Source organism: Natator depressus, chromosome 5 (assembly GCF_965152275.1).
Source record: "Natator depressus isolate rNatDep1 chromosome 5, rNatDep2.hap1, whole genome shotgun sequence".
NCBI lineage: Eukaryota > Metazoa > Chordata > Testudines > Cheloniidae > Natator > Natator depressus.
This window is the reverse complement of record NC_134238.1, coordinates 37,927,307-37,999,395: the sequence shown is the minus strand read 5'-3', so window position 1 is coordinate 37,999,395 and position 72,089 is coordinate 37,927,307. Positions and strand designations below refer to the sequence as shown.

Sequence of the window (72,089 nt, the reverse complement as noted above, 5' to 3'; positions counted from 1 at the left end):
GCTACAGCTCACTTCATCGGATCTGATGAAGGAGCTGTAGCTCACGAAAGCTTATGCTCAAATACATTTGTTAGTCTCTAAGGTGCCACAAGTACTCCTCTTCTTTTTTTGGAGTCCTTAAGGAAGTAGTCCTGTTTATATACATCAAAAAAAAAAAAGGGGGGAGGACTGGACTTTAGGAGAAGACCTTTCTTGGAAGGAATATGCTCTGCCTCAACCTCAGCCCATGATAACTTCTCCCCACCGTGCTTGGTACAATTAAAGTGGGGATAGTGAAAGACTGAATTTATTCTGCTTTGGACTGCTTTTTGATCTACAGAACCAGGGTCACCAGCTGTGAGTTATTCCAGACAAGTTGGAGGCGTTTAAACATCATTTAATGACCAACTGTGTTTGAGCCTAACTTTGTAAATCCCACAACCACCAGAATTCTAGCAACCCCGTGCATGCTATTCATCATGTAGTCCCATATTAGAACATTTAAAGAACTTTTTTTTAAAATGGCTTCTTAGGAAATTTAATTTCTTAACAACATTAAGATTACAAACTTAAGTACTCAAGTAAGGAAATGCCAAAGCTAATCAGTCAACTTTTACAATACACAAGCACAAGAGAGTATTATAAGAGCCTTTAATTACATGATTATGCACTTCTATTTCCATATCAGCCATCAGTCAGTGCCCAGTTGGAGGATACACAAGGATTGAGACATTCTATGCACCTATGTCTCATTCTTGGCCAAACTCTGTTTGAATTACCTCTCTGGTCTTTTCAAAGTAAATCCACTGAACTAATGAATTTACTGCAAATGAACATGTAAGTAACTGAGCAGAGGTGAATTTATATGCACAGAGTGCTGTAAATAAACATCACCATCAGGGCAAATCACAAACCCTTGCAGTTGTGATAGAGTGCTACCTGGATTGATCTCTAGCAAGGCCCTTATGGTAATCTGACTGGATATTCATTTTGTCCATCACTGGTAATCTTATTGAACCACCAGGGCTTTTGGGGACCATGTGATCACCGGCTGTGAAGTGGCATTCCTTGGTAAATGTGCTTTGTAATTCATTGGCCTTCAATTGTAGTATAATTGTAATATATCCATACCAAGAAAGCTGCAAAAACTGTACCAGTGCTGATGGATGCTGTTGCTGGGTTCAACTACAACTCTCCTCATTGTTGATCTTGTTTGCCACTTAATATGGAACAGCTGATGAAAATGATGAGAATCAAAAACGTCAGTCTGCTACTCTTCAACCTTCATCTGTGCCCACGGTTTCACTGTTGTACAATGGAGTTGATAGAGATGTAGTTCTATAGATCCACACCTTTGTAGCATGACATCCTCACAGAGGCTGTTGAAGGGCCCAAAATATGGTGGCTGGTGCTGCTATATGAATGTCCTCATCTTTTGAGCATCCTCTAGTACTGTCTGTGACATTGTCCAAGTATCTGACAGTTGCCAGCTGCTTGATGTCCCATTCCAGAAGGGCCAATCTAAGATCCTGCATGCTGGCAACAAATGTACAATTGGTGCCTAGAATGTTAGAGCATTGTCTGAAACAGCTAAAGCTGGCCAGGAAGTGGTGAAAAGAAAATTGAGGACTATACGTTTTTGTTCTTAAGCTCCCCGGACGGGTTGCTCCAGCCAGGGGTGGCCCTTGTACTTTCACCCTATACCCAACAGGCCTTGCAGAATTGGTCGGTGATTAATGAGCAATTTATCAAGGTTGGATTCTCTGCCACCTGTGTGCATCTTATCATCATTGGCAGTGTGTAGTCCCACTAATGTCAAGGCGAATGAGGCAGTGGCACATACATTTTACCAGCAACTGCAGTCAGTCCCTAATGAAACTTCAAGAAGAGATGTTGTCATAGTCCTGAGTGACTTTAATGATCATGCAGGAAAGGATAACACCTGGTGAAGTACCCTCAGGAACTCTGGTATCCAGCAGAAGAACAAACGTGCTGTGACTGTGGAATTTGTGGCTGCCAATTACATGGTCACTGACTCACTGTTCTGTCACCTGAAGATTCACAGAATAGTAAGCATTGCTCAGCTGCCTCATTCTTATGTACTGTTGACCCTTTTTGGTCTGGGTGGTTAGCTAACATTCAGGGCCTTGCTGGATTGTTTCCTTTAGGAGGAGAAATTGATGATACAAGTCAGGTATTTCTCAGTCAATAGACAGGATTACATCAAAGAATGTACACAGAGTCCTGTTTCCCTGAACACAATAGGAACAAGGCAGGCAGTTTCCTTACTCAGAAATCCAAGTCTGACGTTCCAGCATATCCTATCCCCGAGAGAAGGTCTCTCTCTTGTCTTCCTCCCCGGGGCCATGCTCACCACTGCTTCTCACTTTTTTCTGGTTTTCTGTCCCTCATCCCCTTGTGCAACCAATTACTTAGCCCCTATGTTTGCAATCAGTCCCAAGAAAACCCCTCAGGCTACACAGCTTAGCCCTGCTCAGGCTTTGCTATATGGCTGATTGCTGTGAGTGGTAGCTAGAGACAATCTCACTTCATAAAAGGGCTTAATTGCTCCTTCTATTCTGTCTGGAAGAAGGGCGCTTAATACACCTGTCAGGGTTCCCTCCCCGCTCTGAACTCTAGGATACAGATGTGGGGACCCGCATGAAAGCCCCCTAAGCTTATTTCTACCAGCTTAGGTTAAAAACTTCCCCAGGCACAAATCCTTTGTCCTTGGACGGTACGCTGCCACCACCAAGTGATTTAGAAAAAGAATCAGAGAACGGACCACCTGGAATTCCTATTCCCCCAAAATATCCCCCCAAACCCTACACCCCCTTCCTGGGCAGCCTTGAGAATAATATACCAACCAAATAGGTATACCAGGTTCTTAAAAACCAGAACTTTATTGTAAAGAAAAAAAAAAAAGTAAAAGCACCACCTCTGTAAAATCAGGATGGAAGGTAACTTTACAGGGCAATCGGATTCAAAACACAGAGGATTCCCCTCTAGGCAAAACTTTAAAATTACAAAAAACAGGGATAAACCTCCCTCTTAGCACAGGGAAAATTCACAAGCTGAAAACAAAAGGTAATCTAACGTGCCCTGCCTTATTTACTTACTCTTTTTGCAATATTGAGACTCATTTTAGGATGGTTTATAGAAGGAGTTTTCTGACCTGGTGCTTCTCTGCTTCCTAAGAAAACACAAAAACAAAGCCTTCCCCTCAGATTTGAAAGTATCTTCTTTCCCCATTGGCCCTTTTAGTCAGGTGCCAGCCAGGTTATTTGAGTTTCTTAACCCCTTAGAGGTAAGGAGGAATTCTAGTCTACCCTTATCTGTTTGGTTATGACAACACCCGTCAGCTTGGACCAAGCCTGTAACTATATAGATTAGACTGCCTCATGTCAGCCATTCCAGTATCCCAGTACAATCTAATGTGCACGCTGAATGAGCTGGGTTTCTGTGGAAACAATGTCATAATTTAATCAAAGACTATCTGTGACATTACCCAGGGTACAATCTGGGCTAATGGACAGCTATGTCCCCTTAATTCCCCAGCCTGGGGTGCCTTTTACACTGCTTCATTGTGAGAGCAACCACTCCCGGTCTGCTCACATATAGCCCCCACCATGTAAATCACTCCCAGCTATTCTGTATGAGTGCTATAGCCAGTCACTTATGAATTATACTGCTGAGCTACACCAGCAAACTCCCAGTCCCAGACTTCCCCCAGAAATATGTGTCTTGTACTGCCCAGCAACCCCATGCACTATAAAGTCTGTCATTTATTAATAGAAAATGATATACACAAATCTTGTTATCCCAAATGGAGTTTCCCAAACACACTGATTTAGATAAAACAATTAAACACAGGGCTGTCCCTACCCATACGCAAAGTACGCAGCTGTGTAGAGCACCAGGAAATTTGGTGCCCCAAATTTCCTGGTGCCCTGCGCAGCTGCGTGCTGCTCCACCCCAGCCCTGTCTCTTTCCACCCCAGCCCTGCCCCCACTCCACCCCTTCCCCAAAGCCCCCACCCTGCCTCTTCCTGCTCCTGCTCCAGCCAGCCCTTCCCCTGAGGACTGCAGCAGGGGTGGAGCTCCCTGAATTCACTGGCGGCAGTAAGTAGAGTGACCCAGCCCCAGCCTGCTCTACTCCCTTGGCTCCCAGCTGTGCTGGCAAGTGCTGGGGGGCGGTCCCCCTGTGCCACCCAAGCCTGGGAGCTAGGGGAGCAGAACAGGCTGGGGCCAGGTCACTCAACTTCCTGCAGGAAGTGGCCAGCCCCCCCCACCTCCACCCTGCAGAGGCCTGGGGCCAGCCCCGCACAGCCCCCCTGCGGAGGCCTGGGGCCCCACACCCTTCCCTATGGGGGCGCTGTGTAGGGCACCAAAATGGCTAGGGATGGCCCTAACTAAACGAATTTATTAACTACAAAAAGATAGATTTTTAAGGTGCATAAATTGGAATTGGTTACAAAGAAATAAAAGGTAAAATGCAACTAACACCTAACTTAACAAGCTAAGTGAATACAAAGCAAAGATCTCTCACCGCATGTTCCAGCAGTGTTACTGACTGATCCACTTGGAGTCAGGATCTCACCCCCACCCCAGTCCAGTGCTGCTTCCTTTGGTCTTCATTGGTTGATGGTGCCATGGGTAGAGAGCAAGGGAGAGATGATTTGGGGAATCTGCCCTCTCCTCTTATAGCTGTTTCTCTTATGCAAGAATCATCTCCAGCTGATGTTCAGGAGACAGAAAATCGGTGTGACCAGGAACCTTTAGCTGCTTCTTTCTGTGGCCCAGTCAGCTACATTGTATTAAGTGAATGTATCACTATGGGCAAGAGGTTGTCTGACACTCCAGGAGGGTGGGTTACTGCAGCTCCTCGAGGAAGCAATAACAGTGGCCATCAGGCCTATCTGAATGACATTCACTTAGCACAGGTCTGCAAGTGGGAATCACAACAAATGCAGGACAGGGGGCTCCACTGGACCCATGCCAGTGCTGTAATAAGGCAGCGGAGCTGTGACCGGGCTATAAGAACTAAGGACAACAATACAATTGCTAGGAGAGCTTTTAGGGTAGCTGCATTCCATGAGGAGCTGGACTGCATGTTTGTGGGAGAACCCAGTACTCATTTTCAGCATTTTGTGGACCCCTTGATTGATCCTCAAATACAGGATTTCATCAGCCTGATGAACCCTGAAACAGATGCAGTCGTGGACGCCAGGACTCACCCACCCCCTCCTCAGTCACAGCTTGTGGCTCAATCTGAAGCACAGGTGAGGATCCAAACTGGAGAGGGGACCACTTCCAGTAATTATTGTATTGTATATCTTGGTACAACTGAACAGGGGCATCTTAAACAGCTTTGTTCAGAGTATCAGCAGGAGATCACTGTGTTGCTTTACCCTCTCTTCTCTTTCTATGTTTTTAAACCGCCGCCCGACCCAGTCCTCCCAACCCCTGTTGCTCATAATGGCAGCTGTCCTGGAGAATGTAAACATTCTCTATTCCCTTTCTTCTGTAAATACTTAAAGACAACCACTGCTTCAGCTTTAGGTCCTCTCCCACATCCCCCTACTGGCGTGGCTTCTTGCTCTCCTACTTGCTTGGTCCATCCTCACCCCCAAACTCATCCCAGCCAAGTTGAATGCATTGTGTGGGTTAAGGAGCAGATGGTTGGAAGGAAAGGCACTTTTATTGTAACAGCAGATATGGAAAAGAAAAAACATTGGAATCATGTATGTGACTCATGGTTTCATTAATTCCTATCAGCAGTGAGCAAATGTGAAGTATTACGACGTAATTCATCTAACTCATGCTACACAGGCACTTCAAAAAAATGAGATTTGTAAGGGACTGCGGAAGACTTTGTTTACGGCCTAGCTAGGGAACTTCTGCTTTCTTGAGGCTGCCCGGTCACTGTAGAACATGGAGAACCAACTTTAACTGGTTTTAGGCCAGTTTTGTCTGCCTTGCATGGCCCGTTGCCAGGTAGCAGAAAGCCCCTTTAGGGAAGTACCTAATTATATATTCATGAGCTGTTTCTGTGTACCGCTTATTATGGCTCGCTGGTTGCCCCTTCGTCGGACTCCATCCCAGGCAAAGCTCCAGTGTGCTGGGTTCTCCGCCTCCGTGACAGCAACGCTTGGAGTCCCCATTGCGGGTGTGTCGCTAACCTTCAATAAAGCCAGTAACTTGCTGCTTAGCTGTGTGGGGTCTCGTTTTCTCAGAGTACCTCTGCCGGCCTGCAATGCTTCGAACACCTTGGCCCAGAACAAGATTCTTAAGGCACTCATCCCCCTTTGGGTTACTGCAGAATTCTATTTCCTTTGCAGTGCATTTATGTTGAGTCATAGGTGTTTGGCTTAAGTTTTTACTGTTATGGCAGTGCACTAATTTGGCCTGAAGACTGCACAGCAATGCCCATATAGATTATTTCAGAGTGCCCCTATAGATGGTGTTTACCTTCCACTCCTACAGCAGCTCTGGAGACACCATTAAAGAACTACATGGTTCAAAAAAGAACTAGATAAATTCATGGAGGGATAGGTCCATCAATGGCTATTAGCCAGGATGGGCAGTGATGGTGTTCCTAGTCTGTTTGCCAGAGGCTGGGAATGGGTGACGGGATGGATCACAGGATGATTACTTGTTCTGATCATTCCCTCTGGGGCACCTGACATTTTGGCCACTGTTGGATGACTGGATACTGGGCTAGATGGACCTTTGGTCTGACCCAGTACGGCCACTCTTATGTTCAAACAACAGCATAGGATATCATCCCAGCTTGCCTATTTGAACAGAATCCTTCTCTGCGTTTTGGGGACCCACCTCAGGGTAACCTCCTCCAAAGTAAGAACAGTCTGAAGAAATATATGTACAAATTTGGATCACTTAGTAAACTGGCCACAAGCAAACAATATGCATTTTAATATGGCTAAATGTGTATGCCTAGGAACAAAGAACATAGGCCATACTTACAGGATGGGGGACTCTTTCCTGGGAAGGAGTGACTGAAAGATTTTTGGGTTGTGGTGGATAATCAGTTGAACATAAGCTCGCAGTATGACCTTGTGGTCAAAAGTGCTTATGCAATCCTGAGATGCATAAACAAGAATCTTGAGTAGGAGCAGAGAGGTTATCTTACCTCTGTATTTGGCACTGGTGTGACTGCTGCTGTAATACTGGGAACACTTGTGGTGCCCACAATTCAAGGAGGATGTTGATATGCTAGAGTGGGCTCAGAGAAGAGCCACAAGAATTATTAAAGGATTAGAAAACATGCCTTATAGTGAGAGACTCAAGGAGCTCAATCTTTTTAGCTTAACAAAGAGAAGGTTAAGGGGTGACTTGATTAGAGTCTGTAAGTATCTACCTGGGCAATAAATATTTAATAATGGACTCTTCAATCTCGCGAGAAAGGCATAGCACAATCCCATGGGTGGAAGTTGAAGCTAGACAATTTCAGACTGGAAATAAGGTGTCAATTTTTAATGATGAGAGTAATTAACCATTGGAACAATTTAGCAAGGGTAATGGTGGATTCTCCATCACTGACCATTTTAAAAGCAAGATTGGATATTCTTTCTAAAAGATCTGCTCTAGGAATTATTTTGGGGAAGTTCTATGGCCAGTGTTACACAGGAGATCAGACTAGATCAGTGGTTCCCAAACTTTAACAACCTGTGAATCCCTTTCATTAAAATGTCAAGTCTTGTGAACCCCCTTCTAAAAATGGATATTTCCAGGGATTTTCTCCTTTACCTGAGTATAAATTATAAAAGCAGTGATCTTGGAAATATAAAATTTGTTTTTATGACATGCTTATTTCACACTATATTATTATTATTATTTATCATTACAGTATTTTATTACATTATGAAAATAGCAACACTCTTCCAAGATCTCACTTTCATAGCTTGTATCACTTTGAATAAGCCTGTTATAAAACAAGGCTCTTATGTTTCATCAAGGAGTATCAGATGTGAAACAGCATGAAGGTATTTAAGAAGTCAACTCAAAGAGTTCCTCCTACACAAGCATTCAGGTCTTGAGCAGTCCAGACAAACAAAGCATGTTACAACAAAGCTTAAACTTGTTCTTCATAATAATTTTAAAAACAATACTTGCTGCCTATTTAATTTTAAAAACAGCAAAAAATATCCACCTTTCTTTCCATTTCTTCTAAGGAGTCTTGAAGTTTAAATCTCCTCAATGTGATAGATATGTTTGCTTTGATCTGCTTAGCTCTTGGAGTCCAGGTGCTCAAGACTGCTGGCCCCGTGCTACCTGGGGTCCCGAGGGACAGCTCTGTCCGCCATTAGGGAATTTTTTCCCAAGAACCCCCTGTAACATTTCACGAACCCCAGTTGGGGAACCACTGGACTAGATGATCAGTTATCCCTTCTGACTTCGGAATCTATGAATAAGATTCTTTCAGTCAGCAGCAAGTTCCAGTCCCTGAATAATAATTTATTCTTTCCTTGATTTCTTGCAAGAGAGGAAATCTGTTACCCATATCCAAAGTGTATAGGTACTGGGAAGGAGCCTTAACAGCTAGGGTTGCCACCTGTACAGATTTTCCCCAGATAATCATTTTTTGAGGTAGTTATTTTGAGAAATCTGTAAGGATGCTAAGTACACACTACCAGCTGTCCAGTTTTGCAGGCTCAGGATTATCTCTGATATCCCGGGGGCCTTTTGTACATCTGAGGTGGTAACCCTATTCATGTAATATCCAATCTAAATTTTCATTGCTGCAGATTAAGCCCATTACTGTTTGTCCTGCCTTTAGTGGGCCTGGAGAACAATTGATCACCATTGTCTTTGTAACAGTCCTAATGTATTTGAACACTGTCATTGGGTACCTCCTCAGTCATCTTTTCTCAAGACTAAACTTGCCCATTTTTTTTTAACCTTTCCTCATGGGTCAGGTTTATTAAACCTTATATCATTTTTGTTGCTCTCTGGACTGTCGCCAACTTGTCCACGTCTTTCCTAAAGTGTCCAGTTCTGGGCACCACACAGTACTCCAGCTGAGACCTCACCAGTGATGAGTAGAGAGGGACAATTACCTCCTGTCAGGGCCAGCTCTAGGTTTTTTTGCCGCCCCAAGCAAAAAATTTGCCACCCCAAGCTCAGGTGGGGCTTGGGCTCACAGGTGGCGCTGGAAGCGGAAGGAGTGATGTCACCTTCTCCCAGTGCCTGCAGGGGCTTTACCCCAGCCCGGACGCACAGAGAAGCCCCAATATAAGGGGTGGCACAAGGCAGCGCAGCAGCCAGTGCACAGATGAGGCGGTGCAGCCCCGACTCCTCGGCAGGACTTGCCCTCTCCTCCCCAGATAGTGGCTGGGCCCTGGCAGCTCAGCATCCCAGAGCTGGGGCTTCCCCTTCCCGCTGCGGCCAGGGGCGCGGCACCCTCGCCCCATCTAAGTGGCGAAGCTCTGAGAGTACAACTGCCCCCCCAAAAAAGGGTGGCTGGAATGCTGCCCCTGGAAATGTGCCACCCCAAGCACGTGCTTGCTTTGCTGGTGCCTAGAGCCAGTCCTGCCTCCTGTGTCTTACATACAATACTCCTGTTAATACACCCCAGAATATTAGCTTTTTTTTTTTTTTTTTTTTGGGCAACTACATCATATTGTGTCATAGTCTTGTTGGGTTGTATGCCGCGGCAAGGCCTCCTCCCACTCTCTCAGCCATGTCAGCCCTATCAGGTATGGCAACATGGAAATTACAATATGACAAATATCTCACCTGCTCTCTGAGCCATAGAACTGCATCCCACTGGATAGATCAAGACATCCTGAAGTGCCTTAAGGTTACCGGTTACCAAAGACTTTTGAGTAATTGGGTGGATCTTTTCCAACTCAGTTGGCCCATCTCATAATCTGGTAGGAGGTAGACATGAGCCAAAGACCCAACAGAAAGCTTCAGTCTCCTGGAAGTGGAAGGTTTTTTCCCAAGTAAGACAGCTTCCACATAGTCATTCTGTGACACTTTGTTGGGTGTTGTCATAAATATAAAGGGAAGGGTAAACCCCTTTAAATCCCTCCTGGCCAGAGGAAAAACCCTTTCATCTGTAAAGGGTTAAGAAGCTAAGACAACCTCGCTGACACCTGACCAAAATGACCAATGAGGAGACAAGATACTTTCAAAGCTGGAGGGGGGTGGGGGAGGGGACAAAGGGTTCTCTCTGTCTGTGTTGTCTTTTGCCGGGACCAGAGCAGGAATGCAGGTCAGAACTCCTGTAAAGGGTTAATAAGCAATCTAGTTAGATATGCATTAGATTCTGTTTTGTTTAAATGGCTGATAACATAAGTTGTGCTGAAAGGAATGTATATTCCTGTTTTTGTCTCTTTATGTAACTCAAGGTTTTGCCTAGAGGGATTCGCTGTGTTTTGAATCTGATTACCCTGTAAGGTGTTTACCATCTTGATTTTACAGAGGTGATTCTTTTACTTTTTCTTTAATTAAAATTCTTCTTTTAAGAACCTGATTGCTTTTTCATTGTTCTTAAGATCCAAGGGTTTGGGTCTGTCTTCACCTATGCAAATTGGTGAGGATTTTTTATCAAGCCTTCCCCAGGAAAGGGGGTGTAGGGCTTGGGGGAATTTTGGGGAGAAAGACATTTCCAAGTGGGCTCTTTCCCTGTTATATTTGTTAGACACTTGGTGGTGGCAGCAATAAGGTCCAGGGACAAAAGGTAAAATAGTTTGTACCTTGGGGAAGTTTTAACCTAAGCTGGTAAAAATAAGCTTAGGGGGTTTTTCATGAAGGTCCCCACATCTGTACCCTAGAGTTCAGAGTGGGGAAGGAACCTTGACAGATGTCTTCGGAAGGCTCATGATGCACTGAGCATGGTTGTTATCGTGATGTTATATTAATTGTTACAGTAATGTTATAGGTTATAATTTCATGTATATAGTTATGAGGCTGAAAATATATCCTCATGGCTTAAAGTAGGGGCTCTCAAACTGGGAGTCAGAACCCCTCAGGGGGTCTCAAGATTATTACATAGTGGGGTCATGAGCTGTCAGCCTCCACCCCAAACCTCGTTTGGCCTCCAGCATTTATAATGGTGTTAAATATATAAAGAAGTATTTTTAATTTATTGGGGGGAGTCACACTAAGAGGCTTGCTATGTGAAAGGGGTCACCAGTACAAAAGTTTGAGAACCACTGGCTTAAAGCAAGCCCAGACAAGGACTCTGCAGAAGCAGAGGGGCAATTCACACCTCATTGGGGCGTGGATGGGACAAATCCAGCCGAGCCTTACAGGAACAAAGGGTGCTGGCCTAAGCAGCAACAAAAGAATCTGGTAGACTCTCAAGGAAGTCACCCCCCCCCCACCCCGTTTGGTCAGTTTGGAATTGCGATGAGGTAATGCTCACCTGACTCTGAAAGGGGGTGGGTGAGGGCAAAGCCAAGAGGGAAGAAAGGACATGATAAAAGAGAGAGACATTTGCCATGCTCTCTCTCTCTCTCTTCCACCTACGTCTACAGACACCACCACCAAGTGACTGAAGTGCTGATCAAAGGGGAGAGCCTGGCTGAATAGCGACCAGCCAGCCTGTGGTGAGAAGCATCTAAGTTTGTAAGGACATTGATAGTGTTAAAATCAGCTTAGAATGCTTCTTCTTTTTATTTCATTTGACTAAATCTGACTTACATTTAGATTTTAAGTGATTATAAGTCAATTTTTACAGTTAATAAATTTGTTTGTTTAGTCTATCGGAAGCAATGCGTTTGGTTTGAAGTGTGTCAGAGGCTCCCCTTGCGATAACAAGCCTGGTACATATCCATTTCTTTGTTAAATTGACAAACTCATATAAGCTTGCAGCGTCCAGCGGACATAACTGAGACTGCAAGATGGAGGTTCCTAGGGTTGTGTCTGGGACCGGAGATACTGGCTAGTGTCATTTGCTTGCAAGTAGCTGGGAGCAGCTTACATGCCAGAGGCTGTGCATGAACAGCCCAGGAGTGGGAGTTCTTACAGCAGAGCAGGGTAAGGCTGGCTCCCAAAGTCAAGGATTGGAGTGGCCTAGCAGATCACAGGTCTAGATAACACCAGAGGGGAACATCACACCTTCCCCACCACACCTAGAACTCTTCCTGACGTGCCCTTTAAAGGTGATAGAATGTCTTCATTCCCCAGAACACTAACATCAGTCCCACCAAGAGCTATAGGAGAAAATCAGGCACTCTAGGTCCTCCTTCCGGTCTCTGACTGAACTAATAAAGGACTTCTTCAAGCCATAGAGGTTCTGTGGCCTCTCCGTTACCAACATGGCCTTTCCCTTCTGGACCATCTTTCAGCCCTAACAGTCTGTGTTGGTATCTGGACTCTCATTACCAAAATTTCTATATTGGCTTCTCTCTCTATTATTGTTTCCAACTGAGGGCTATCTTCTACCCCATAGGCCCCCTCTGCACCTGCCCACTTCCTGCCATGCATCTCGCTGTATCATTTCTTTCTTTCTCCATCCTCTTATCTTCCCTCCCACTTCTCACAGGGCCTCTCTGTTCCTCATTAACATCTCTTCTCCCCCACTGCTTCTTTCCTCTGATGATCATCACCTCTTCCAACTTTTTCCAACTCAGTTGCCCCCTCTCATAACCTTCCCACCCAGGTTCTCCTTAACCTCCTCCCCAGCCCTCCAAATATCTAGAGCATTTAGGAAGCATGCAAACCAAGCATGCAAACTAACAACGTGTTTGCAGTTCGTAAACCCTTTGTTATGCTCTGTTACCCCATATTTTCTATTCATTTTCCTTGTATTAGGAATTATCCTTTTTATCACAGTCATCCCCTGCATCTATGATGCCTCAGTGACAGGAAAATATAGATTGTAAACATTTTGGGACAGGAGCCAAGTCTAATGTACCTAGCACATGTTGGATATGGCATTAAAAATCTGAGAAATTCAGCAACATAGTTTCCTTCCAGATTTATCTGCCCTCAATGAGGCTCAGTAGTCATGGGTTCTTTAGGATAAAGAAGTCATGATAAAATTATGTAATTCTCCATGCTCGGATACTATACTAGTGAGGGCTACATCACTACCTGAAGAGAGAGACTCATAGACTTTCAGGGCAGAAGGAACCATCATGATCATCTAGTCTGATTTGCTGCACATCACAGGCCATAGAACCTCACCCACCCACTCCTGTAATAGACCCATAGCCTCTGGCTGAGTTACTGAAGTTCTCAAATAATGCTTTAAAGATTTCAAGTTACAGAGAATCCACCATTTACTCTAGATACTTGTTTCAGAGTGGTAGCTGTGTTAGTCTGTATCGGCAGAAAGAACGAGGAGTACTTGTGGAACCTTAGAGAGTAACAAATTTATCTGAGCATAAGCTTTCATGGGCTAAAGCCCACTTCATCAGATGCATGCAGTGGAAATATAGTAGGAAGATATATAGATATATACACACACACACAGAATGTGAAAAAATGGGGTTTGCCATACCAACTCTTAACGAGACCAATCGATTAAGATATATATCTTCCTATTGTATTTTCCACTGCATGCATCTGATGAAGTGGGCTGTAGCCCACGAAAGCTTATGCTCAAATAAATTTGTTAGTCTCTAACATGCAACAAGGACTCCTCGTTCTTTCTTCTAGATACTTGAACACCACAACAGTGCAGATCATCCCGATATTGCAGCCAGCCAGCATGTTCATGTAGTTAATTGATTTTCTATTTGTATAGGGCACACTATACTCTTGTGTACCCTCAGGGGAAGGTGAGGAGCGTCTAAGAGGAACAGAAATGATTGAAACTGCAGTTGCACAGCATTCCTCTGTGGCTTACTGCTGACTCTGCCTGTTCATGTGTAAAGTGGTGTGATTGCAGGTCCTGCCGAACAGTGCCTGAAACCAGTCAAGGAGTTTGGATGCAGAGGATTGACTGATACTGCTGGCATCTCTAGTGGTCCATCAGAATGCGTTCATATGAATATCATAGACCCTGACAGGTTGTGGCTTGGCTGGCTCACCCACTCGTCTTCTTCAACTCATTGCATATTTGCTAAACCACTTCTTGGATCAGCCTGTACCTCTGAAGCACCACTAACTTTTTCTCATGTCCAGGAAGGGGCTAGTTTTCAAATGTGTCAAAGTGATTTAGGTGCCTACATCCCATTTCCAAAAAGCAATTTAGGTGCCTAGGAAACTAAATTTCTTTGACAGTTAATGGAAATCAGGCCTGGTCTAAACTCAAAAATTAAGTTGGTGTAACTACATTGCTCAGGGGTGTGAAAAATCCACATACCTGGGTGGCAAAATTAGGTGGATCTAAATCACTGCATGGACAGTGCTAGTTGAACAAAAGAAGTCTTCTGTTGACCTAGCTACCACCTCTTGGGGAGGTGGAGTGCATATGCCAATGGGCGATCACTCCCACTGGCATAGGTAGTATCTATACTGAAGAGCTGCAATGGTGCAGCTGCAAGTGCAGACAAGCCCCTAGGTCCTTAATGGCCAGATTTACAATGGTATTTAGGTGCCTAAAGATGCCGATAAGTATCTACTGGGATTTACAAAACTTCCTGAGCAGGTTAGATGCCTAACTTCCATTGAGGTAGGACCTAATCTGCTTAGACCCTTCCGTAAATTCCATTAATGAATAACAAATTATGTACTTTACTCGGTTCCTGCCCATGATTTAAACTTTTGAAAATTTTCCCCCTAAGCTCCTAAATGCCAAAGTTACTTTTGAAAATGGGACTTAGGCACTTTTAAAAAATTTACCTGGAGTTCCTACGGTCTGAACATCTTGTCCTCGGCCTTTCCTCTATCTCTGGTGAACAGTCAGCCTCAGCATTGCTTCTTTCTAAACCTCCTCCCTCTCTCATTCTCCGTGTGATGTTTTGGCAACCACCCAGACAGTAAGTGGTTCTGTCACTTGTTGCCCTGTAACCTTGCAGGCCTTAATGCTGTGCATGGTTCAGTAGTCTGGTTCTGTAGAGTATGGTTCAATGGCCTGACTGCAAGAATAAGGTCTCAGCCTAGGGTGACCAGATGTCCCGATTTTATAGGGACAGTCCCGATTTTGGGGGCTTTTTCTTATATGGGCACCTATTACCTCCTACCCCGTGTCCTGATTTTTCACACTTGCTGTCTGGTCACCCTATCTCAGCCTGGCTCTCATCAGTTTAGTTACACTTTACAAGGTGACACCAAGAGGCCTTTCAGTCCAGAGTCTCCCAAAATATGTCCTCCCTCAGTTCCTAACTATGGGAAACTTGGATCATTCCCCTCTGGTTTGTCACCCCACAGGTGTGAAACCAGCCCCCCAGTTACCAGCTTACTTTGGAACACACACTCCACGCAGTTTGCACACCAGAGAACTGCTTGGGAAGAAAATAAACAAAGTTTATTTAATAGAAAAAAAACACAGATTCAAAGATGAGACAGTAAAGGAAGCAAACGTACTCAAGTTACACAGAAAATAAAGATGCAACCTTTCCAATCTTTACACTTTCAAATTAGATAAAAATATCTTATCTTAAAACAGTTTCCCAGTGTACTACCTGGCTACTGGGCAGGATCTGGCTTTCACAGACAGCCTCCCACCTGGACACTGGCGCTCAAGTTCTGGATGAAAAAACCTCTGTTCCAAGCCTCTTTTTAAATGGTGGTTTTCTTTTCCTCTCACACCATATTGACTAATGGTTATTCAGATTAGTGAAATTCCCTCTTGACTTGATGCTGGGGAGTGGGGAGTGGGGGGTGGGGGGAGGGGTATTTTTTTTCAGCTGTAGGTTATCTCAATGTCTTTCCATTAACTCTAATGGTCCACCATTGTCCTTTCCCTACAATGGATAATTACTTGAAGCCAAGGTTGTGTAAACAACTGGCTTGGAAAATACCCCTCCCTGCTTGATTGCTTCACCACCCTGATGTGGGGTGTAGTTGACTTGGCCCCACAGATTGAGCACAGTTTTCTGTATACACAAATTCATAACCATAGTCTGTATATCTCATAATAAGCATCAAGTTCAGAACATTACAAGCTTTCATAAAAGACCTTACTTGATATATTTTATAGTTCAATAACACTGTATGCAATCAGTTGATTTACCTGCTTATTTTTGGGGTAAACCTTCTGTTCTCCCCTTGTGGTGTCTTGACACTGCTTGTTACACAGCCCCTTGTGAGTTTGAGGCTGGAGTTTTGGTCTCTGGCCAAGACATAAGGTTCACCTCTGCTCCTCTTTTTTTGGATAGGGTGTTGGCTATCTTGTTCTGCAATCCCTCCCCACGTTTAATCTCCATAACCTACTCCTACAAAGTTATGTTGCAGCATAGCAAGGTGGAGTTGGTTCCTTTTGCTCTATGGAGCCATACTATTGGTGAGTGGTCTGTTAACAACCGGAACCACCTATTGAACAGGTAGGGTCTGAGTTGCTTTACAGCCCACGGTATAGCATAACATTCCTTTCTTATTACGGAATAATTCTGTTTCGTGGGAAAGTTTTTTGCTGAGAAATGCCATGGGATGTTTCTTATTATTTTATTCCATCCCCTTCCGATTTAATTACATCTCAAATGACCACCCTAAACCCATAGGTTAAGGGACATCAATGAAGTGAGCTGTAGCTCACGAAAGCTTATGCTCAAATAAATTGGTTAGTCTCTAAGGTGCCACAAGTACTCCTTTTCTTTTTGCGAATACAGACTAACACGGCTGCTACTCTGAAACCTTTCCCTCTCCTTGACATCTACACTTCTCTCAGTGGTTGCTTCCCATTCTTTACTGGGTAGCATGAGATTGTGTTTTTATCACCCAGGGTCTTTCTCATTCCAGGGCAGCTCTGACACTGCACATAACAGCCATGCCTAGTTTCCCTGTTCCCAGTGGTGTTCTGGCTCACAGCACCTTTTAGTTGTACCAGTGTCTTACCACCCCCAGCAGTCTTCCCTACTGCCATCAGAGTTCTGGCCCACAGCATTTCCTAGCTGTACCAGTGACTCCCTGCTCCCAGAAGATTCTGGGTCACAGCACCTTCAGCTGTGCCACAAACATACTCAGCACTTGCCAGAGTAGACACTGATTTCACTCCCTTGATGACTGAGTCTGGCCATGGCAGCCTTGTATCTGAGTCCTCCGGGTTTAACCCTGTTATATTATTGCAGGAAATAACATGTCAAGAAAAATAACTTCCCACATTACCACTGTCAGAATCTCAGAACAAGTTTAGAGTCCATAATGACTCAGGCTACAGTCTGAGCGATGGGGTCCATCTCATCCACATCTGTTTGTCTGCTAGTTCTTGATTAGGAATATCTGTATGTCCTTCCTTCCTGGGTCCATGGGACTGCCTTGACCTCTTCTGTTCAAGCTGCCGGTGTTTATCCTGCTCAGCAAGCTTTTTGTTGATCCAGCTCTGCCCCCCCACTGTGATGTCTGGCCTCCAGCTCCATCCATCCATCTCTCCTCCTCGAGTAGTCTTTTCCTCTCCAGATCACCACCTACCATGTGACATTGGGGAGCTTTGTGCTGTGCAGCTATGGTGCAGATTCCTGATGCCAGTAGCCTGCCCCCAAGCATAAGGTCTCACCCCTAGTTCTCATCAGCCTAGTTACTCCTTGTATGGTGACACCAATAGCTCTTCCAGTCCTGAGTCTCCCCAAATACATCCTCCCTGAGTTCCAAACTACCAGACAAGTGGACCATTCTGCTCTGCTCCATATTCCCTAAAGGCATGACACCAGTCCCTCTGATACCAGCTTACATTGGCATATACTCTCCAGACAGTTTGCACACCAGCGAACTGCTTGGGATGAAAATAAATAAAATGTTTATTTAACAGAAAAACCACAGAGTCAATGATGAAATAGTAAAGGAAGCAAACATATCCAAATTACACAGAAAATAAACATAGATGCAACTTCAGGTTTTATACTTTCAAATTAGATAAAATTCCTTTTTTAAGACAAGTTACATATTGCCTTAAACAGTTTCCCACCACAGTCCTTTCCTGGGTTGGACAATGGATAATTATTTGAAGCAAGTTTCAGAGTAGCAGCCGTGTTAGTCTGTATCCGCAAAAAGAAAAGGAGAACTTGTGGCACCTTAGAGACTAACAAATTTATTTGAGCATAAGCTTTCGTGAGCTACAGCTCACTTCATTGGATGTATTTGCATTCATCTGAAACAAGTTTCTTCTGAACAACTGGCTTCGGAAGTGCCCCTCCCTGCTTGACTGCTCTATTGTGAGGTGTAGTTGAAGTTGACCCACAGATTATGAGCCCAGTTTTCTATATACATAAATTCATAATCATAGTCTGTATGGATATTTCATAGTGAGTATCAAGGTCAGAATATTACAAGCTTTCATAAAAGACATTACTTGATCTATGTTATAGTACAATCAATTGATTTAACTGCTTATTTGTTGGGTTTAAACCTTCTGTTCTCTCCTTGGGGTGGCTGGAGGCTGATTATCAAACCCTATCCACGATTACAACCTTTTCTCTGGTCTAACAAAGTATCAAACCTCTCCTGCCCCCTCTTCCCACTCTTTGCAACTCTACCCTCACATCTTCTTGCTCTTGCAGGTCTCTGTGTTACCTGCTCTTTTCTAAGCTGTAGCAGATGACCTAGCACTCTGTGGAAGGCTAAGTGAGGTTGGTTAGCGGACTCCCCTCGACAATGTATATCATTGTTTGATCTGTGCTGCAGTTTGGATTGTCTCAAAGACCTCAACAGTGGCATTGGTTAAGAAGGGCCAGCTGATGATGTGGCAGGTTGAAGCTGGGCAGGTGAGCAGTAGGGTCTGTGACAAGGAACTGATTGGTGGTTGATGTTAAGCGCCAGTCTTCCTGCCACAAGGACTGCACTGTCATGTCCTGGTGACAGTCTTAACCACAGATTTTTTTCTGCTGCTGCTAATAGCTCATCTTAATTAATTAGCCTCTTACAGTTTGTATGGCAACTTCCACCTTCTCCGTATGTATAATCTATATCTTCTTACTATATGTTCCATTCTATGCATCCGATGAAGTGAGCTTATGCTCTAATAAATTTGCAAAAATAAAAGGAGTACTTGTGGCACCTTAGAGACTAACAAATTTATTTGAGCATAAGCTTTCGTGAGCTACAGCTCACTTCATCGGATGCATCTCACGAAAGCTTATGCTCAAATAAATTTGTTAGTCTCTAAGAAGAAAAAAGAAAAGGAGTACTTGTGGCACCTTAGAGACTAACCAGTTTATTTGAGCATGAGCTTTCGTGAGCTACAGCTCACTTCATATCCGATGAAGTGAGCTGTAGCTCACGAAAGCTCATGCTCAAATAAACTGGTTAGTCTCTAAGGTGCCACAAGTACTCCTTTTCTTTTTTCTTTTTACGAATACAGACTAACACGGCTGTTACTCTGAAATTAGTCTCTAAGGTGCCCCAAGTACTCCTTTTCTTTTTGCGAATACAGACTAACATGGCTGCTACTCTGAAATCTAATAAATTTGTTCGTCTCTAAGGTGCCACAAGTACTCCTGTTCTTTTTGCGGATACAGACTAATTCAGCTGCTACTCTGAATACTGACATAGGATACTCTGGGTGGCAATGGATCAACATTCTCGTCATACCTCCTGTCAGTACCTACCACAGTGCGGGGAAGCTAATGATCCTCCTAGCAAACTGAATTCGGCCAGCTCCTGCTTGGAGCATCCCAGTAGTGCTGCTTTCGTTAATCCTAATGTGCAACCCCACGATTTTCATACCCGTCAATGTTGAGGGGTTCATTGACAGCTAAATGACATTTACTCAGCACTCTTGCTTAACCCCAACTAGAACACAATATTACAACTTGACTACGATGTGCCCCAGGAAGAGACTAGACTGGACCACTGTGCCAGTGCCTGAGGGCCCCATAATGGCAGGAAATGATTAAGTGAGATACACCCAGATAATCCTGGTAAGTGACCTGCACGCTGCAGAGGAAGTTGTAAAAAAAACCCCAAGGTCACTGCCAATCTGAGCTGGGAGAAAATTCCTTCTGACCCAACATCTGGTCAGCAGTTAGACCTTGAGTGTATGAGGGTTGAACCAAACACCTGAGAGAGAGAGAGAGAGAGTGTGCTCCATGCCACGGGCAGGGCTCTGGCTTTCTGGGTCCAATGTCCCACCTCCAACCAGGGCCATCCCCGATGCTTGAGAGGGGACCGGTTCAGGTCCAGCCATCTACCAGTCGTCCCCCCCGGGCTTCTCCTGGGAGCAGGGAAGGGCGCCTAGGGGCGTCTGGAACCAGCCTGGAATCTGCGCTCACACCGGACGGGGCCGCGCCCCAGCTCGCCCCTCTGGACACCTCCCCCAGGGCCCCCTCCCCCCAGCCCGCGAGCGGCGGCTCCCACCTGCCGCAGCCCGCGCGGCTCAGCCGGAGGGGCGGGCGCTGGGCTGGGCTGGCCCAGCAGGGTGCAGCCCAGCGCGGCCGGTCACATGGGCGGGGGGAAGGTGACTCAGGGCTCCCCCTCCCCGCCCACTAGGGAGTGTGTGTGCGGCCGGCGCCGCTGCCACTCGCGCGCTTGCTGGCTGCCGGGGCAGGTGCGGTCCGCGCTCGGGTCTCGGCGCTGGTGAGTGGCCGCGGGGGGGGCTCCGGGCAACTTCCCGCAAACTTTCGGGCCGGGGAGTGAGGTTGGGCCGCCCAGGGCGGGGGAACGTGGCTCCCAGTCACCCGCTGTGCGAGGCGGGTTAGGGGAGAGGCGGGGGAAGGGGGTGGTAGGAATGGGGGGATCGTAGGGGCTGCGGGGGGATGGGAGGGGGAGTTAGGGTTTGCGGGGGGGGGGCAGGTCTAATAGGAGGTGGATTTGGGGAAGAACGCTGCTCGTTTCCCATCCCCTTCCCCCCCCGCCCGGCTTCGGGCGAGGTGAGACCCGCGTCCGGCTCCGGGCAGAGGGGCGATGCGCTGCTGACACTGTGCTCGTTGCCTGGGCCCCGCTCTAACAAATGGTTGCTGACTGATGGGCTCGAAACCGCAGCGGCTCCAGGCAGAAGGCAAGGGACAAAAAGGTGTGTCTAGGCTGACTTACGAAGCCGCGGCAGCATGGCTGCCTGCAGCTAAAATCGCCTGCTCTCGGAGTGCGCGCGTGTTTGCTCATCCGGGAGGGCAGGAGAGGGAGAGACAGGTGCGGCGTGTGTATTTGTTCACGGTTCAGTTTCAGGTCGTAAGCCCTTCGCCCGCTGAGTAATGTATGACTTTCACTGGAAATGAGCAGATAGGGTGACCAGAGGGCAAGTGTGAACAATCGGGGTAGGGGGTAATAGGTGTCTATATAAGAAAAAGCCCCCCAAATCGGGACATTTTCACCCTATGAGCAGAGCTTTTTCCTGAGTGAATCCGTCCCACTCCTGCCCAGTACTGGTCTGAATTCTTCATCTCTCTTTCCATTGCCCCCATGCTCCTACAGTAGCTGTGCGCTCATGAAGCTGGTATAAACTGTGGGTTGGGCTTGCTTAATAATATTCCTAACTCATTCTCTATCCTCCAAACTGCAGTGTGCATTGAGATAATAAGCCCAACTTGCAAAACAAGTCATGCCGAGGATGGGAGAGGGGAATGGAACACTTGTGTTGTGCAAGAGACTACATCAGTGGCTTTATCTGCTGGGAAGTGTGTGGTTGGCTTTGACAAACTCCACACCCCGCCCAAAGAGAGAAACTCAAGGGAGGGACTGTAGATCCAAGACTCCTCAACAGGCTAAAAATGGAGAGAGAGGGAGGGAGGAAGAGGATGGTGGGTATGGTTAAGGTAGAGCACTGAGAGCCTGTACACTTGGATTTGCTGTAGACTTTGTCTGACCTTGTTGGACAAATCACTTAGCTTCTCTGTGCCTTGCTTTCTCCCATACTAACATAGAACTAACTAGCTCAGGGCTTGAAAAATATACTTGACACTTACTAGACTGAGGACTCTACCTATTAGCTAGACCAGACTTCTCTATATGGGGGAGTTAAAATGAATTAACTAAAGGTGTGAAGTTAATTGGCATAAATTAAAGAAGTGAAATGGCCTTAATCCAAGGAAGATTAAGGCTACGTCTACACTTAAAATGTTACAACAGCATATCTGCACCGCTTCTGCATAGACACTACCTACACCAACAGGAGGGGTTCTCCCATTGGAGTAGGTAGCTAGGTTGACAGAATAATGCTTCTGTTGACCAAGCAGTGTCAGCGTTAGGTGTTAGGTCGTCTTAACTATGCTGCTCAGAGCTATGGATTTTTCACATCCCTGAGCTACGTAGTTAAAACTGACTTAATTTTCTAGTGTATACCAGACCTAAGCTACAGCAAACTAATGCCATTTCACTTCTGAATTGGTGCGCACATGGGAGTTTAATGCACATGGGAGTTTAGTTTAACTTTTGATGGCTAACTTTGCACCTTTAGTGTATTTGTATTAACTTTCCTGAGTGTCCCTGTACAGAAAAATCCAGGGTCTAAAACTGAAACCTGTGCCTGCTCTGCTCCTCCAAAGCTGTACCCATTGCAGCAGAAAGGAGTAAAACAATTGTATGCATCTGATGGAGTGAGCTGTAGCTCACGAAAGCTTATGCTCAAATAAATTGGTTAGTCTCTAAGGTGCCACAAGTACACCTTTTCTTTTTGCGAATACAGACTAACACAGCTGTTACTCTGAAACCTGTAATTGTATGTTGTTTCATTGTACCATTGTCAATCAACATTCCTATTAAATGCTTCTTAAATTTTATTAGTACAGTAGGGCAGGTTGAATAGCAGGTAATCCATGGAATGTATTTTAAAAATTCCGTTGGTATTAATCTACTATACTTGCTGACTAGCATTTAACCAGCTATAAAGGTAGCTGCATACCACAAAGTATTAATCAAAGTAGTCAAGTATCAGTAAAAGTAACTAAATAGATTTTTCTCAGCACTATGTGACCAGCTCTACTTAGTACATTTCCCTGATACATTTTTTTCTTCTTACCTCCTTTTCCTTCTTGGCTTCACTCTACTCTTTTTACTACAGTAATCTATTGTATATGCTTTTGTGAGTTGTCATCAGTGTCCTTCCTCTTTTTTTTTTTTTTTCCCCTTTGATCCATTACTATATTTTTTTCATCTCTTATTTTTCTTTTCTTTCAAGCCCTCCTTCTGTGCAGCACTTCTTTTCTCTAACTTACCTAATCAGTCACTTCTGCTCATCCCCATTTGTGCACTCACACATAGGATTTTGAAATTTGCCTAAAAGCCAGAGTGAGTTCAACTCTGTTAGCCATAGATTGATACAAAATGTGCAGGGGGAACAGCGGGAATGGAGTCAGTCCTGATGCCCTTTCCTTGTGTAGGAAGCAGCAGAGTGCTGGGATGCTTACCCTGAACTTTACTTGGGTACTCTAACTTTCATATCAGCCTCCAGAGCTAGTAGGTGCCTGATAAATTTACAGCCCCTCTGTTCAACTCTAGCTGGCTATAAAAAAAAAACAGGAGGACCAAGGTGTCTCATAGGGTTTCCCCCATCCCAGAGCCTGTTAAATGATTTGGAGGTGGGGTTTTTCACTGTCTTACTCCTCCTTCTGACTAGTGCAATGGGAAGGGAGGTTCTGCTACTCTGCCTTTCCCACTCAGCTTTAACACCTGCGCTAGCCTGCTATTGCTGGAAATCCCCCATTCCCCCCCCCCCTTTTTTTTGTTTTGTTTTAAAGCCACAGCAGAGTAGAATTGGTATAAGATTTGTCAGTTTCACTACTGTGGGGATCTGAAAAACAGTGAAAACTGACAACACTGAACAATTTTCACTTTGCTGTAGTTCACAGAAGCTCCGTTATGTCTGTCTGCAAATTCAGGAGGAGACTAATAAGTTTGAATTTGGAAAGTTTTCTTTGCAACCACAAGGATCAGAACCTTAATATTGGTAGAAAGTGTTCTTAAGTATCAAGAATGATTGTTGCTATAAAACAGATCTAAAATATGTCAAAGCCTCATTATTATTTTACATTTAACGTTAATAGTTTTGTATAAATTTTTTTTAAATGAAATCATTTAGTGTAACTTAAAAACTAAGTTATTATGCATTCCCTTATAGCCCTGGAAATCAGAAGGTGACAGACAGCATTGTACTTGTGCATGAGAAGGGGAAAGTGAAACTGACCAGCCAAGGTACTTCTATTGTCCAAACTTGAGTGTGATAAAAAAGGTAAATGCAACATTAAAGGTGAAAAGTAAACTTTACATTTTTAGTATTATTGGATTATTAAAACAAATAAGGTAACTTATTTTGTAAAACTGATGTTTCTTTAGTTAAGTTAATCTTTTGAGCAAGAAAATAGTAGCCAGGAAGGGTAATACAAGACAACTTTATTTTGCATATTCTCTGTCATGCATGCTGTACTCAAAGCGCTTTACAGAACTGAATGATATAATAGTTAAATAACAAAGGGGGAGAAAATTGAGGTAAAATCCAAGAATAATAGAGATTATTTAAGATAATGCAAAATCTGCAGTTTTTCACCCGGGTCATGCCACTAGTCCAGGGGTTCTCAAACTGGGGGTCGGGACCCTTCAGGGGGTCATGAGCTTATTACATGGGGGGTTGTGAGCTGTCAGCCTCCATCCAAAACCCCACTTTGCCTCCAGCATTTCTAATGGTGTTAAATATATAAAAAAGTGTCTTTAATTTATAAGGGGGGTTCACACTCTGAGGCTTGCTATGTGAAAGGGGTCACCAGCACAAAAGTTTGAGAACCACTGGCTTAAAGCAAGCTCAGACAAAGACTAGTCTGTCTGAATGCTGTCTTCTTGTTTGAGCGTTCTTTAGTTTCAGAATATAACTTTACTTGCTGCAGAGGTGGTATTGTTTCACTCAAAACATGTTTAATATAGTAAAAGCTGTTCTGTGTGCACTGCTGGAGTACATCTGGAATGGGATTTTATTGGTTTCATACATTGATGCAACTTTGTTAGCTACATTTTGGCTCCTAATGCAGATGAAGGTCAAATTGGGCTAAGATGCATACACATTTTAAGTGATGTTTTTTATGAAAAACAACCATTATATTTTAAGGCCTGTAACTAGCATAACTTAGTTTTGTTCTGTTCTGAAAAGCAGCGCTGTAAAAATAGCACTGATTATCAATTATCTTGATTTCCATGTAAATGTGCTCAGAATACCAACAGGGGTTGAATTTCAGTGGGATTTGGGTGCCTAACTTTGCCTAGGCTCCTCTGAGGATACCCCCGCACCAAGATATTCATCTAAATGCCACTGAAGCAAACACAAGGTAGGGTCTCTTCATGCACTATTACTCATAATAAAGGTTATCCAGGCCAGATTAATCCCTTGGTTCCAACTTTGCAGCCCTGTAGTTCTCATTATGATAACTGTTCAAACTCAGGTGTCAGTGAACGGAACTTGGTGAATTGTTCTGATGATTCACAAGAAGGAGTGGAATCAAGACTATAGCTCTTAACTGCATTAGCTCTGCATTGCTAACAAAAGGACAAAGCAGTAAAAATGTACCTTTTAATTTAAAAAAAGAAAAACAAAACAACCCTGCCTCCTCTGTGGAAACAGTGCTACCATTACTGTACATTAGTTTAACTTTCCCTCAACCAGCCTTATCTTTAGCTGATGCTGCCCTCTGTCAGGAGTGCTGGAAGCTCCTGAGAAGTGTGTGGGGGGGTGCCCCCCCTCCGGTGCCTGAGCCGTGGCCCCACCACCCTCGTTCTGCCTTTTTTCCCCGGGGCGCTACCCACTGCTCACTCCTCTCTGCCCCACCCCTGTAGCTCATCCTTAAGGCAGGAAAAAATTGATGGGGACATGGCCCTCTAGCCCTCCCCCACCCCGCCCGCATGCTCTGTACTTGAGAGGAGCTCTTTGTAGTGGCTCTATAGGTTTTTACACTCAATTTTGCTATGTCTGCAAATCACTTGACAGTGGTTATGCAGCTGATGTAATCTGGCTGCTACTTTGTCCTCCTCACACCTCTTATGTTTTGTCCCTTTGTTTTACAGGTGTGTATTATTGGGGCAGGGACTATTTTTCTTATGTGTATACGGCACCTAACAAAATGAGACCTTGATCCCTGACTGGGATCTCTAGGCACTACTATAAAATAAATGATTCTGAATACCCAGAGAATAGATGTGTTGAGTGAGGTTATAATTTTGGAAGGTTTATGTATATGCTTAACAAATGCATTGAAGTGAATAGGGCTACTCACAGTTCATAAAATTAAGTATATATGAGAGTCTTTGCAGGACTGGGGTCTGAGAAAATACTACTTTTACATAATTGTTTACTGTATTCTATGAATATCTCCAAGACAAGAACACAGCTACATTGAAGAATTCCCTCCCTGTTACTCTCATCTTCTAACAGAAGAAAGGAGCAAGCAATTCCCATTTCAAAGTCTGAAACACCAAGGATTGATTTGTTATTGACTTGGCAATAACTTGGATTATAAAGTGAAAATCCAAAAATGGCTTAAACTAATGCCGGATTAATTTGATTTAGTATTTTAATGTGCTCTTTTTTTTTATTTGGATATATTCCATGTTGGAACCCTCCATTTGCCTGTGCTCTTAGAATTAATCTTCATGTAAGTGAATTTTTTTTTTTTTTTTTGGTCATGTCACTTGGAGTATGAAAAACTGGAAGTGTTTATAAGTGGCCAGAATTGATGCTTTGTGACTTGTAACTGATAGGAATACAGGTAAAAGATTTTGAAATATACCCTTGGAGCTGGTTTGAAAAATAAGGGATATTTTTTCATGAAACAGTTTGTGGAAAACTTATCCCTAGTTTTTGTTAAAATTTGAAATACGTTTTCAACCATCTCTAATGTGCATTTATACACTTCACACAGCCCTTAATCAGCCATCACCTATGCCACTTGTCCTGTTTTCTTAAACAAGCTTTGCCTATTGGAAAGGTGTTAGCTGAAACATCAAAATACAGGGTTACAGTTAAGACCTGCTAGTTTTTATGCTGTCTGACATATATTTGTTCCATCCTGAGGCTTCTGTGAATAGGTCATTGGTAATCATGTGGGAACACTGATAGTGTATTTTTTCTTTTTAAGGTGAAGATTGAAAATTGTAAATTGTTGAATGCTGAAATATTTTTCAAGTTGAGGTCCTTTTAAAGTGCACTTTACTCTAATCATTGGATGACTCTGCCTTAAGGATTCAGAAGTCTGCATGTTGCTCTCTTCCATGCAAATATTCTGAGGAATGGTATAAAGCTGCTTTAGATTCTCTTGTGGAGCTATTAATGATGGCAAATTCATTGCCAAAGTTACTTTCTGTACCCTGAGTTTTACAATGTTCCTAAGGAATATTGGTTGTTTTTTTTATAGTTAAATTCTACCATTGTGATACCTGGATCCTGTGTGAATTTAATTAACAGATTTTTTTTTTAATTGAGGCCACAAATTGTATTCTCAGCCTGCTTCTGCTGAAATTAATTCCTTAGGTCACTTAAATTGATATTAATGTACCAACAAGATGGAGCTTTTTATTACATATAAAACTAGGTAGTTAAAAAGAAGTCTCCTTAGGTTTAAATCTATTGAACTTTTTTCCTTTTGAGACCTAATAAAACTACTGGTAGGAGAATCTTGGAAATCACTTATTGTATATCTTGGGTGTATTGTAAGTTCACTCCTTTGACATGTTCTTTATCCAGTCTTGAGCACAACTTTTAAATTGTAGTAGTCATTTAAAAATAAACTCTGAAAATTTGAAATGTACAAGTTGTAGGAACTTTCCGTATCTCGCTTCAAAGCCTTGTAGAGAATCATTACAGGCTGGGAGGAAATCCCTCAACCTAACCTCGCACCACTTCTCATGAGCTGTAATTGGACAACAAGCAATTTGAGGAATTCATTTATAAGCTGTGTTTTTAAAAAAACAACAACCAACAAAAAACAAATGCAAACAAAACCCACCACCGCTTTCTAAAATGTGAATAGGAAAATGAGTTTTGCCCCAATTTGCTCTTTGGATTCTTCTCAACTCAACATTATTCCTGTGAGTTCTTCTACTGCATTGTTAAAACTAAGTAGCTCAGGCCCAAATTTTGACCTACCTTTCAAATGATCCAGTGGAAAATTGCCTTTGGATGCATGGGACTCCTGCAATTTGTTGCTCCTCGTTCCTCCTAATGCAGACTTTCTCTGCATCATTAAACTATGTACTTGCATGTCAACAGTAGCTTTCGTTCAAGGACCCAGAGCATTAGACAAATAATGAATTAAAAATTAAAACAATCCTTTGAGATTGGGAAGATATCCATTTTACAAATGGGGAAATTGTGTGATCTTGAGTCCCTTAGCACGTCAGTGGCAGAGGAGGGATAGACCCCCAAGTCTGCTGTAACCACTTAAAACAGCAGTCTTTGTGGGATACATTGTTGAATAACTTTGCAGTTACATTATGTGTGTATAAAGACAAACTTACCTTCCTGAGAATTGAAAGGAAGTTCTGTTTTTCTAGCTGGAGGGAAAAGCTTCAGTCTTCTTTTTGTCTATCCCCTTTGATAGCTGCTGGGAAGCAGTATATGTGGGGAGTTTTTACATCCCATTTCACTGAATTTGCAAGTGAAATATATACTGTAGGACACCAATTATGACATGGGCTCTAGCAATTGTGGGCATTCTCTAAAAGTATCTAGAATCCTGAAGGAGCCGCTGTAAGCTCTTTGTAACAAGCTTTTTTTTCTTAAGTATTTTTGCTACTGTAAAAAGAGGCTCACACTACATTTTACATTTTCCTTGCCCCACCTGTTCCATAGTGATTAGACCAGTGCTTCCTAAACTCAGTGGTAGCAGATGACAGAACAAGGAGTAATGGTCTCAAGTTGCAGTGGGGGAGGTTTAGGTTGGATATTAGGACAAACTTTTTCACTAGGAGGGTGGTGAAAGACTGGAATGTATTACCTAGGGAGGTGGTGGAATCTCCTTCCTTAGAAGTTTTTAAGGTCAGGCTTGCCAAAGCCCTGGCTGGGATGATTTAGTTGGGGATTGGTCCTGCTTTGAGCAGGGGGTTGGACTAAACGACCTCCTGAGGTCCCTTCCAACCCTGATATTCTATGGGGCTGGGAGCATCTCTCTCCCCTCTGTTCCTGCAGGGGCTGTCTTCAGCAGAGAGACTTCCTACAGGGGAAACATTCAGCAGGAAGAAAAGGAGTACTTGTGGCACCTTAGAGACTAACCAATTTATTTGAGCATAAGCTTTCGTGAGCTACAGCTCACTTCATCGGATGCTGTAGCTCACGAAAGCTTATGCTCAAATAAATTGGTTAGTCTCTAAGGTGCCACAAATACTCCTTTTCTTTTTGTGAATACAGACTAACACAGCTGTTACTCTGAAACCTGTCATTCAGCAGGAAGGCTTTCTGGTAAAAGCCCCCTGCTGGAGCGAAAGGATAAGAATGTTCCCAGTGGCAGCAGCAGCTCTGGCAGACATGGTAGGTTCATTATGTGTAGATTTTCGTGTCTTGATACTACTGCAGAAAATACACAGCCACAACATGTCATTTGTGAAGTATGAGGCCAGAGAAACTAAATAGATATTTAGAAACCAAACACCTGGAACGAGAACTGTGATGTTTTTCTTTCAGAAACAAAAAGAGTTAAAAGTGGTAATAAAAGTCATGTCTAAAGAATCAGCTGTTCCTCAGAAAGCCTTAAAAGCATCTTATGTTGTGGTCAAGTAAATTGCAAAAGGCAAACAAACCCTCGCTATTGATGAGATCCTCCTAATTTCAGTGGCAATAGGCGTGTAGAATTATGACTGGGATACGAGCAGTTATGGCACTGAAAACCATTCCTGTGGCAAATAATACCATCCATTGAAGCACTGATGACCTTGCAGAAAATGAGTCGAATGTGCTGAAAGTCAATATTTTGCACTGCAGCTTGATGATTTCACAGATATAACCAACCTGGCTCAGCTTCTGTGTTACATGATATTTGTCAAAGAAGGTACAATAGCTGAAAAACTTTTATTTGGCAAAGCAATATGAGTCCAAACAGCTGGTGAAGAAATATTCAAGATCCTTGATAAATTTGTAGTGGATGAAAGTGGGTATTTGGGGCTACGCACTGTAGGGGTAGTAACCATGACCTGAAAGAACAGTGGGGTTGCAGCGTGAGTGAAGAAAGTGCTAACAGTAATTTGGATACACTGCATGGTTTATTGTTAAGCTTTGGTATCAAAGAAATTGCATCCTGAAGTACATAAGGCCCTTGATGTTAATGTTCTAAAATCTCAGGCAGTGAATACACATTGTTTCAGTGTGCTTCCAGCCAATTCTGAGTCTGGATTTTCAGCAGTGATTTCTGTGAAAACTAAACACAAAAATGGTTTAAACTTGGGGGGAGGGATAGCTCAGTGGTTTGAGCATTAGCCTGCTAAACCCAGGGTTGTGAGTTCAATCCTTGAGGGGGCCATTTAGGGATCTGGGGTGAAAACAGGATTGGTCCTGATTTGAGCAGGGGGTTGGACTAGATGACCTCCTGAAGTCCCTTCCAACCCTGATGTTCTATGAAAACAACTTAAACTCCAGCACTATCAGACTCAACCCAACACAACTATGAATTTTGAAACAGGCCCATTCTTCTCACTAGAATCTTAGACTGTATCTGAATGTGCAAAAAAATCCATGTTTTCAAATTATCATATTAAAACCATGAATTAGTGTAGAATATATGATTATATTAATATTATAATATTAAACTGCATGTAATCGAATAGTCAGAAAAACTCATGTCCCTCTTGAATCTAGTGTCCTGAACTCTTGACTCTAGTAACATGAGACTTTTTTTTTTTAAACAGAATTTGGTTGTAGGGCGCCACCCAAGATTTAAAATATCTGTTGAGGAGTCGCAGTGTTGTAACAAATTTGGGAACAATGGGATTAGACGATACTTAAACCCTTGCCCAGCAGGATCTGTTTCTAGCACATTGGCATTTTTACTGAACATATTTGATTTCAACAATATAGACTTATATTACAATGCTGAATACCAACTTAAGTGTCAGGTTTCAGAGTAACAGCCGTGTTAGTCTGTATTCGCAAAAAGAAAAGGAGTACTTGTGGCACCTTAGAGACTAACCAATTTATTTGAGCATAAGCTTTCGTGAGCTACAGCTCACTTGCATCCGATGAAGTAAGCTGTAGCTCACGAAAGCTTATGCTCAAATAAATTGGTTAGTCTCTAAGGTGCCACAAGTACTCCTTTTCTTTTTGCAACTTAGGTGTGTCTTGGTCCTCTCATCAAGGATGTGTTTTGGAAGTATAACAGTCGTCTGTAATGTTCTGATAACATGGCATATCCATCTCCTGATATACTTTTGTTTGGATAAATTTCTTGAGCTATTTATACTTGTCCATCTTGGGGTATGGGGAAGGGAAATCACAGTGCAGTATATCCTAGGAAATGCAATGTTTCTGTGTGGCCAGATCTACCAGGTTCGTCCTTGTATTATATCAGTGTAAGTTGAGCTGTTTAAACTGTGGAGACATAGACACAGTCCTTTGTGGCATTTAGGTGCTCAGCAAGAGCATAAACATTTAAATTTCAATATTGTGCTCTTGAGGATTGTGTTATGAAATGGAAAATATCACATACCTTTCTCTGATAGACTCATGTCTCAAAACATACCTAACTAAATGTATATATTTTTTTATTACTGCATAGTTTTGTCCTGTTAGTTTAGATAACAGTATTTTTTTTTTAAATCGTTCTTTTAGCAGGGACATTTTAGATGATTAGACCTAGAAAATTTAATGGACACTAACAGTTGTGTACAGCCATGCATGTCTTTTTTTTTTTTTTTTTTCTTTTGTCCACCTACTTTTTGTTGTTCTCTAGGAAGCCCCTCCCTCTCCTAAACACCACCTACTTTGCATTTTGTTTGCAACTAACCACTGCATATTGATGGATAAGATATTGGACCAAGACAGCAGGCATTGTTGTTTACAGTTGAGTTTGTATAGTGAGAACCAGTTTTTAAAAATGTAATATTGTTTTACATTTTACACACTTGAGTCAGGTTGCAGCTTTGCTTAGTGAAGCAAAAGTTTTGCTCCCTTGAGCACATATGGTACCTTATGTAATCCCTGAGTTCGTGGTAGGCTTGACTGTATTCTGATACTGAAAATACGTTCCTCTGCTCCATCTCTCCTGCAAAGACTCATGTGCATGCACAATTCTGTACTTCAACGTTTGTAACTTTAAAACTACTGAACTGATTTTATTCACATTTGAGTGGACTTCAGTACATGAGATCACAAAGCAAGCTAAGCTGGAAGCTTCAAATGGAGTGACCAGAATGTCATTATGATTGGTACATGTGGGCAAAGTGCGCGATCTCTTTTTTTTAACTCCAAGAATTAAGCTACTTCTGTTCAAACTTGCATGGAAAAAGTCATTTGGACCAAAGCCAAAAATGGAAAATTTTGGCCCCAAAAGAATTGTTCAAGGAAGTTATGAGCATTTGGGGAAAATAATGGACAGGGAATGTTTGAATAGAATCAGGAACTCAATCTGAATTTTCTAGATGGGAAATATAACTTAATGTTTACCTCCTGTGACTGTATAACATCAGCCATGAGATTGCATTTGTTTAGTTTTTTTTCCATTGATCCTATTCTAGTTAGTGCGTTCATTAGACATACAGCTCTATGCACCACTTGATCTGTGAGATGTAGTGATAATGCATGTCAAATGTGGCTGGGGGGAAGGTTTAGTCGAAGTAACTGGCTGAGGGCCCATAGACTTCAGGGTGACTAAGATGTACCAGTCATGTCAAGGCAATCTTGATCTGTATTTCAACTTTTGGTGTTCCAGTTCTATGCTCCCTCCATCCTCTGGGTCTTGAGCTTTTCCCTATGCTCCAACGAATTGCAACCAGCATCTTCACAGAACTCTCTTGAGCAGTGGGGTAATGGGTCTTCCGTGATTATGCCTTATTGACATTTCACCTTTCCAAAGATGAGAAGTGAGTTTTGTTCTTTCCGGAAGGTCTAGCAATGACTAACTCTAGTTTAAAATGAACAGGACTCTGCTGAGTTACTTAATATTTTTTTATTAGAAGAAAATAGAGATGAGCATAAACATGCCATAGACTAATATTAATAAATATCACTAGATGGGCTAGAAAGTTTCTAGTGTTGCACTTTCTCAAAATCCTATATAGAACTTGTCTTGATCTCAGCCATCTGTGTCCAGCTACCAGTGTAGCTGCATTGGTGCAATGGCCTAGGCCCCAGTGCAGACAAACTAAGATGTTAATTTGCGCTGCTGCTTAAACCTAGCTTGAAATAAGCATAAACTGAATTGGTGCAAATCATAGCTTATAGCGCATTACTCTGTTTATGTTAGGTTTAGACTGTGGAGCTGCAATGGTTGCTGGCCACCAGTGGTTGTAAGTGGGTCAAATCCACATTGTAGATAAGACCTTAACATAAAGTCACTTATAATCCCTCTCTCACAAGGGTGTTGGCATCTGTCTCTGACTCTGCCTTCTCCATTCCACGAGATAATTCTGTGTTTTATGGCAATTGTATTTTTTTGTTCTCCCTACAGCTGCTACTCATTGAGCTGTAGCTCACGAAAGCTTATGCTCAAATAAATTTGTTAGTCTCTAAGGTGCCACAAGTACTCCTTTTCTTTTTGCGAATACAGACTAACATGGCTGCTACTCTGAATCCTATATCTTGGCAGCTACAGAAGAGTTCTTACACATTATACCACCTTCCCCAAAACCAGTTTGAGGATTTATGGCATGATTTTCACAAGTGCTGAGTACCCAGAGATCCCATTGACATTAGTGAAGTTTGTGGGTACAAGATAGTTTTGAAAATGAAGCTGCTCATCTTTACCACATCATAGGAATCACTGATAAGTAATCTCTGCCCATAGGTGTATCCCAGGTTTGCATATCTCTCACTATGTAAGGAATGCAGCACCCTTGTAGTAACAACTTGACTATCTGTTTCATTCTTCTGCTAAATGATGAGTAAACAGAAACTAAGGATTCCACCAGTTCTCAATAACAAACAGTTCTTGCTGTTGTATTGATTGGATGTGGAACTCAAAGATGGAATTAGTCACCTATTTACCACCACAACACTTAATAATTTTAGGTGGAAGGTTTTTTTAATGGACTTTTGTTCACTTTTATAAGCAACCAATCAAAAATATCCTCTAAAAATGATTAAACATGCACTAAATAAAAGCAATTATGACACATACCTGGAAATCAAAAGTTAAAGGAATATAAATTTTGGAGAAATTCCTTCCTCTTTTGCACGGAGTGTTTCTCTATCTGGATTTTCCCATAGCCTCTGGATAATACCAAATGTGCTTCTTGGATAAGTGGGGGGAGGGGGGAGGAGAAAAGAGAGAGAGCTTGTTAACTGTTGACCCACAATTTAGTTTTAAAATGAATCGGCTTCTGAGGACAGATGTGATTAAACTCCTACAGGAGGAAGAGATGGAGGATAGAAAAGGTCAGTCTCTGATGTTTGCTTCACTGGCTTGTTGTTTGGACAGATCAATCATAAACAGAACCTCTAGTCTCCGAATCACAGCTCAGCTACCCATGTTGGGATGATGTGGAAAGACACTAGACGACCACCTCACAAGTTCTCACATCCGTGCAGTGTTTAGCTGCCATGTTGATCACAGCAGTGGTACAAAGAAGCTGAGTCTGTTCCAAGACTGACCAATTTAGACATTCTTTAAAAGGCAGAAAAGATAGTGGATAAAATAGAATGGGGTTTAATGATATGCTAGAAAGAGGTAACGAGAATTATAAAGCTTACGTGAGTCTTGGTGGTAAGCGTCCCTGGCTTGATCTCTGGTTTTCTCATAGTATGCGTATAGCCAGGATGTATGAAGAAACCCATGAAAGGTGTTGTGGATTGATATCTGCATGTTCATTCCACATGCTTCCCCAAAAGAAGTGCCCAGCAGGGAAATGGTTGACTCAGTGTCCTACCAAAATGTCCAATTAAATGTCTTTTATTGTCCCCAAGTATAAGCACTGTTCACCAGTAGATCTTAATGATACTGACCTCCTTGTAAAATGCTTCATCCCTATTTTACAGAGACCTATTCATCCCATTCATTATATTTCAAGTCTACCAACATAGTAACTTGTAATCTCGTCGGGCACCTTGGAGATTGGTTTTTAGTCTAGACAAATCCAGTCAGCACATTGTTTTCTAACTCATCTAGACCTTTTTTCAGTATTATCGTTACATATGTAACCTGTTTATGGATTAAAATGTTTGTGCTTCATAAGTAGAAGACCAGTATTTTCCTATGAGTGTAGTGGTCAACAACTGTGTTTTGACATGCAGTGCATGTTGTCTTTCAGTGCAGCTTTTATGTTTGCCCCCTGAATTGAGTACGGTATCAGACACTGTTGCTTTGCTTAAATATTAGTGATGTGTGCAGTCTAGAAATACCAGTCATCGATCATGTTTTCATATATTGCCAACAGCCCCAGAAATACTGAGACCATAAGAGACACAAGGTGGGTGAGGGAATATCTTTTGTTGGACCAGCTTCTGTAGGTCCGAGAGACAAGCTTTTGAGCCCCTTTGTCTCTGTAATATCTTGGGACTGACATGACTACAACAACAGTGAGACCAATAAGAACATCCATACTTTGGTGAAGTCCTTCATTATGTTTACTCTCATAGGAGTATACGTAGAGTATTGTGTCTGTGTGTTGGTTGATAGTCTAGCCAGTGGGTTCTCATTTTGTACTTTCGCTTAAACTTAATTTAGTTTATTTAAACTAATTTAACTTAAATGTTTAATTCTGACCATTCTTATAAACTGTACACGCTTCGCTAGCGTTTCTTTCATTTAGACTGTCAGTGCTAGCAGACTTCACAGTAAAAAAAAGTCCAGTCCTGTATAGAGTAGAGCTTATATCATTCCTACCACCAATGAAGCTGTACTGATGGTGAATTAAATTAACGGAGTTGGTCAGTGTAGATGCAGACGTATTGTTCTGCTTTATACTTTGTTGTTTTTCAGACATGGGGGACTAAGGAAAACCTCCTCCCCCCCCCACCCCCCGCTTCATGAGTTTCATCAGCATCGGCAGAATCTAAGCTTTTAATTTAAAATTAAAGATTTTTATCCCCTGTGGTTGTGAAGAAAACCTTCTACATAGGAACTGAGGCTTTGGCTACACTTGCATGTTATACCACAATAAAGCCTCCCAGAGCGCTCTACCTTACTCCCCGTCCACGCTGGCAAGGCACGTAGAGTGCTCTGACTCCCTGGCTGGAGCCCTCCTGGTACTCCACCTCCCCAAGAGGATTAACAGCTGTTGCGCATTGGCTGAGATGCTCCAGCTCCAGTGTAAACGGGGAGTAACGTTGTTACGCACTGATTGACCTCTGGAAACTCCCCATAAGCCTTTTTAACTGAAGCGTCCTCTCTTGTTTTGTTGTGAACTCAGGACGCGGAAGTGCCGTTTCAAAGCTCTGTTTCGGGGGGGCTGCTTATCAAAAAAACAAACACAGCTACTGTGCTTTGAATGAGTGAGAGGTAGGCAGGGGGGCTACATCTGGAGTGCCGACAGCTAATGTTTGCTTGAAGGGGGGAAAGGGGGTTGGGGTCTGTTTCGGGGAGCGGCTGCTTATCTTGTCTATGAGAAAAAAAGAAACAGCTGCCATTTGCTTTCAGTGAAAGAGAGAGAGAGAGGCGGCGGAGGGAGGGGGATCTGTACTTACAAGACAGTGTGCTGACACACTCTCAGCACCCCAAAAACCCATTCTCTCTCCCCCCATGCTCCCTGTCACACTCCATCCCACCCCCATTTGAAAAGCACGTTGCAGCCACTTGAATGCTGGGATAGCTGCCCATAATGCACTGCTCCCAGTGCAGCTACAAATGTGGCCACGACAGTGCACTGGCAGCTGTCAGTGTGGATAGAATGCAGTGATTTCCCTTCTCAGCTGTGCGAAGGCAGGTTTAACTCACAGCACTGTACATCTGTAAGTGTAGCCAAGGCCTGAGTTAAAACTAGTGCTGAATCTGCTGCAGCCAGGGAACCTGAAACAGTACCCATAAGATGTGTGAACTCAGCTTTTCTCAGCCTATCCCTACCACTTTACATTGGTGGGGTATTAGACTGCCTCTGAAAGATAACTTAAATATTGATCTTGTTAACAATTGGCAGGGGGCGAGGGGACCATGAGCTGATCCCTTCACATCCCAGGAGGCACATAAGAACATAAAAAATCCATTGGATTTGCAGAGAACGAGAGTGAATAGTAAAGTATGACTAAAATGAAGTATGTGTTGGCTATTTCTGCCATTTACTGCTGCTTTTACTTATTAATCTAAGTGACAGATTAGGTGCTTGCAGGAAAAGTGCCTCCCTGTTTATTGCTTTTTTTTAGTATATTTCAACAAATTAACTACAGTCAACTTGAACAACCAACTGCTGTGTACTATATGTACCTGTAAGCATCAGGTCTCTTGAGTACCAGCAACAGAGGATATTGGCGAAGAAAGGAGGCTGTTCCCAATGCCATTACTGAAACTCTACCCTAGTGTAACAAAACTTTTTAGCAACATCTGCTCATTGTGAATATTTGCTACTCTGCCTCCAACTCCAGCTACTGCAGAATGTTCTTTGCCTTGTTCCTTTAGGTGAAATATTGTTGATGCGCTACAATGAGTAAGAGCTCTAAATGGACTAGCTTTTGATGTATGTTTGAAAGTTGTTCCAAGATAGCAATGAACTGATAGAAAACTTGCCTTTTTGTAAGGCCACAAGACCCGGACGATTATTGCTGGTCTAAAATTTTAGATGTGCTATTCACTATCTGTTGTAAAGATGCAGCTAAAGTGCAGAACATTTGCATAATACTCCTTACTTGTATACTGTTCCCTCTCCCTCCATCCATTGTGACACTGGATTTGCCACTCTTGGGCTGTCATGGGATACTATAGCAAATTATTTTCTAAAATAAATAAGCGTAATGCAGCAGCCCAGCACCATCTGTTCTGTCTATTAAATCAGTTACCTTATATCACAATTCGGAGCTAGCTGCATCTCTTTCCCTTATGGTTTCTTCTGAGTGCACCGCCTTCAGATATGGGTCTTTCCTTTGTCTTCCTAGGGTAGAACCCTGTGATTCTCCCACTCTTGTACTAGGCCCAGAGCTACAGTCCCCTGTGCACCACAAAGAGTACTCAGCAGGACCAACTGGATTTGGTACCTGTCTCTCTTCCCTTTTGGGAGCTGTGACCAGTGGTGAATACAGTGATCCCAAACAGCTGCCTTAACAATAGGATAATCCCTTCTTGAATGTTAAGGAAAAGTTAGCATAAGTGACTCCATTTTGGTTTGGGGCCCACCATTGTCGAAAAGCAAGCACATCATGCACCAGGAGGAGTGTTTCTTAGATACTGCATGAAATATTAAAACGAATGACAACTTTGAAAAAAACCAACTGAATAATAACAGGTTAGCGTTTAGCTTAAACCGTTAGCAATATTAAATTCTAAGGCAAGTCTGGCATTTCAAACAAGTAATCTTTCTGATTCAGAGCAAAAATTAAAGCTTTTTTATTTTTTATTTTTATTTTTTTTTTAATTTCCTGCAGAAAGGAAATTCTGCAAATATTTCAATTCAGAAAAATCAAACATTTTGGATTTATTCTCCTCTGCCACCAAATGAAACAGAGCAGCTGGCTGCTTCTGGCTCCTGGGGATTCCCCAGACTCCAGGAGTCAGAGGAGTCCCCCACTGTGGAGCACAGAGCCTAGAAGCCCTGAGAATCCCATCTTGAGCTGTGGCTTTGAGCTACCAGGCTCTCTGTTGTGGCGCCTAGATCCTGACAGCCCCGTTTAAAACTAGAGCTTCCAGTCTCCTGGCTCTGTGGCAGGGAGCTGGAAAACCTGGGATCTCCAGTGGCCCAGCAGGTAAGCTGGTGGAGGAACAATGCAGATTTCTGTCAAAGCACTGTCTGTATTTCATTTAGAGTTTGTTGAAACCACACTGAAACACTCTGGTTTTGAAGAATTGGCATTTTCAGATGAAAAACTGTTCTGGGAAAAGTCCTGACCAGCTCTAGTTATGACTTTTAATTGCAAACCATTTACTTTAGAAGTAATTCTGGAGTTCTTCAGTTCTCCTGAGTGCTTGGCTACACTAGTGGGGGGAGGCCATGGAAGCACTGAGACAGAACTTGTTGCTGTCTTTCCTCTATTAGCTTTACTTTTTCTACACTTAACTAAGTTAACCAGAACTAAAAAATATAACTGAAAAGACACTAGCCAACGTGGCCAAGAGTTGAAATATTCCACAATTAGAAAAAAGACAATCAGAGGGAAAACTGAACTGCTCTCAATAAAACCAGCAGTTACAGCCAACACCCAATTGAAATTTAGAATCAGTTACACAGTACAAATAATACGGCTAGTCTGCATATTGCGGATGATCTTCATTTGTGTGCTCTGTGACGTGAGGTGATGATGCAGTTAAAATAGCATAACTACGTGACCTTATAAGAAAGAAAGGGTGGAGTTAATGTTTTCTGGGTAATGCTGATAATGTTTGAAGTGTTTAGATTTAATTGCCTTTTGAGCTTTGTCCTTTGCACACAACTATGACTATGCTCTTTCGTTGAAGTGACACTATGAACATCAGAATTTGCACCCGTGTCATGACACTTAAGTATTAAGGCTGCCCCTTAGGCCCTGATCTTGTAATCAACATGGGTAGACCCTCGTGGTTTTGCAAAATCCATTGAATTCAGTTGGGCTCTATCTGTGCCCATGTGGGTCTGCAGGATCAGGGCCTCAGATTCTAAGCTCTCAAGACAAGAGAAAGCATCTTTCATTTTGTATGGCATTGAACACATTGAGGCACTGGTCCTTGTTAGGGCCTTTAAACGCTATGGTCATACAAATATTGGACACTGAAAGAGATTATGATAAAAGCATGTGTCCGCTTCGTATAGTCAGTTTTGCTGCTTGCATGGATCTTTCACTCAACAGGGCAGAAGAATTTTTTCCCGAAACAATTGGATTGTAAAAAACCCCCAAACATTTATCATGGGCATGCAAATATTTGTGTTTAAATTGCCTTGGTGGGGTATTTTTAATTTATTTTAAAAAAGAGAGATATTTTTAGTAGCCCTTTTACACTAAATGTTATGTAGGGGGAATAAAGGAGGATAAAGAATGACAAATATTTGTCATGTGGGTTGTTTAAGCAAAGAATGTCAGAAATTTTTTGCTCCCTTTTTAAAAAAGCAATAGCTATCTATGCATGCCAGTGATTCTAATTACACTAATCTTCACTAAGTTTCATCATGCTAATTGAACTATAATAATTGTATTTACGTGGGAACCTCCATCAGAAGATGACCTCCTAACTAAGGTTTGCTTTGCCATTAGTACCTTGTTTAGGACATGTATGTACATTTTTACTTACTGGTTTGAACAACTGTGATCATATTATCCACAGAGATTTTTTTGTAAAGGTGTTTCACATTCAAGATACTAATCTATGCTTAACAAGGCAAGCCCAGGGCCTTATTAATATTCTTACAAGAAGAACATAAATACACATAAATCTGAAAAGCAAATAGCTCGTGCTATTGTTGCAACCAATACCACCTTGTGATATATTGAATTTTCAAATCTCTATGTAAAAACTGCAGTTCTGCTGACAAGTAGTAAACAAATACAAAACATAGACTTCAGTAATTTTGAACTGAAAATGGGGTGAAAGTGAAGAACTAGCAACATATACAGAAAAATCAATTTAAAAATTAAAGCATTGGGTGTTTTTATTTAAAAAGTCATTATTTTATCCTTTCTTCTAAAGCCCTGTACAGACATTACTCCTATTCCTAGAATTCATTAGTAAGTTCTGATGTAATTAGCCCCTTTTAAGGTGTAGAATAGATCCAATTCTCAATTAATTAAATAGCCTTATTAAAAACAAACTTACATTTTGAGATCAAGATATAAGTTTTATATCTATGGCATAAGTTGTAAAAGATAACTTAAGTGTGACTCGTATTACAGTAATTATGCACATCATTTACTACTTTCAAAGTCTCTATACGTTTTGGAGAGAATGCTGGTGTAGCAAATACCAGTACGTAGATGTAATATTAATACTCAAGATGCTTCTGCGTATAGTTGTATAAGGTGATATGTGGGCCCCGCTGATGGTGTGCCTTTAAATGTATCTCTTTACTTACACATTGGTATCTAAGTGAGCAAATTAGGGAGCAGTCTGAATGTTTAAAGAAGGTGAAGAGAGAATCTGCTGAGATGACTTGTGCTAGAGTTGTCAAAGGTCCCTTATTAGAAGGAACATCCCTTTATTTTTTTCATCTCTGTACAACAAGATCGGGAGTTGCTGAGTGCTGCAAAAATCAGCAAGATTTGCTCCTGGCAAATGTAGGTGAGAACAGCATGAGCGGCGGGTATCGTAGGCTGGGGGAGGCTGTGCCTCCCCAAACAGCCAGGAGTGGCCCTGCCCCACACTCTGCCCCCAGGTCCCCTTCTGTGGCTCCCCTGTGCGGTAGCCCCAGCTTGGGTTGGGGCCGGGGCTGCACCGCCAGTGCTCCTGGCACTGCTGGGGGGGGGGGGGACCCAAAGGGGTGCTAGCCTGGGGTAGGGGCTGGTGGTGGTGGTGGTGATGGGTGGGCTCTGGGCTCCAGTGGGGAAGCGGGGGGAAGGCAGAAGGGGCAGGGCTGGGTGCTAGCCTCCCCCAGCTGGCATCTCACGTGGAGAATGGCTTATTATTTTTATCAGCGTTGTTAATGCTGCTGCTGCTGATAATAATAATAATATGGGGAGGGTGGGGTGAGGGTGCTGAGAATAAGTCTTTTTTTGAAATACAATGTTGGTGACCCTACTTGTGACCTAGTTTGGCGATTACTGATACCAAATGGTGAGGGACACTTTTTAAGCCGTATTACACTCTTAAGAAGTAGGAGATGGAGTTGTCATTGTCATCTCTCTTTTTTGGACTCTGGAAAGCACAGATGCTCTCTCTCTTTGTTAAGCTGCCAAACTGTCAAGATTAATGTGACTGGGGCAGAAGTAGGACTGGACAGAATGAATAGCTTTATTTTAGGGTATACCCAAATGTGATCTAGTCTGGGTGAAATGGAAATAGAAATTTTGATTACAGTAAAAACTGTTGATGTTCTCTGGATCAGTTTTATGATCATCACATGTTGTAATTCAAGGCCGATTATTGAATGCAGAGAGAAAGTTACAAATTTTTTTTTTTTTTTTTTACAGTAGAACCTCAGTTATGAACAAAGTTACAAACTGACCGGTCAACCACACACCTCTTTTAGAACTGAAAGTACACAATCAGGCAGGAACAGAGACACCCCCTCTCCTCCTGAAGCAGCAAGTACAGCACTGTGTTAAATGTAAACTACTAAAAATTAAAGGGAAAAGTTTAAAAAAAAATTTTTTTTGACAAGGTAAGAAAATTGTTTCTGTGCTTGTTTCACTTAAATTAAGATAGACACAAGCATTTTTCTTCTGCGTAGCAAAGTTTCAAAACTGTATGAAGTCAATATTCAGTTGTACACTTTCGAAAGAACAACCATGAACTTCCATTCCCGAGATGCTCATAACGCTGAGGTTCAACTGTATAAGGCACTGACTACTATCTCAGTACCCTTCATGCTGCATATGCAGGCTGCTGTCGTAGGGCTATTGTGCACATGTATGTTTTCTGCTGCCTGTGATAACACGGAGCACTAATGTTGCACAAGCCACATCTTCACTGCTAAAAAAAAGTTTTGTTACCTTGGGGTAACTAACGTTCCTGAGGTAAAGACTCAGCAGAGACTAGGCACTTTACTTGTAGTAAAACTGAAGTTGAGGTCAACCCCTGATGGGATAGAGAGCTGGTTACCCTGAATACCTTTTTAAATAGAAAAGACAAGGCATGTTAGTGCCACATAAGCTTAGAAGTCCATTGGCAGCTTAGAAGTAATATGTACATGCAAAATGATTTTTCTGTGAAGATTTAGTCTTTTCTGAATATAGTGTTAATGTATTTTCTCTGCCTCTTACTGTAGCATCTCTTTGTAGTTTCTCCCACCTGTTCCAGCAATTTTAAGTTTACTGTTGGGTAAAACTACTTCAGCTTTGCTTTGAAGTCTATAACACTGAAAGATTTTGCTCGGATCTCATGCTACTTGATGCAACATTCAGATTCCCATTCCTATTACTCCTGATGATTACTAGGCTTTTCCTGTGCACCCAAATTATCTCACATCTTGTCTTAGCATCACCTTTTGGGAATGGGCATCATACTGGCCTATGCCTTTGATCAGGAGATTCAGGTCAGGTACCTCTTGCCTCTTACTAAAGGTCAGAAGTTGATTTGCCTATTGTTTTTTTTACCACTACTCTCATTGGTTATCTCTAGTGACTGCCTAGCTCCAAAGTCACCTTTTAAATAATCATTACCTTATTTAAAAAATCTAGAGAGAAATCGAAGCTATGCATTATGAAATCTAAGGTCTTCCTAAAAGCCTTGCTAGATTTAAGCAAAAGAATATTTGTATGTTCTTGGAGTGCTCAACCTGTTGCATTGCTGCCAGGTGTTGTCTCTCTCTTTTCCCACCCCCCTGCTCACAGTTAGAACTCCAGATTTGAGCTTGGATTCTCTTTGTTAGTGAACTTGTCCCTGACCTATTCATAGTTCGTCTTGATGTTGAATCCGCATTGCAATCCAACTTCCATTCAAATCCATTCCTGCCATGTAATTTTAATTCAGACTTGGTTTCATTGCTATCATTATATAAAATTCATTGTGTTTCAGCTCCTCCAATAATAAATGACGGCTAGTAGCCGAGGCAGACAATGATTTCCTTTCCCTCAACCTTGTAATACTACAGAGAAGTCCCTTGAATCTGGGTAGGTGGTTAGATCTGATAAAATCAAGTTGTGTCTTAGCCCTTTAACCTGCAAGGTGGTTTGCTGACCTTTGTTTGAATTGTTAAGCAAAACATAACTCTGTTTCAGTCCCAATGTTATATTTTGTTAATGCCAATTTTTCATGTGATCGGATATCTTAAACTCAGCCTGTTGCCATTTCTTGACATCTGGGTCAACCCTAGTTGCTCAACCATTTAGCAGTTCACCCACCTGCTGCTGAACAGTTTCTTCCTTTCTTCTGCTCTGGAGCTGAGCCCACCCTTTGGGCAGTTGGCTGCTCTCCAGCTGGACTCTCCTTCCTTTCTGGAGAGTAGATGAATTGTCAGGCTGCTGCCCTCCAAATAGCTAAGCAGCTGCTCTAGAGTCACATCCCTGCCTGTTTGCTAGGCTAGAAACAAAGTGGACTTTGAAGGAGAAGAGCCCCTGCTTCAGTCTCTCCCACAGGGATCCCAGCAGCGTTGCATTCTAACTGTTTTAAATTATGGAACAGAGGGAAGGACAGAGTTCAGTCCAGTATTGTGGGAGGGCCAGGGCCAGGGCCAGGAAAGAGACACTTTTTGCTATTGGAATGGACTGAGGAGGGTGGGAAAGAAATGTTTTCATCCACTGCAGGTTCATTGTGTAGGTTATATATTAAAAGTACTCCGAGGTTGATGTTTCCAGTTTAAAACCAAAAACCAAAAAAAACCCCTTGCTCTTGGCTGCAATGTTTAGCAGGCATATAAAAGACCATTTAAATCTAGACACTATTTCACTAGCTCCCAACACATAACTAAAACAGTGTTGACAAGATGAATATAAATCATGTGTGCATTTACAATGCAATTGTTGGAATGAGAGGTGTTTGCATTAGTGCAAAAACAATACCATATAAATGGCATCCACTTTGGCAGCAGTAGCTGTTTCCCAAGTGCTATGGCTTTTTAAGTTTCTATTTAAAGTAATTGAAATCTTTGTTAATTTACTAAAATGTTAGATGAATTAATGACTGTCCGTAAATCTGTGTTGCAATAAGGTTTCTGTTTCCATTGTGTCAGCCTGTGGATATGCGATGAATTCAGTGTATATATGGGTGAGTGACTGACTGACTTTTTTTTAAAGGCATTGCTAAATTTAAATGGAACATGATTTTGAGCAACATAATTTTTTGTTTAAAACCTGTTCATTGGGTACCAAAAAAGATAGCATTTGGTTTAATAGAAGCACAAATAGTTATCTGCCATATTACTAACGCAGGTATCCTTCACTTGCCTATTAATACAGTGCTCATATAAAATGGAAATGGATGAGTATTCAGTTAAGCTTTTAATAGTTTTAAGTAATGTAAATAGTATAAAGGGCAGGAGGGAGAAAGAGAGTGAACAAACACACACCACGAGAACACACTCACTTGTGTTGTACATGAGTCTTTAAGAATTTTGTAGTGGGCTCAGTGCTTCAGAAGAGGTAGGGTTTGTGTTGGGTGTTGCTGTACCCAGCAAAACTACAGACAAGACAGCAGGGATGTTCACATTTTGTAATGTCTCTGGTAGGAAAATTCTGTTCCCTTGCCTGGGTAGCCAGTGCCAAAGAGGAAGAAACCATTGTTCTTCCTCCTTTGTGGGGAGTAGGAAGAAGATGGCTTTTACCACTTTCATGTCCCTATCCTTCTCATAATGGTCACCTTTATAATAATCTAGAATGTTTTGTAAAACATCATACTTCTTAAAAGATTAGGAGAACAGAGCATACTGATCTGAAAATATATGCACTTTGCGAGTGTGTTGATAGACGAATAGGTGAGATGAGTGTATAGATGTATGTGCATGTATTACAGTTGTGAATGAATTCAGCAGTTGGGGCTTGGTGAGACCAGCTACAATTATGGAGGATGTACATTTTGTAGTTTGCTGAGGGCAGCAGATGCTTATGCCTGACCTGAAACGAAATAAGGGGAATCTTCACTTGGTTCTATCCCCTACTGTATATCACATTTTTTGGTTAGGGCTTTGTACTGTTTTGTCCATATAAGCAAACCATATTTACATAAGTGAAGCAATGTGCTTAGAGTCACAGTTCACTACAGAAAGAAAAGCAGTACTTGTGGCACCTTAAAGACTAACACATTTATTTGAGCATAAGCTTTCGTGAGCTACAGCTCTCTTCGTCGGATGCATGATACAGACTAACACGGCTGCTACTCTGAAACCAGTTCAGTATAGGTGTTCATATAAATATTAAGAGCCTAATAGAGATCAATGGTGGTGGTAGAATTTACCTAATAATTGATTCATCTACACATGCATACAAAAGCAAAACAGTGACATTTGGTGGTGTTCAGTGAGATCTGTCTTGAGTTTAAAAGATTTACATGCTCTGAACTATCTCTGCAGTTCTCCATATACAAGTTATTTGCCCAGGAGACTAAATTGACATCAGAGTTCAGTTCAGCACTACAATAGAAAGCTACTTTTGTGAACTCAGCAGTATGATGAACAGACTTTCCTAGGGATTTGTGAGACAATCCTCTGTGTTGTAGCCTGTCTTTTTTTTGTTTTGCTTTTTTGGGTAAGCAGTGGGGAGTCAGTCTAACGATAATTATGATGTTCATTGGCTCAGTACAGTACTTGGTTTACAGCAATGCACAGCTGTTACCATGGTGACTATTTTTGTTGGTTTATCTAGAAATGAGAAGGAAAAATATCTTCACTGTGTCTTCTTTAAAGTGATCTACAATATGAGACTGATAATCTCTGCCAGTGACAACAGTCTTGTTGGGTCAGCATTCATGTTACAGATGCATCCCAGAATAAGCTTGCAGGATCTTTCAGGTGCAAGAAATATCTAATGTATAATGTCTTAGAGCATGTCCGCATAGTGAAAGCTGTGCACAGCTAGCCTGCTCGAGCTGGCTTGAATCTAGCGCGGGTTACAATAACAGTGAAGACCGCACAATGCAGGCTTCAGTGCAGGTCATACAAGCCTGGCATGGATTCTGGGTGCATAGTCAACTGTCTAGCCCACTCTGAAGTCCACGCTGTGCTGTCTTTGCTTGCTATCGTTACCTGTGCTACCTGGATTCAAGCTAGCTTGGGTAGGCTAGCCTATGCGCAGCTTCTACTGCATAGACGTACCCTTTCAGATAGCCGCTATGAATAAATAAAGCCCTTACATAATTAAATATCACTACATTTATTTTTAGACATTTTAATTAAATGTTACTTATGTAGCACTTGAAATAAACATGGCACTTAAAAAAGCTAGATTAAAATAATCCCTGTACCAAAGATGACACTAAAGAACATGGACAATAAAAAGATAAGATGTGATATTGGTCAGTGATTCTGGAAAGGGTAGATTATGAAGAGATTTGGGGAGGAGGAGACGGCAGAGTGGGTATTTCTGGGCTTCTGAGGAAAAATTTGTAATGGGAGAATTCTTGGTAGACAAGAAATTTGAGGTCGTTTCAGGCATAGGAAGCAATGTGACAGAAGATACAAAGCTGGAAGTGCAAAGAAGAGTAAGCAAACAGTAAGAGTTGAGAAGAAGGTATGTTGTAAGGTCTCTGGGGGAAGGGATATGTCAGTTCTGCTTCTGTGATGAAGAACCTAGCATGCTTCCAGGTGCTCAAAACTCAATATAGGATATGAGGGAGTGGAGGAAAATTAAAGCGGAGATATAGACGGAAGTGACATTTTGTGGGACATTGAAGGAGGGGGCGGAGGTACGAGAAGAAACCAGTAAAGAGTGATTTGAGATCGGGTCAGAGCGATGTTGGAGAAATTACTTCCAGAAGTGGCACTCGGCATAGTCTGGAGAAATTCAATAAATTTTCTCTTCATATTTCAATTATTTTCTGAAAGCAAGGTGCATTCTCATTGGTTGATATAACCATTAAAACATGTTGATTTACAGCTAAATCGAGCCTTTATATAAGGTACATCTTTTTGCTAAGTACTATAACTATTACATAATTGCTTAAATGCATACTTATTATTTTCAGATTTTTAACTGTGCATTATTATGTTAGAAAATGGTGAATGAATATTGCTTATTTACTAATTTTTGTTTGTTCATGATTTGTGTCAAGCTGTATTAGGATGGTAACTATAATTTATTTAAACACACAAACAGCATATAAACTTTATTTTTAGTAAACCAAATCCTCTCCCTTCTCATTTTTACTCATAGACTAGAAGAGAGAGACAAGTTTTGCTACTTTTTCAACTTCCAATTAGTTTCTCAACTTAGAATGAATTAGTCCAAATGAAGAAAATCATCTTTCTCTGCCTTCAGAAGAGGTTACTTCTGTCACAAGCTGGTTTAACCATCTAACAAACTCTGGTTCCAGGTGCTTAGCTAGGGATTTCCATCGGTTCAGGGGTGTGACTTTCTTTAAAACCTCATCAGCAAACGTGTACTGCTTGAATGGTTTGCCTCCAGTCCTGAAATGTATTATGATTGATGCGTGATTATTAGATTTCCATGTCATAGCAGCATCTTCTGTAACAATGAGGCATCTATCCTGGTACTTTGGGTTGAGACTTGGCAAGAAAATGAGGTGGAGTATGTGCTTGATCCATCTGCTGCTTAACTGCCTGCAGTATAATGTTGTTGTTGGGTAACTCTTGAATGGCTCTGGCAATTCTTTTGAAATTTCAGGAGCAACAGCAGTACAGCAGGAATCTTTCTGCAGTTTGCAGAGGCTATGGAAATAGGTTTCAGTATATTCATTGTATCTTCTATATTTCTCTTTACTCCAGTGTTGACTACTTTGGCTGTGATAATTCCATCTGTTTTGTCATGATTTTTTTCACAGCTTGTTATTGTGACAGATTTTCATTACCAATCTGCCTGGGGCCACAGTCTATCAGGCTGGGGCCACAGGATCTTTTTGGAGAGGAGATGACGAGGCACACCAAGTGTCTAAATTTTAAAGCTTTATTAATAAAATTAATGTAACAGCAGAGAGTGTTGGGAACACTCCCACATCACTCAGAGGTAGAAAGAAAGCATTAATGCCCCAAGCCCTAACCCACTTTCATACTCTCACACGCAAGACCCAGACTGGCCAAGTCTGAGTGTAACGCCAGAAGAAGAGGTTGAGGGGGGAAGGTGGACGGGAGTGCTGTCCTGGGCCCAGGCCATCTAAGGATCTGCTGTGCTCTCCAAATTGCTCCAGCTCTCAGGAGGGTTTTAAGTTCTGGCTCCTCGGGGGGGCGGGGGCGTTGGCGTTCCATTCGGGGACCTCTGCTCCTGGTGCCCTCTGTGCCAGTCCAAGCCGGCTGTCCGTGGGTTCTTTAGCTTCCCAAAACACCTCGGCTTCCAGGACTCAAGGCTCAGCTCCATCTTGCCAGTGTTGTCCATCTCTGCATTCTTAGACTTTGTTGTCTTCTGTGCTGACCTTGCTGTCTTGCAGATTTGTGCAGTTGGAATCTTCTTTCTCACGGCTGCTCGGGCACCTGCAAGCCCCCGTCTTTCTCGGCCATCAGCTAAGTCTCGGCTGTCAACAGTGTCCTTGGGCGGGGGCCAGCATCTTTATCTTCGCACTGAGCTAGCGCTCCAGGGTTGAGTTAACTCATTCTCTGCTCTGTTCTTCCTCCTCCTCCCCTGGCTTCTTGTATTCTGCAAAGGAACCTTCCACTCTCCATTAACACTCCTTTGACCCTCCCCAAAATGCTTTGTGATGCTTGCAACAGTGTTAGCCACATACAGTGCCGATCTGCCTTCCCTGGAGAACCCCTGAGATTGTGACATTGTCAGAATAGACCAGAGCTTAAGTAGCTCAAAACAGTCAGCCACTGAATTCCATCATATGTCTTGGGCAGAGAATTAGTTTGCATCCTCCTGTTCTTTCCAGTGAAGTTGAAGCCAAGTGGTTGTTACCAGAAGTATTTAGTAATTTCAACATTTTTCTTTCTTCTTGGAGTTGTACTGAAGAGGTCTTTGGCTAAAAGATGCATCAAATGAGCATTGCACCCATATGTTGTAAGTTTCAGGTTTCCCTTTACCTCATTCTAGATGTCTTCTCATCTTTGTTACATTTGCAGCATTGTCTGTGACAAAGCTACACTGGAATTTTTGTTTAGTTATAGCTTTTACTGCTGCTACTTTTAAGTATTCTGTATGGGCATCTCCAGATGTCTCAATTGTTTCTGTAAGATAGACAACCCCATCTTCTGCTGTTACACAGTGATCCAATAATAAGTGCTTCTGTTTGTTGCTCCACCCATCAAGACTCCTGTTAATGAATTTCCTATCATAGTTTTTTTTTGTACACCGTACAATTTCCTTATCAGATATTATATCCAGCAACCTTCCAGCAATGTTTGCTCCACAGGGTGGAGTGTAATCTGGTTGTAATGAGTGACCAATGTCAGTGAAATGTTTGTTCTGAAGAAGATGAAAGGGAGAGTTTATTGCAATCTTTTCATCTATGGAGTCTTGCTGGAATTTGCTGATCCTGATAACGAACTCATCCACGGTTTTACTGGATGATGAAGAAAGTCTTATTCCTATTATTATTTCATTGTTCAGGTAATTTACTATTCTAGGCACCGACTCTGTGGATGATCTGGGACTGGAGCATCCATGGAAAACAATATTGCCACAGCTGTTTGGCAGGCCCCGCCGATCAGCTGGCAGGAGGTGCGGGGGAGGGGTTGGAGTGAGGGCGGGAAGAGAGAGAGTGAGGGCAGGGTCTTGGGGGAAGAGGTAGAGTGGGGGCGAGGCCTCTGCTGAAGCATTGGTGGAGCACCCACACAGAAAAATGAGTCAGTGCCTGTGATCTGAGGTATGTTGAGTTGCAGCACTGTTCATAATTTGAGAACTCTGCCAATCAGAGCTCCTGTAGGAAGAAGCTAGAAAATAGAAGTATGAGACCACCCGGGTGTAGGGTGACCAGCCCTCCTTAATTGGGTGGGACATTTCAAGTCCTGGTCCCAGGCTGAATGACTACGGGACAGCATTTGTCTTGGATTCCCTTTGGCACCACTCTGCGCCTGCCTGTGGCTTAGGGGTGGCAGCAATCTCTTCCCAGTCAGGGGGTTGAGGTGGGCCTTAGCACCCCTAGCCAGGAGGTGCCACCCCCTGCTGCTCCTCCTCCCCCCAGGGGGAAGAGGAAGAGCAGGAGTGGGATCACAACTGGGGTCAGGGCTCCTGCATGTGTCCTGTTCTTGCATTTTGAAAAGGTGGTCATCCTACACAGGTGGGCTCAGTAGATGATCCTGATGAGATAACTGATGGTGTCTTCTGGAAGCAGGGGCCTGGTTCCAACAACTGTGGTGAATTTGCCAGTCTGTTGCACCCAGTACACAGCCCCTAGGTCCCCCACAAGATCAAGTCCTTAATACAGTATATGATCTATAGTATCATATTTAGAAAACTTGACCTCTGAAGCTAGATGTTTTTCTCCTGATTATTTCTTTATATAGATAAGCAGCCTATAATTCAGTGTTTTGTTAGAGGCGTATGGATTCAGCATATTTATTTTTATTTAAATATTTTAAGAGCTTATTATAAATTTAGGTCTTAACATATTTTGTAGTAAATTCAGATTTCTTTTTAAACAGGTTAATTTTTTTAAAGGAAATACTCTTTTATAATTTAAATAACAGAATAAAAAACCTCCAGTTTTAAATAAAATCAGATTTCTTTTTCTCTACCCTGGTTAGGCAGTGTGCAAATACTCATCCATTCTCCAGCTCTGTAGAAATCTATCTATAGTCTCACATTATTTATTAATATAGTTTGTGTGTGTGAATCATCCTCCTGCCTCATTCTGACTGGGTAAGTAGCATGTTTTAATGGTGCTAATCCCAGGAGAGAATTTTGCAGTAAAAACAGTGATTAAATCTGCATTGGCAGACTGTAATTTACATACTAGTTATAAATGCACATGTAAATGAAGTGTGGGGAGGGACGAGCTCCTCTTCTGCCATGTCTTCCATATATTTGCCAGCTGGAAAATGAAGATGAGTAATTTTGCAACTCTGCTCTCGTAGCATCACTGTGTTGGATTTTAAAATGAAGAATGATAAGCGTGAGTAAGATCACCTGCTTCTTATTATTCTCTTACCTGTAATGATTAACCACCACATGGCTTCTTCAACTGTAGAGCCTTGTGGTATTATAACACTTCAGTATACGGGATTAACAAATAATATGGTTGTACTAGCTGAATAGGTTACAAGTTCCATCAAGCAGAGTAAATGCAGTTAGCTAATTAATGCTCCCTAGTCTAATTAATCAGTGTACTGCTGACCTTCCCTGTTACATTCTTTTCAGGGCTGCCTTTGAAAATCTTCCACCAAGAATACTTGATCTTTTCAGCATAGATTTCAAAAAAAAGTTTTTCTTTTTGTTTTTTTGCAGGAGAAGTCATAATATCCACTTATCCCAGCGAAAATGGCCTTTAGCAATTTGACATCAAAAGCTGCACTGCTTTATGATGAATGGATTAAAGGTGCTGGTGAGTCATTAAATCCTAATGTCCGCTAATGTTAAGGCTTTGCAACAGATGTGGAGTTGTGTTAAGCATAATTTTGTATTGCTAATTTAAAATAGCATTGTTTTTCCTCTAATTACACCTAAGTTGTCAAGCTAAATGTTCACATGTCTAACTGTAAAGAAAAGTAGTATAATGTCATGCAGACTTTTGAGGTGTAACTTTTGCAATTACAAAAGTTGATTTGTTAAGGATTTAAAACTTCAGGCACTGTGGCATGGTCTACACGGGGGTGGGGGGTGGCGATCGATCTAAGTTATGCAACTTCAGCTACGTAAATAACATAGCTGAAGTCGATGTACTTAGATCTACTTACCGCAGTGTCTTCACTGTGGTAGGTCGACTGCTGACGCTCCCCTGTCGACTCCGTCTACGCTTCTCGCTTTGGTGGAGTACCGGAGTTGACAGGAGCGCACTCGGCGGTTGATTTATCGCATCTTCACTATACATGATAAATCGACCCCCGCTGGATTGATCGCTCCGGAGGTAAGTGCAAACGTGCCCTATATGTACAGAATGGCTCTCCTAAAAAGATCTCTACTATCAGCAGAATTGCACTTTACATTTTGAAATTCTACTGGGACAGTCTAAAACTTTAATTTTATTTAATTATAAATGGAGTTACATTTTCTTAGTTAACTGAATTAAAGTATTCTGTTACAAAGTGATGTATTTTGCTCTTCCTGGTACTAAAGTAGCAGGTGAAAGAAAATGTAAACCTTGATAATTTATCGTTGTATGTTGCAAACTCCTGTAAGTGATTCACTGCATCAAGTTCCTGTTTTGAAAGGGAGTATTCATACTCTCACAAAGTTCAGGAAATAAGTATATAAATCATTCTGTGGTTTACTGTAAATGTTTTATAGTGCTGTATATCTGCTTAGTTCCTATTCTGAACTTGTACATGTTGAATATCCTGACTTTTTTCATAATTCTGTAGCTATGAAACTAGATGCAGGCAATGGAAAATACCATGGCTGTAGAGCATATGTTGCCTTGAACTGGACAAATATGGTGAAATCTGAACAGAAATTCACTGTAAATATGAATGGCTGAAAGATGCTGTACATCTGAGACTGGGATGAATGAGTTCAGATTAGTACCATAGCTTTTTTACTATCATCAGTGGGAATTGGGCACAGCTGGTGCCAGGGGGCTAGTTGAAAGTGAATGGAGATGCTAGCCCAGAGGATAACTCTGATGGACCAGAGAAGGAGGATGAATCTCCAGAAGTAGATGATCAGGATGAGAACAAGGAGTTGATAAGGACAATGTAGGCAGAGCAACTGGAAGACTACAGACCTGGAGTGGGAGAGAATTTATTTGGAGCCAGGGGTGTCACAGAGTGAGTTCTGCTTCAGCCTAAAAATACACCATGAAGTGAAGATGCAGATACCGCACCAAGAGAACCTAATAACCTGGTAAACTAACATGGAAGCTTCTCGTCTAACACTCTGACTTCTGCAGTGTTAAGATGGCAGCCTTATGTAGGATTTTGGGTGGGTTAGTGGAGATTTCTAATTCTCTTTTGAGCAGTAAGGTTTTAAGAGTGTATATGGTTTGTCAGGTTCTGATTGTGTGTACTGAAATTTAAAACTGCTCTGTTAGGAAACAAGACAAATAAAATACTTGAATTAAAACTTGAGCCCTTTAACAAGTGGTTGTGTGGGTCCCCGAAGGAGATGACCATGACCGGGTCTCCCTGCTAATGTTGTTGTATGCTGCTTGTGTTAGGGTTTTGTTCTGCTGCCCGTCACTGGAATAGGGGTACACTAAGGAGTTAATTGATCTCCCTCAGGGATCAATTATTGGGAAGGAGCTGGTGGAGTGGGCGAAAGGGAGTGGCTTGTTGTGAGGGTGTGGTTATCCCCTTACAGTTCTGATTACTTATCTAGTGTTTGTTTGTTTATAGTGCCTAGAGCACTTGACTAATGCTTTGTAAATGTGAACAAATAAATTAGAGAATTGAGCAGTTCTTTTAAAACATTGCAACAGTAAGTTGAAGGTCTGGATTCGTGACTTCACTCCAGTAATATGGCAGCAAGCCACAAAAGCAGCAGAATACTAACTCAAAAGCCATGTTGGTATTTTTCAAAAACCTAACACCCCCCCCCCCCGCCCGCCCCAAAGGTAATTGGTAAAAGCAGGGGTCCAGAACAACTAACCAGGTGACTACGCTTCCCAGTGAGGAAGAAATAGTCAAGCCTTCCAGATCCCCATGATGATGTCACTGTCAAAAGCTTGAATGTAGCTCCAACCAATGTCAACTGTTAATGAGGGAAATGGGGCTTGTATGGAGCAACTCTAGACACAGCACTTAACATCCTTGTAAGCTACCTGGGGAGGGAATCACAGCATTTTCTCCATATGGATAATTTTAATGTGAGTTCTCCCTGTTTACTGTGCAGACTCAACTCTGGACTCACCAATCCCTGCACAAAACCAGATATTTCTGAGAGAAGGGTGGGGACAACTTTCAGGAATTGCAAGATTTAACAGGCACTATGTTATGGCTCTCCAAGTGGTAGGGAGTGGGTCAAATCATCTGCTTAAAACTTCCAGGTTTAAAGCCATTCTCCAAACTAGTAACCCAAGTATGATTAAACACAAGAAGGGACAAGGTTCTTAAAAATAGGGGCATTTCCCAATTTACAATTTGAAGTTCTTTAAGAATGTTCACATTTTCCCAAAAGAGTTTAATTTCACTCATATGCAGCCTGGATCAGTTGCTTGCAAGACCTCTTCCTCTTTTTGCTTTTGAACTACATTGTCTTGTGACAATACATACTTTCCATGGGGTGGAGATTGAGGTGAATGGTGGGTGTCAGACCCAATCTAGCACACAAGTCTGAATGGATGATGGAGGAGAGTGATGATGTGAGACACACTTTTATCAGCATGGAAACTCTGTTTCTAAAGTTGTTTTTTGTCAAAACTTGGGCTCCAATTGACAGCATCCAATAACTGGAGTTTTCATCCCAAAGACAACCAGCAAACAACCTTGAAAGTCACTCCATAGCCAGATTAATTGGAAGCCCTGCTGATCCCCACTAACCAAAACCTTTGCTGGGAAGACTGTCACACCAAGAGAGGGCATAGAAAATGTCTTAGAAGGAACGCTACAAATGTCATATGTGCAGAGGACATAACTCTCTGTGCCAGATGAGTTTAAGGGGTAACTTCAAGTGAAACAAACTCCATAGACCAAGGGCGGGGGGAGGGTGAACTCTGCTTACCATCTATGGATGAATAAATCTGCAAAGTATACCTGTTAATAGATTTCTGTTGGTTTTTATTTTGGCAAGGGAGGAGTATGTGAAGGGCACATACTCTATCTGGGCAAATAGCTTTAGAATTCCATGAGAGTCTGTTGGGCAAGGGTTGCTTAGCCAGCATGGCCAGAATTTTCTTCAAGGTTTGGACTGAGAATTGCCTGACAGTGCATATGAGATTGGAAGTGGGGAATTAGGCAATAACCTTTAACGACTATCTGTACTAATGTGTGGGACAGAACAGTCAATTGTACCTGAGAGGATGATGTGGTGCGCAGTAGAGGTGAGCACGTGTGTAAACTTTAAGTGTAAGATTTTTGTGTCTGGTTAATGGTGCAATTTATAGTATTAGTGTTTTTCTCTACATTGCCAATAAAATGTCCTTTTAAATTTGAGTTGAATGTGAAGACTTAAACTGAGAATAAATCACTGCTAGGTGATGAATGGAAAGAAATTGACCTCTGGCCTCCAGATATTGTGGTCAAGGGCAGCAGCGGCTTTAATTGCTTACCTTAAGTGGTATTCCAAAAAATCTGGCAAGGACCAATGTTGGTTTACGAAGAGGCTAAGAACCCTGGAGGCACTAAATCTTGTTAAAGCAAGTTATAAGAACCTGAAGCTAATAAGTGATTCTAAAACCTGAGCAGTGAAAGCAGAAACAATTTAAGAAAATAATTTTAATCAAATTTAATCAGGAATTTAAGAAAAGAATATCCTTGTTAAGTTAATGTAGATGTAAAAAGCATTATGAAATTCCTGTGACTTCTTTTCCCCTTCTTCTAGATCCAAGAGTGGAAGGCTTCCTACTCATGTCTTCACCTGTGCCACAGACTATTATCATTGGAGCCTATATTTATTTTGTCACTTCTTTGGGACCAAAACTCATGGAAAACAGAAAACCTTTTGAACTCAGGCAAATAATGGCATTTTACAATTTTGGTGTAGTAGCCCTTTCAGTGTATATGACTTATGAAGTAAGTATTCTTCTATAAATACTTGTTTAACTTCAGCTAGCTCAGCTACTATTATGTAATTTTTTGGATACGGTAATTGCGACATTTAGCATAATAGATTAGAGAGAACCTCCTCAAGAAAAATCATTTGACATTTTTCTTAGGACATATTACAGATATAGTTAGACACAAAAAAGAAAGTTGAACACAGTCAAGAGGGTGATTGTATATTTTATATTAGAAAGACCATAATAGAACACTTTAAAACAATGGTTCTTAAACTTTTGTCCTGGTGACCCCTTTTACATAGAAAGCCTCTAAGTACGACCCCCCCACCCCCTTATAAATTAAAAACACTTTTTAATATATTTAACACCAATATAAATGCTGGAGGCAAAGCAGGGTTTGGAGTGGAGGCTGACATCTCACGACCCCCCATGTCATAACCTTGTGACTCCCTGAGGGGTCCTAACCCCCAGTTTGAGAACCCCTGCTTTAAAGTCTGGAAAGTATTTAGATGGTTAGTTTTTGAACTTCTTTGGGTGAGGAAGATTGAACTAGACTGGCAGGTTGCATGCTTCGTTTATAGTCTTTTACTTTTTTGGCTGCCACATGATAGAATATGTTGACATCTTTCACCCTGCACAGGGAATATTTACGTGCAAGATCCTCTTCAATTAGTTTTTGGTTTTCAGATTGCACAATCACACTTTCCTAATGTTGTAAATGATACTTTTATTTACAAAATTTAGTCTAGGGTCTCAATCCATATAAAACAAGGTTTTTAGAATAATTAATAAAATCTTTCCTAGAAGAGTTCTGGGGTGTTGTGTCGTTCCCCCCCCCCCCCCCCCCCCCCGCCAACTTGTGGCTCAACAAAAAGCTAGGCTTTTTTTTAGGAGAAAAGAACATTTTTTATTAGACCGTTATCAAGTGAGATGCATTGGGTTTAATGATCGAGAAAATAAATTATTATATGTACATGGTGTGCACCTACAAATAGTCATTTAGAGTTAACTCTTAAACTGGCATTTCTTTAAGTGTGTAAAGAGACTAAATTGGGACACTGTTGCAATAAACAGTGTGGATACTCAGCAATACTACAAGCAGCTGCCTGATAGTTTTCTACAACTGGCCAGCTGAAACAACACTATTGTGGTAGCTATTTTCATCTTTGGCATACTGGTTAGGGAATTGTTCAGATACTGCTGCCAAATTGGCTGTACTTCAGTTAACCCAGTTCCCATAACCTTCATAATGGATTAGACTGAGCTTTTGCTTTCAAAAACAGTGCTCCAAGATCTTTACATTTGTCGTTTAAAAAGAAACTGATGCATTGGCTAATAATTGTTGTGCAAATACCGTAAATGCAAAGAAGGATGAAAAGCATGCTTTCCTTTTGCACTTCCTGCTTCTACAGATCTTGTTAGTATTGTGCTTTTTTAGGAGTATTTAAAAAATATACTTGCCTCTTTCACTTTTGACGCTAACATGATATTTGATTTGCCGATCATTAAGCCTTTATTTAAAATGCCACAAAAGAATGCACAGATACTGTATACCAGAATGAATTAATTCTTCTCCTCATTGGATATAAGCCATTTTGTGGGTGTGTTGGGATTATGTTCACTTACAATGTTTGAAATCCTGTTGGTTTCGGCGTCTGATTTTGTTAAATGGATAATCTTTTACTTGTCTTATTCAAGTGATGTTAGATTGAAACTACAACTCTTCACCTACCAGGAAAACTTGGTTTCCTATTATACATGCATGGATAATTATGATTAATTAACTAATACTCATTCAACACAAGTGGAGTTTATAGTATTGGCTGGGATTTGGGGTGGGAGAGGAAGAGAGAAGACGCTAATGAAATATAATATTTACAGTGCTACTCTTGGCTGAGTTTTAATATAGTAATAGAAGGAGTATTAGATGTGACGCCTCTTATAATCCATTGATACTGTACATCTGCATGTGATCTGAAGACAGCTCCCCATTTCTTCTGACAGTTATAGTCTAACTTGCATCACAAAGTAAATATTTTTGACAAGAAATGGAGATACTTATGGTACCAAATAAAAGAAGTCCAGTGCTGATTCTTCTCTAACCTCAAGCCCCTTCTGTGGGCTACAGACAATCAAACTCATTAAAACAGTTGCTGAAACAGAGGTTGTATGTGTATACACTAAAGTTCAGCTGGATGTTGTAAATGGAGGTGGGGAAAACCCATGGCAGAACATTATTTACTTTGGTTAAAACTTTTTTTTTGGATTGTCTTTTATGGTCTTTTTGTCCCCCTTTATGGACTTGTTGCAAATAGATCTAAGAAACTATGTGCAGTTCAAACTGGCATGTGAATTGGCCAAAATCATTAAGTGCATAGGGGACCTCTGGCAAACCATAAAAATTGCAGTTCTAATTCTGTGTGGACATAGTAACTTCTAATGAGCCCAAAACACTTTGGATGTTAATTCTTGTTGTTAGGATTTCCTCATCATGGTGTGATATTATTTTATTACACTGTTGGTCAGTCACAAATACATGGTGAACGGGCTAAATTGTAATACAAAGACTTAATTAGCTGAATTCCCTGGTCCTGCATATACTGTATTTCCATTTGTAGAAAATCTATGAAGAATTGAGTTACTTAACTTCTAAATAATAAAAGTGTGGTTCTGTGTTAGTACTTGACTCTTTTTTTTTTAAAAGTGTCTTATGTATTGAAATGCCTGGATTCAATACCAATACTCACTTTTTTGGGATAGTTTTTGTTTCAAACACTTGCTTCCCATAGTGGGAAGAGAGACACTGATCTAAAGTCTGTTCAGGGGAGCAACTATTTCTTCTCTTGTGGCACTGAGGGTTAGGTACCCTGAAGTGGGTATAGTTGGGTTTCTCATCCATATTGTCAAGTTATGAGATTCAAATCTCTCTACAGTGCTACAGCAACAGAGTTTTTTATAGTGTTGCTATCCCACATTGAGGTAGATAATAGCTGACAAGCTGACTGAATCCATAGGCTTTTTAAAATCATTACATGATTAAGGTCAACTGAAATTAATGAATTTTCTCAAGTGATCAACTAAATCTTTCCTCTCCCCCTTCTCCTTGTTACAGTTTCTTATGTCTGGTTGGGCCACAGGTTATTCATTCCGATGTGACCTTGTTGACTACTCCAGGTCACCTACAGCTCTGAGAGTAAGTAAACAAATGAAGCTAATTGTTATGCTACATTAACTTTATATTTTTGAAATGCTTTTAATGAAAATGCCTTGATGCATAATGAAGAGTATGTAAGTGACTATAAAGGGTGATGAAAGGGATGTTGGAGGCAACCTGTGCTAGCAAGGTGGTTTGATTTTAAATCAGTGACTTAAATCACCAGGTGGAAGCCTTGATTTAAATCTTCAATATTAATCAACTTTTCTATTTGTTCTTCTGTTGTTTTCTAAAGAAAGGTACATTTTCATTGCTTCATATAACCCTTAAAACATGTTGATTTACAACTAAATAGAACCTTTATGCTAGATTTGATATATCTCTTTCTACCTAGAAGTACATAAGTTTGTAAACAAAACAAGCCCTTTATACATTACATGATGTATTGTGCCATATTTATAAAGCTTGACCTCAAAATCAAATGTTTTTCCCCAGATTGTTTCTTTTTATGGAAAAGCAGCTTTTAACTCAAAGGTTTTGATAGAGATTCATGGATTCAGCATATTTATTTTTTTTTATTCAAATATTTTAAAAAGTTTTATATGAAGTGTTGACTTGACATATCTTGTGTGACATTCAGATTTCATTAAAATGGTTTATTTTAAAAAAAAATTATTTTTATTTATCCAGTGTGTTCGCTTATTCAGTTCAACATTTTAAAGTTCCCTGATGCTGAAAAGGCATTTGTTTTGCTTTCTTGTTTTTAAAGAAAACCAACAAAAATTAGACTGATGTTCTAATGACTTCATTAGACTTGACCCTGTGTATTTTTTGGATTTCTTAGATGGTTCGGACTTGTTGGCTGTACTACTTCTCCAAATTCATTGAATTATTAGACACTGTAAGTATGTAGTGACTCAACCTGGTAAAAATACTGTGATCTCCATAGAGGAAAAAAGGACACTGGTGTTTATAGCAGTTGGATCACACAGCAGTTTTACTCTGTTTGCTCACTAATCAGACCTCCATATATTCAATCAACAAAATCCGTTAGTAATGGATAACAGTGAGAGTGGAGAAATGTTTCAGGCATTTCTGTACCACAAACTTTTAAGCATATCTCCCCATTAGTTACAAGGGGAAGTCTCTAAAAATGATAGCATGGTATGTCTCTTTTAAACTGTCCTGGGAAGTACTCTGTTAGGGTAGGTGGGCTGGAAACAAGTGCTGGTTATGCTTCAAGTCTTCCTCCACTTCCTCCCAAACAACTTTCCATCCTGTTTCTCAAACGTTGGCAGTTAGGGGTATGGCATAGCCGACAGTAGCCACCTGCCTCAATTTAAAGTACCCATCCTGGCAGTCATGAGTAGTAATACAATGTTAGCCTGACCACTCTGGACTGTTTCTAAGGCCCAACTAACTAGATCTCTGATCTCCTGTTGGAGGGACCAGGAATGCTGGAAAAGGAAGTTGAGTGACCTTCCTGTCATCTCTACTATCTACTGACTGGTGATCTTGAATTAGTCCTGGACCTGAAAAGTTTATTTTCTTTATCTGAATCTTTCTAGTTGTATACTTGCCCTTGTGCCTTCTCGTTATTTAGGTACCTATATCTCAGCTTCTTTTTAGTTTGATTGTGGAAGTTTAATTGTTTGGAACTTTGGCAACATTCTAATGTGTGACTATTGTGCTGCTTAATTTACTGTTTCTAGCCATATGAAAACAGTTTTTTGTATGTATGTTTTCTCTGTCACTTCTGACTACTCTATTCCCCTCTTTCTGGGTGCCATCTTCTACCTGCTCTTGCCATCTTACTCTGCTCTTCTCATTCCCACATTTATTCCGATCTATTGGATTCTGCTTTTAGAATGTTTTTGCCCTTTTCTCCCTTAACAGTTTTCCTCAGCAGATTGATGGACACTTACTATGGCAGCACTATGTCCATAGAGAATATCCACGTTCAACCCTCTCAATACTATCCCACCTTCCTTTTCACATCTTTGGGCAGTTATTGTCTCTGTAGTGCTTTTAACATGTAAAGCGCTAGATAGTCTTTCTTTAGTTACATGATGGTTCTGATTTAATCTTTTCTGCCTTCTGTGTACCTCTTCTGTGCCTTAAAGTCAGATCTTTAAATCATCCTGTCTTTTCAGTTGCCTCCGATACTCTTCTCAACCTGTTATACTCAAACTTCAAGAGGTCTAAAATGCTCTGGCTGGACAGTTCAGTCCTGGAATTGGGGCCATCTTTCCTGCATCCTCCATCACTTGCACTGGCTTCATAGCCATCCCTGAATGTATTAAGTGCCTTTTCTGGCTTTCAGGACTCTATATGGATTTATTTCATTCAACCCTCTGAGTTTAGATCCACCTCTTCATCCTGCACACTCTCATTCCTAGGTCTTGGCCTCTTAAGTTCCTTCCCAGTAATTAGCCACCATAAAATGGATGTCACTTTGATTTAGATTGCTGCATCTGGAATTGACTTCCTTGCTAAATATGTTGAAAGCCACACTTCTTTTGCTTACAATTCTTTCTAAACCTTGCCTACATGCTTCACATCAATTCCATTTTGAACTTAATGTTTCTCACTCATAGATCTCAAGGACTTTAAAAAGGTGAAGTACCATTATAACCCTAATACAGATCAGAAACTGAAGCATGGTGGGGGTACCCGGGCCTGATTTTCAGACCCTCTCTACAGTGATGAAACAGTGAACCAGTATGAATATTTTTTGGAAATATCTTGTATAGACAGTTTTGTAATAGTGTGGATGAAGAGTCCTAGGAGAGGTGGTTGTGGTCTAGTGGCTTGAGCATGGAGCTAGGAGTTGAGACATCTGAACTGATGATTAATCAGAAATGCTGGTCTTCTGCAGCTTGCATTATTTGTAGTAGAAGTTTAGATTATTCAGTGCCTTTGAAAATTAGCCCCTCAATCTGTCACTCGATTTCCACATACATAAAATGAGCATAAGTGCAAAGATTTTTAATGTACTGTATTGAGCAACCTATGTTTGTGCGTACAACTAACTGCAAACTACTTTCACATGTGACTTTTCTAATCTCTTATTCTTAAAACTATTTCAGATCTTTTTTGTTTTGCGAAAGAAAGAGGGCCAGATTACATTCCTGCATGTTTTGCATCACTCAATCATGCCGTGGACCTGGTGGTTTGGAGTCAAATTTGCTGCAGGTAGTCAAGAGAGCTGAAATGATACTTTACGTGTAGTAGTAAAACCTCCATACTCTAAATGAAAAACATGTTCAAATGGACACCATCAATTAAAAAAAATTACTTTGTCATAATTTGTATCTACTAGAGTTACAAGCAATGCCCAAAGATTACTGTACCTGAACTAGATTATAAGGGAGGGGGAAATCTTCCAGTTGGCTCATTTGAAAACACTTTGTATACAGTCATTTTCCCTTGTTGCTGGGGGTGGAGGTCGGGGGCAGCTAGGGGCAGAGGGGATGGCATACCAATGGCGGGAGGTTGTGGCTTGTAAAACCCAGCAGGGGAATTATGGGGCAGGTACATTATTGAAACTGCTTTAAAAAATAGAGTAGATTTCACGTTGACATTGTCCCTTGGAACACACAGATCTAATCAGAGGGTAGAGTTGTTTTCTCATCATTGTTTCTCTCTATAACCTTAATTTTATTTAGAAATTATTTTAGTTTTTGTTGCAACTATTTCTGGCTGCCCTTTGGGAGCAGAAATGTAGCCAGAGGTAATGCTGTAACTTTTCCAGAGCTAGTTAGATATAGTGATATCTGTCTGTGAAGGGCCAGCAACGTAAAAGATTTGAAAATTCGGGCCAGATAGCATCCAAATGTTTGGGAACTGGGAAAACCTTCTGCTGTTTTTCCCTCATCTTGGTCTTTATACTCTCTTGTTACCCTACCCTTGCAAATCCCTCCACTCTCCTCAATAATCTCTCCACAGAGCAGAAATGACAAAAATCCAGAGAGATCCTTGCATAAGAAGCTTGTAGAATGCATGGTCTTTCTAACCTGGGGCTTTACAGTGTAATGGACTTAAGGCTGCATCTTGAGCTAGGAGTATGATTCCCCAGCTTGCATACATATACCTGCAGTAGCTTGATGAGCGCTAGTGCACATATAAATAGTAACCTTACTGCAGCCAGACAGGCAGTGTCGGGCATGGCTTGCCATGAAGAGTATAAGCATTCCTGAAAAGAGTGGGTACATACTAGCTAAATTGTGTTGTTGCTGCCCATCGTACCACAGTGATTCTACTATTTATACTCGTGCTAGCTCTCATCAAGCTACTGTGAATGTGTACGTGAGCTGAGGAATCATACCCCTTGCTTGTATTGTAGACATAGCCTAAGAAGAGCATACAGCTTGAAACCTGCAGAGAGAATGGAAACCTGGTGGAACCCCTGGTGCGGGATTGTATTCCTAGTGGTGGTGTGTCTGGAAGAGGTTACTAGTTGAAAAATCGGTGGAGACAACAGCAGTACTTGTCTGGACATAGTTTCCTTTTCTGTAACATTTCACCCATTTTCCTTGGCATTGTTTTTTCCCCCACAGCTTTTGATGCTTAATTGAAGGATTGAACCTTTGCTTACCTGATCCCTCCTGTGTATATTAGTTGCATGCATACAAAAATATGTTCTGAAAGAGGTACAAAAGCTTTGCATGGATTCCATGAAAAGTTGTCTAATGTGCAGTTAGCTAATGAAGGAGACTGCTACATTTTCACTGTATTTGAGTCCAATTTCTAATACATAGAATATCAGGGTTGGAAGGGACCTCAGGAGGTCATCTAGTCCAACCCCCTGCTCAAAGCAGGACCAATCCGCAACTAAATCATCCCAGCCAGGGCTTTGTCAAGCCTGACCTTAAAAACTTCAAAGGAAGGAGATTCCACCACCTTCCTAGGTAATGCATTCTAGTGTTTCACCACCCTCCTAGTGAAAAAGTTTTTCCTAATATCCAACCTAAACCTCCCCCAACTGCAACTTGAGACCATTACTCCTCGTTCTGTCATCTGTTAGCACTGAGAACAGTCTAGAGCCATCCTCTTTGAAACCCCCTATAAAGAAACTCTCATGTTTTGAACTGCATCCTTTTCCCCAAATCAGTGGTATGGTAGTACTAAAACTGGAATTATCTTCCTCTGCTTACAGATCAGACCATTTTAGATCTGTTAATATAAAACACATTAATCTGGTATTCCCAGCACTCAACAGTCCCCCCCCCCCCCCCAAAAAAAAAAAAAAAAAAGATTACATTACCCATACTGTTAATTTCCTGCTCTTTAGTTGGGCTTCAGAACCATGTACCAGCTGTGCACTTGTTCCATGACAAGGCATCTCAGACTTAAATCTCCTCTGTAGTAATCTGGCAAATGCTTTCCACAAAGTGAGAGATCCATTTTGACTTGAGTCAGTAATATTCCCTCATGTAATCTTAGCGTATTGTGTTTCTTTCTCAAAGCTTTATTGCCTGTCTTTAAACTAATCTTTCCAAATGTTCTCTTTGATGCCTTAAAATAATTTCCAAGAATTTCACTACAACTGATGTTTATCTTGTATTTCATTTCCTAGTTGTTTCTTTCCTTTAAATAATGGCATTATGTTGTCTACTGCCCAGCCTTCTGAACTTGTTCTTACTCCAAATCATCCAAATGAGTTTGTGAAGAGATGGGGATCTTCTCCTTCTTAGGACTTGACATAGAGAATTGAAAACCATTTTTGTGCAGTGACTTTCTTGTGTAACAGTATTTTTGTAATGTCTAGGTAGCTTTTTTTCTAATGTAACTCATTTTGAGGCTTCTTCCATGAATTTTCACTATGCAGCCTAAAAAAGTAAATGCATTAGTCTCAGATAAGCAGTCAAATTGTTTGGGAATATGTGACCTAGAAACACAACATTTCAGAGAGAATTTGCGATTGAAACTGATGATGGTCATTTGTGGAGGGGGAAAGCTCCACTAACTGCTCTAATCAGTAATAAAAGAAACATTTAGTTTTTAAAATTAGGGCTAGTTGAAACTGGTTTTGATATCTAATTGGGCTTTCAACCAAATTTATTTTTTTGCTAAGTTTTTTCATGGACTTCTCACCTGGAAATATAGACTGTTTTGTATTTGAATTTCCACCAAATAATCAAAATGCTTTTTCTCTCTGTCTCTCTCTCTAAACCATTTTTTGACCAGCTATATTTAAAACTCAATTCACTTCTTAAATATTACTACTATGGCCAAGATAATTTAACCCTATTGGAAACTGAGCAGGAGAGAGGGTTCTGGAGAAGGAAATATCTGCATGGATCCCCTCAATAACAAGAAGTTCCTTTATTATCATTCTTTTTAATGGGTTTGGTCCCAAACTTGAGGGTTGCATGAGCAGCTAAGGTCACATACACTGAGGTCCCACACCTCTGCCCCTTGGGTCTTCCCTGGTCCTGGGAACATGGATGCTCTGGAGCTGTCCCCAGCTTTTTTGGAAAAAACCCCTTCCAAAACGGACTTCACCAAGAAACTGCAGAACTAGAATTAATTGGCAAACTGGACACCATCAAATTAGGCATGAATAAAGTCTGGGAATAGCTGGGTCACTACAAAAAATAATTTTCCCTCTGATACTCACACCTTCTTGTCAACTCTTGGGAATGGGCCACGTTCACTCTAATTGAATTGGCCTCGTTAGCACTGACCCCACCCCCTCTTGGTAAGACAACTCCCATGTTTTCATGTGCTGTATATTTATACCTGCTTCCTGTATTTTCCACTCCATGCATCTGATGAAGTGGGTTACAGCCCATGAAAGCTTATGTCCAAATAAATTTGTTAGTCTCTAAGGTGCCACAAGGACTCCTTGTTGTCCCCAGAGAGTGACTCAAAAGAATAGAGAGTAGAGCCTTGAGCTGTAGTACCTTTACTAGGAACCTCTAAGGGCTAGAGATAGGATTGCTACATGGTTGCAGCCCCTGGACTCATGAAAAGCCAATCATGGGATCTAGGAAAGAGGTAGAGCAGGAGGGGTGATGCTGCAGAGGTGTTTGAGTCCCCTTCATGTAACACACTAACAAAAAACTTACTTGCATTTAGTTACACTAATTAGACTTTTATTACAGCTTTGGAAAATTGATTTTAAAACATTGCAGCATTTTACTAGGGTATTGGCTAAAATATTTACATAAGCATTTGCTGAGAAAAGAGGGAACTGCTGAAATCCTTCAGAGTTGGTGACTACAGAGCTTAACTTGAATCTTTGTATTTTATGTGCTAGTGAAAGTTGGAGACCCCTCCAAAAGAGCCTCATGCTTTTATCTAGTTTTCTACTTAACTAACGCAAGGCAAAAACCTTGCTTGGTAGCTAGACACAGGGTTGGGTTTTTTAGGATCACTGGTGTAACAATCTTAGACTATTTTTATTATTCTACAGGTGGGTTAGGAACATTCCATGCTCTGTTAAACTGTGTTGTGCACGTCATCATGTACAGCTACTATGGACTCTGTTCACTGGGACCAGCCTATTATAAATACCTGTGGTGGAAAAAACACATGACAACTATACAGCTTGTGAGTATTGTGTCTGAGCCAGACTTTTTGCAGTCAGTCAAGCTGTATATGAGTGAGTTTTTAATGTCACTTCTATGAACATGGTTAAGAATTTTTACAATGGCACAGAAGAGTTTTACCTTCATTTTTCAACTGAGCTCAGCAGAAATCATGAGACCAGTAAACTGTGTAAATAAAATCTGTTGACCTGTTTTCCAGAGGTTCTGAGAACCCACAGTTATCTCTGAAGTCAGTAGGAGTTGTAGGTACTCAGTGTATTTAATTGCTTTGTACTCTAAGTGTATTGATAAAGAACTATTTGTCCATTTAAGAACTGTTGGAGTATGGACTTACACTAGGAACAAAGTGTTTTTTTAAAAAGAAATTTGCAAAACAGTATTAAATAAAGTAACAGTTTAAATTTAAAAACAAAAGGTTACAAGGACTATTTCTTAGGATTTATCTTACTTTAAAGTAACGTAAACGTTTGGGTCTACAGAAGTTGATGATATCTCTTTTAATTTGGATTTGGCCTTATGAAGAAATAACTGAATTATCTCAAGCATTTTTATCATAGCTGTTGTAATTGTGCATTATGATTTTCATATGAAAATCTTTTTCTTAAAAAACCCTTCTAAATTCTGTGCCTCAATATTATTTGGCCCTGAGTTCTCCAAATAAATCAGCGTGTGGAAAGGGGAAAGCAAGTAAACGTTTTTTTTTTTAACCATTATTAACTTGGTTACCTTTTAAATTTCTTTTGGCTGCCATTTTGTTCTTGCACTAAACAAGAGTACCCCACTGACCTTCTGCTCCATTTTATATACTTTAGACGTTACCATTTTTGTTTCCTCTCTAAACTAAACAGATGTAATCTCTAACTATTAAAATCTTTTATAGGAAGAGAAGTTTGTTTATGCCTCTGCTCAATGGCCTAATAGTTTTAGTTTACCACATTATCATGCAAGTAGTCAGTGGGACTAGTCAACTTAAGGGGTGGCAGAATCAATCCCTCTGAGAATGTGCCACCTTGTAAATAGCTCCAGCCAGGCCTTTCCCTCTGACTGTTAACGAGAGTTCCTTCCCTGGTCTCCCTGATATGGATCTGCTCCCCTATCCTTGCACCATGATGATGTTTATAACTTAAACAAAAACAAAAAGTCACTTCATCAAAAAACCACCTCTCCCTGGCCAAGTAGGAGAGTGGAGTTTTGCAGGACTACACAAATTCTATTTCTCACCAACCTTCTCTTTTTGTGTGTGCGCACATTATGCTGATAGCTATTTAAACTTCTCTCTAGTATATCTTTTTACATTTTTAAACCTGTAATGCATAACCGAGCATATTTTTCCTTGTCTGTTTCCTCCAGGTTCAGTTTCTTATGGTTACAGTTCACATAGGACAAATCTACTTTATGGATGATTGTCCATACCAGTATCCAGTTTTCATATTCATTATTTGGCTCTATGGCTCTATGTTTTTAGTCCTGTTTCTCCACTTCTGGTATCATGCTTACACAAGGGGCCAGAGACCACCAAAGACTGTGAAGAACGGAATCAGCAAAAGCAAAGATCACTGAAGCAATGTCTCATCTATATGAATGTGTACATCTCAGATCAGTAACTTGTACTACTTGACAATCAAGATATTTAGGTGCGCACTACAATGTGTACATTTTATATGTTTTTCCAAAACAAAGAGCTTGTATTTTTACAGTAAGTTATTTGGGTTTCTGATGTTGCGGAGGGGTGGGGGAGGGGTAATTTTCTGGTTAAAGATTTGCAGGTTTTCAGCAACTTGCTGCACGTATCTAAAGAAATTTTCTCTTTGTGCCTAGAAGAAATGAATATTTAATTGCATTCTTACAGGTGAGATGCATATAAATAAAAAGATCTTCTTTAAGAAAATGTTATGATAAGTACAGAATACTTTGAGCACTAAGAAAGGGTATAAAGAGCATTCATTTTAATTGATATCATAAGATGTTGAAACTATATTTTAATTTTATTAAAATAATGAAAAATCATTGTTACATGCATAACTTAGAGACTAAAACACATTGTTAATATAGTTAATACCTGTAAACATTCATATTTTTGTACAAACTGTACCATATTAAAGAACGTAAGTTAAATAAAACCTTGGCAGATTAGAATGTGTTTTTAAAAAAAGATGGATTTTTGGATTATAATGTGTTTTTTACTAAAATGATTTAAGTTAATGAACTTTTAAAAATGTTTGCTGTTAGTTAATTGAACATTATAATCGTAAAAACTGTCTCTTGATTTAACATCCAGTCAAAAAAATAGTGATTGATTCATTGAAGTAGAATAATATTCAAAATTGTCTGTGGATGTATTTTGATATCGGCAAATAGGAATGTTTACTGGGAAAAACACCATGCAATTCAACAACCAAAACCTTTACATTTTTAGAACAGGTTTTGTGTAAAATACAAATGGCAGTTTCATTACTTTACTTTGCTGTATTCTTTCTCCTTTCCACTGTCTGTGGAAATGAATGGTGCCTAATGAGAAATTGTTTTGTATAATTCATGGCTAAGTTTCTCTGTTAATAGCAGTAGTGCCTTGTTTTTGCCCTGTGGTACTAAATGAACTGTCTAAAGAGATTAAAAACTACACAGATTTATGGAGAGGGAGAAGGGACAGATGATTGTGTAGTATAGTTAACTCTGAACTATGCAGAATGAACTGATAAGGTATCTCCAGGGACTGGTCAGGGAGACATGTCAGCTGGCTTAGTAGCAATTTATAGGACCTAGAGCTATATGCAGATACCATCTCCCTACTTCCGTGAGATGGTTAAGGAATGACTGTATTATGCAGAACTAAACTAGGAGCTATATTCTGCCTTGAGATGCACACCATACAGCATTGATTCATTGATTTGTTTTTGTGACAATTCCCGCGAGTGATGGATTGAAATCTATCTTGTACTCTGCTCTGATCTGCTGGAGTTGTGATGTTCTCTAACATGTCTTCTGACCCACCTGTTTGTATTAGTGGTTGAAGAACTCCAAAAAGGCATGTTTTGTTGTTATATGGACATGATTACCACAATAGTGTTGCAAGTGACTTCTTATAAAATAACATATATCTGAGTCTTCCTTATTGAACTAATAAACAGAGATTTGCTTCTTGTCTTTCTGCCTTGTATCCCTACAATGTTAAAGTGGCATGTGGGGACTTAGCTGCTATTTGAGGACTATTAGACATACATTTCTAATACTGTTTTCTTGTAACAAAATAGATCACAATGCTGCAGTGCTTAGTTTGAATTTCTTCATTAATTTTATGTTCATCTGTGTAAAAGACCTAATACCCCAATAAGCTGTTTTTTAATAACATGATGAAAAAACTCCATCAGTTGTTTTGAAATACTGTAACAAGATATTAAAGAACTAAGATTTATACCTATCTTCCAGCATATAGTTATTAATCTCTTAAATTAGTGTTTTATAACTCATATTTCCAAACTTGCTGGGTGAGTGAAGTTTTGATTTACTGTTTTGGTGGGTTTTTTTTTTAAGCCCTTCATCTTGCACAAACTAGATGAATTGGCAAACAAATCTTGGGGAAGACCAAGATACACATTTGTGCTAGCACTGCCCATCTTTCTATGAGAGTAATGTATGTACAGCCACTATTTACATGGAATACCAAGTTTCCAAAAATTACTCCTCATGCCTGTTAATTCCTAGAAAAAATTTTCAGGAGCTGGTGGAGGTGGGGGAAGGGAAATAAAGTTATATTTTCCTTCTGTGTACGTGTAGTAAGGAGAGGTTGCTACTGCTTAGTTTTCTTACAGTAAAAACCTTGCTTGGTAGCTAGACACCTGAAGAGCAAACATTCTCCACTTCAATAATTTCTTATCCACATACTGGATTATTTTTCCATATCTTATGTGGCCAGACTTTGTAGCCAGCCTCTTTGCCCTAGGAAGTCCTATTTATCCAGCAAACAAAAGAATAGGTAGACAATAAGAAAAGAATGTTGCTGACCTATTTCTGGAAGGTGAGTAGTGATGCATAAAATAATCCTATCTCCTTCATGGTGTACACACCTGGCTCACCCCTAAGCAAGAGCAGAGGCAACTTTAATTTCACAAGTCCTTTGGCCTACTTCTCTCCACCTCAAAGTTGTTGAAAGTAAACATCTGAGTTGGTAACAGTTGAAGGGGAACTCATCCTTTCAGAGGGGTGGTCCTGGCTTATCCTATAGGTTTGTATGTATGTGCAGTATGTTGTAATAGTTTAAGTTTTTAAATCAAATTATTCTCAAATTCACTACAGTGCACAAATCCCTTTAGCTGCACAAAACCCTTTGGCCACTCAAAACTACAGAGCCTGATGTAGCATTTTTAGTGACTCTCCTCTTTAATAACTAGACAGGCTTCTCCCTAAGCCCAATACATTTTTGTATAAAATGAATCAGTTTGTCTCTGTGCCCAAACCATGCTTGGAAAAACTCAGACCCACTCTCTATTATGTTTTAGGTCAGAATAAATGGGTAGAGAAAATGGAACAATCAGTATGAATGGGTGTCTATTGCTACTGAGGGAAATTTGGTTTGAGTCTTGTTTCAGAGGTTTAGCTGAGGTATTAGAGCCCTCTGCTGGATGAAACTCTAACTTTAGGAGTTTCCTGAAAACCTGGTGCTCGCACTGTCTGTACTACATAGTGTACATGACATCTTCACTTTATAAAATAGTGGCTAAAATCA

At 41.1% G+C, this 72,089-nt stretch overlaps 1 protein-coding gene across 1 annotated transcript; it reads left to right on the top strand.

Annotated features, from left to right (window-relative positions):
* The first annotated feature begins 20,431 nt into the window (after positions 1-20,431).
* ELOVL7 (ELOVL fatty acid elongase 7) lies at positions 20,432-70,768 on the top strand. The gene is made up of 9 exons (XM_074953961.1): positions 20,432-20,567; positions 24,043-24,153; positions 52,291-52,387; positions 56,479-56,669; positions 59,769-59,849; positions 60,655-60,711; positions 62,900-63,005; positions 67,231-67,367; positions 68,717-70,768. Exons 3-9 carry the CDS (start codon positions 52,324-52,326, stop codon positions 68,924-68,926), a joined length of 846 nt encoding a protein of 281 aa, XP_074810062.1. The 5' UTR covers positions 20,432-20,567; positions 24,043-24,153; positions 52,291-52,323; the 3' UTR covers positions 68,927-70,768.
* The last annotated feature ends 1,321 nt before the right edge of the window (positions 70,769-72,089 follow it).

Bases quoted from the DNA above. Each gene is read 5' to 3' on its own strand.
- ELOVL7 (XM_074953961.1), top strand. From the start codon at position 52,324: ATGGCCTTTAGCAATTTGACATCAAAAGCTGCACTGCTTTATGATGAA. The intron at 52,388-56,478 runs GTGAGTCATTAA...CCCTTCTTCTAG, and splicing joins TGAATGGATTAAAGGTGCTG to ATCCAAGAGTGGAAGGCTTC. The intron at 60,712-62,899 runs GTAAGTATGTAG...AAACTATTTCAG, and splicing joins TCATTGAATTATTAGACACT to ATCTTTTTTGTTTTGCGAAA.